Here is a 72,089-nt window from a genome sequence, read left to right on the forward strand (position 1 = left end):
TAGAATATCTGAATATGTAGTATTTCCATAGGACGAACAACTCCAAAGTGTACTTTTAGTTAGATTTATCTTTTATGTTATGGTAACAACTTTTAGTTAGAGTTGTAAACAATTCATCAACTTAAAATACATTTTGCTGTAAAAATTTATATTTGAATTCAATTAGCTTTTCATCCAAAATATTTTTATTTAGTATTGTTTGAGTTATTCAAGATACATTTTCATATTCTTAGTCATTATTAATTTTGCCAAAGAATATATAGTATAACACATTGCATAGATGAATTAAAAGTCATTGTATTTGTTTTGCATAGTGAAATTTAATCATTTTTCCTTTAAAGAGGAACTTTTTTCGAAGAATTATTTTCATATTATCTATGTGCAAATGATTAATTGCAGCACTTATTCAAGAAAAAGTACTCCTCTTTTAGAAAAATAATTAGCTTATCTATCTATCGTCAATTGTAGCAATTGGTGAAGAAACGATTTCATGTTTTGTGAATTATTAGTCAAGGTTAATAATTTTTTCTATAAAAAACTTTTTAGCTAAAATCTCTATGTCCAAATTTGTAATGGGAATATTTCTAGAAAGAAATTCTAATTTGAGAAAATGATTAGCTTGACTACTGTAAACAATGACCATTGGCTAATAAATGATCTCACATTTTGTTATTTATGAGATCTATATGTGGATAAATGACAGACATTGAATAGTTAGCAAATATAAAACTACCTTCATTCAAATATCTTCGATAGCAACAGTGAAATTTAATCATTTTGTCCTTATAGAAACTTTTTTGTAATATGAATGTACAAATTCATAGTTTGGCTATTGCAATGGATGACAATTGACTAACAAAGAATATCAAATTTTGAGAATTATGAAAATCTATATATGACTAGGTGATAAATATATTGAATAGTTGACATATATAAAATTATTTTTTTTTGAAGTGATTTGATTGTAATAGAAGTATAATCATTTTTTGAAAAAATGTTTTCGTAATATAAATGTTCACATTCTTAATTGCAACACCTTTTCAAAAAAAAAGTTCGTCTTGTTACGATAAGAATGAAATGGATGACCATAGACGACTCATCTTTTTCATACTGAAATGCTATGTTACCAATGTCCTTTCATTTAATGATAATGGTAAATAGAGGTTAAACCTCAGTGAATAACACACAAGCAATAAAACAATTTTTTCTCTTTTTTTTAGTTACAAATATTCTTCTCTCTCTTATTTCTGTGTGGTTTTAAACTATAATAATTATAATATTAATATAAATATATAAATTACTTATATTATAGTGAGATAAGAGCATATTTATATTTTTCTATTTATATTTATCTTCCTTATTTATTTTATAACACGTTATCAACATGAGACTCTGATCAAATTTTTAGGAAGACTCAAGTAACAAATTTTTATTATATCGAAACTCTCTCATCTTGAATTCAATGTTCTTGATATATCTGGAAATAATTATTTATCATGGATACTGCATACTGAAATCCATCTTGATTCAATGGATCTTGGAGATACCATTAAGGCTGAAAATAATGCATCCCAGAAGGATAAAGTCAAAGCCATGATTTTTCTTCGTCGTCATCTTGACGAAGGATTGAAAAATGAATATCTCACATCAAAAGATCCTGCAGATCTTTGGAAACACCTTGAAGAAAGGTATAATAAAAAAAAAACGGTGATACTTTCTCAAGTCCGATATAAATAGACGCACTTGCGTCTGCAGGATTTTAAATCCATAAATGAATATAATTCTGCAATGTTTCGAATCAACTCACGAATGAAATTATGTGGAGAAAAGATAACTGACAATGATATGTTAGAAAAAACTTTCTCGACCTTCCATGCCTCGAATGTGCTCCTGCAGTAGCAGTATCGAGAAAAAGGATTTAAAAAATATTCTAAGTTAATTTCTTGCCTTCTTGTTGCTGAACACAACAATGAGTTGCTCTTAAAAAATCATGAAGCGTGCCCAGCTAGCGCCACTCCATTTCCTGAAGTAAATGCGGCAAATTACCCCAGAAGAGGTAAATGGGAAGGTTTTAATAACAAGAAAAATTATGGAAGGAAAATGATGGAATAGTTTAATATGTGGGATTGTTAAGTATCCATGTAAATAAATAATGTAAAGAACTTATTATTAAGTTTTATTTTCTATGATGTATAATGTTCTTGAATTTTGAAATCATTAAATGTGTCAAGTTTTAAAATAAAATTTTAGTATATGCCATTATGTACAGTGTTTCTTAGAAAAATAATTCCAATCAAGTATTCAATTTAACTGTGCATACTACTCATTTTATTATTATTTGTCTTTGAAGAAAATGACAAGGATATATAATGAAAATGTATGCCTTGCGGATAGTACAAGTTCGCACACCATTCTTAAAAGTGATATATATTTTGCCCATCTTGTGCCAAAAGAAGAATATGTTAATACTATTATTGGCTCAGGCAATGTGATTGAAGGCTCCGGAAGAGCTATAATTTTGTTTCCCAAAGGAACAAAATTCATAATAAATAATGCACTATTGTCTACCAAGTCTCTAAGAAACTTGTTGAGGTTTAAAGATATTCGCCGAAATGGATATCATATTGAGACTCTGAATGAGAAAAATCATGAGTACTTATGTATCACAACTCATGATTCAAATAAAAAGGTTATATTAGAAAAGTTACCCTCACTTTCATCTGGGTTATATTATACCAAGATTAGTGCAATTCAATCACATGCCACTGTAAACCAGAAGTTTACTAGCCCAAATGAATTCATAACTTGGCACGACCGATTGGGTCATCCGGGAACAACTATGATGAGGAGAATTATTGAAAACTCTCATGGACATTTACTAAAGAACCAGAAGATTCTTAAATCTAGTGAATTTTGTTGTGCTTCATGTTCTCAGAGAAAGTTAATTTTAAGGCCATCACCAGTAAAGATTAGATTTGAGTCCCCTGAATTCTTAGAAAGGATTCAAGGCGATATATGTGGACCTATTCATCCACCATGTGGATCTTTTAGATATTTTATGGTCCTAATAGACACATCTTCGAGATGGTCACATGTGTGCTTATTGTCTTCTCGCAACCTGGCGTTTGCGAGATTACTGGCTCAAATTATTCGATTAAAAGCACAGTTTCCAAAAAATCCAATCAAAGCAATTCATCTTGATAATGCTGGTGAATTTACTTCCCAGGCATTTGATGCTTATTGTATGGCTAATGGAATAAGTGTTAAACATCCCGTAACTCATGTTCACACACAAAATGGGTTAGCAGAATCATTTATTAAACGTCTCCAATTAATTGCTAGACCCTTACTTATGAGAATAAATCTCCCAACCTCGGTTTGGGGCATGCTATTTTACATGCCGCAGCACTTATTCGTTTGAGGCCAACGAGTTACCATAAGTTCTCTCCTATGCAATTAGCTTTTGACTAGCAGCTAAATGTTTCCCATTTAAGAATATTTGGGTGTGCGATATATGTTTCCATTGCACCACTTAATCGCACCAAAATGGGACCCCAAAGAAAATTGGAGACATATGTTGGATATGATTCTCCCTATATAGTGACGTATCTTGAGATACAAATTAGAGATGTATTTAAATCCCAGTTTGCGGATTGTCATTTTGATGAATCAAAATTTCTAACATTAGGGGGGAGAGAATAAGCTTCCTGAAAAGAAACTTAATTGGAATGCATCATCCTTGATGCATTTAGATCCTCGATCAGGGCAATGTGAACTAGAAGTTCAAAAGATTATACATTTGCAAAGAATAGCAAATGAATTGCCTGATGCATTTTTCGATACAAAGAGGATAACCAAGTCGTATATACCAGCGGAAAATGTCCCAATTCGAATTGAGGTCCTAGTTGGACAAATTGCCACAGAAGCAAATACACGCCAGAAGCGTGGCAGGCCTGTCGGTTCCAAAGACAAAAATTCTCGAAAGAGAAAAGAGGTAAATACTATTCCTGTTGAAAAAGACATAGCAAAGACACCTGCAGTTGTCCAAAATTATATGATTTTAACGCCAGAAGACGTTCAGGTACCTGAAAATTGTGAAAATGACGAGATCTCGATAAATTATGTCTTTACAGGAGAAAAATGGGACCGAAATAAGACAATTGTCAATGAAATATTTGCATATAATGTGGCATTAAATATCATGCATGAAAATAAGGATCTTGAGGCAAGATCAGTCGAAGAATATCGACAAAGGAATGATTAGCCAAAATAGGAAGAAGTCATGAAGGCTGAATTAGACTCACTTGCAAAACGTGAAGTCTTTGGACCTGTAGTCCGTACACCAGAAGATGTAAAATTTGTTGGATACAGGTGGGTATTTGTGAGAAAACGAAATGAGAAAAATGAAGTTGTGCACTACAAAGCCCGACTTGTGGCACAAGATTTTTCATAAAGGCTCGGTATAGATTATGAAGAAACGTATTCCCTCGTAGTGGATGCAATAACATTGTGTTATTTGGTAAGTTTATCTCCATATCATAAACTGCATATGTATTTAATGGATGTAGTAACAGCCTACTTATACGGCTCATTAGATCGTGATATCTATATGAAAGTCCCTGAAGGACTAAAGATATCTAAACCATCCAATGAATATTCGCAAGGGTTATACTCAGTCAAATTGCAAAGATCTTTATATGGTCTGAAGCAATCTGGACGAATGTGGTATAATCGTCTTACTGAGTATCTGGCCAAAAATGGATTTAAGAATGATGATATTTGTCCATGTGTTTTCATAAAGAAATTTGCATCTGGATTCATTATAATTGCTGTGTACGTTGATGATTTAAATATCATTGGGACTCCTGAAGAGATTCCAACAATTATAAAAACTCTAAAAGAAGAGTTTGAGATGAAAGATCTTAGAAAGACTAAATTTTGTTTCGGCCTGTAGATCGAACATAAAAAAAAATAGGATCTTTATTCATTAAACAACATATACAGAAAAGATCTTGAAGAGATTTTATATGGATAAGTCACATCCATTAAGTACCCCAATGATGTGGAAAAGGATCAATTCCGTCCTAAAGAAGAAAATGAAGATATCCTTAGTCCTGAAGTACCATATCTTAGTGCCATTGGAGCGCTAATGTATATTGCTAATAATACGCGACCTGACATATCATTTGCGGTGAATTTACTAGCAAGGTATAGTTTCTCTCCAAGCAGAAGACATTGGAGTGGAATCAAGCAAATCTTTCGATATCTTCATAGAACGATTGATATGGGATTGTTTTATCCCTATGGATCCAAGTCACAGTTAGTTAGTTATGCAGATGTTGGATACTTGTCTGATCCACATAAAGGGAGATCTCAAACAGGATACCTATTCACATATGGTGGTACAGCTATATCATGGAGGTCCATGAAACAGACAATAGCAGCAACCTCCTCTAATCATGCTGAAATACTAGCGATACATGAAGCTAGTCGCGAGTGTTTTTGGCTGAGGTGTTTGATCCAATATATTCTGTCATCATGTGGACTGATTAATCAGAAGATAGCTCCAATTGTTCTGTTTGAAGATAATACAGCATGTATTGCTCAACTTAAAGGCAGATACATCAAAGGTGATAGAACAAATCATATTTCTCCCAAATTCTTCTTCACTCATGATCTTCAAAATCAAGGGACAATTGATGTCCAACAGATCCGCTCAAGTGACAATCTGGCAGATTTATTTATAAAGTCACTCCCAAAATCCTACTTTGAAAGATTGGCACATGAGATTGGGATGCGCCGATTTCGAGACATTAAATGATGTCGACAAGTGGGGGAGACTGTACTCTTTTTTCCTTGGTCAGGTTTTTTTTTTCTATTGGGTTTTTCTTGACAAGGTTTTTAATGAGGCAGTCCCCCATCATAAAGAATTTTGTACTCTTTTTCCTTCACTAAAGTTTTTCCCATTGGGTGTAAGGTTTTAATGAGGCATAATTCTAAATAGTCATCCAAGAGAAAGTGTTACGATAAGAATGAAGTGGATGAACATGTGCGGCTCATCTTTTCTATACGGAAATGCTACGTTATCAATGTCCTTTCATTTAATGATAGTGGAAAAAAAAAAGCTTTTTTGCATGTATAAATAGAGGTTGAACCTCAATGAATAACACACAAGTAATAAAACAATTCTTTCTCTTTTCTTACTTACAAATATTCCTTTTTCTCTCTTTCTTATCTATGTGTAATTTTAAATTATACTAATTATAATATTAATATAAATATATAAATTATTTATATTATAGTGAAATAAGAATATATTTATATTTTTTATTTATATTTATCTTTTTTATTTATTTTACAACACTTCTCTTTTAGACTTTTATTAAAGTGATTAGTTTAGTTGTTGCAAACGAAGATAATTAACAAAGAATATCACATTTAGTAAACTATAAAAACTTATATAAGAAGGAGACCAATATATTTAACAGTTGGTAAATACAAATATTTTTCGTTTCTATATCATCGATTGCGATGGTAAATCTTAGTCATTTTTCTTTAGAGAAAAGCTTTTTCTTGAAGAAATGCTTTTGTAATATTAATGTTTATGTTTTTAATTGTAACACAGTAACACTTATTCAAGAGGAAGTTCTCTTTCAAAAAAGTGATTAGCTTGACTATCACAAACGAACACAATTAGTAAAGAATATTACATTTAGCAAACTATGAGAATCCATATATAAATAGGTGTATATATATAATAGTTATTAAATGTGAAATTATTTCTTTTTTATACGTCTTCAATAGTTAGGAGTGTTCATGGATTGGATTTAATTTGTATATTTGTGGTGTTTATCCAAATTTGATCTGCACACTAATAGAATTAGATTGCGAATTTTGTGTAGGTATTCGCATATCCGCATATCCGCAAAAATAAAGAAATAAATAAGTAAATATTCTTTTTATGTTTTATTTCAACTAATAATTATTATATATGTTGTATTATTTTAATTTATTATTTAAAAAAAGTATGTTTAATATTATTTTAAGAGTAAATATATTAAAAGAATAAAAAAATGAATTTTGTTGATATTTTTTAATAAAAATAAACTTTTAAAAATATTTTTGTGTTTTGCGGATATATCCGATAGCCGATCCAATAATTTTTGTGCAGATCAGATCGAAATTTTAGCCATATCCAATCCGATCCGATCGCATTCATCCGTATTGTTAAATTTTAATTATTTATTTTACAGAAAATTTTTTTTCTTAAAAAAATACTTTTGTAATATTAATGTCCACGTTTTTAATTCCAACATTTGTTAAAAAAAAAATTCTTTTGGAAAATTGATTAGCTTGATTGTCACATTCAGTGAACTATGAGAATCTATATATAGATGCCTATATATCCAACCGTTGCCAAATATGAAATTATTTTTGGTTTAATTACTATGTTATTCTTTATAATTTTACAAAATTTTTAATTAGATTTTTATATTTTTTTTTTTAATTGAGTCATTGTACCAAAAATTTTTTTAATTGAGTCTCTAAAATTTTTTTCTTTTTATTTAGGTCCTTGCACACTAAATTTTTTTAATTAAATCCCTATACAATTAAACTAATTATTGTCAAGGGAGACTTAATTAAAAAAAATTGGTGCAAAGACTCAATTAAAAAAAAAATTTAAAAACTTAATTAAAAATTTTGCAAAACTATAGAAACTAATAAAGTAATTAAACCTTCTATATATCCTACATGCCCGCTTTTCATTATAACTATACCTTGATTAAGGCATCATATCCTTTGATATTTTAAGAGTCTTGCTAAAACTTATTTCAATAATAAAAAATATTTAAGAGACAATAAAAAATTAATACAATACAGTTTAAAGTTATTTTATTTTCGTATTTTTTATTTTATTTTGTATTTAATTTTTTAAACACTGTTTAAATAATTAAATAATATTAGTTATAAAAAATATATAATTATAAATATTAAATTAAATAAAATAATTTTACGTTATTATCTTTCTAGAATTACTATTAATAAGTTTCTTACGCCTAGTTGTACATGAAAAAAATAATTAAATGTTATTCTCACATGTTGATTGACTTCAATACAGAGTAGCAATGGCGGTTTCCCTGCTTGGGAGCCTCAAAGAAAATGTTTAGAGGTAACAACATTTAATTTGGAGGCAAGATTAATTATGGACTTTGTTTTAATTAGTAACACCATTTTAATTAAGAGGAGTGCTACACGTACAAGTCATTTGATTTACAAGTCATCGTACAAGTTGGGATAAACTTAACAAAAAACACGCTGACTCATATGACCCATATACGATTTCCATGGCGTGCTCCTCTTTCTCCTTCTCCTCTTCCTTCTTCTTCTCCTTCTCCTTCTCCTTCTTCTTCTCCTCTTCCTTCTTCTTCTCCTTCTTCTTCTTCCATGAAAACAAATTTCTTGTCAAATTTGATTTCCTTTGTGCGTTCTCTCTTTGTCTTTTCATTCGTTGTTTTATCTGTGTTTATCACTGGTATTCTTGCTTCGTTTTTTTTTTTTCGATTTTCATGGTTTCTGAAATCAAGTTTTGAAATCGTTTTGAAGATAATGGAACTTCAGAAATACACCCAAACGATTATAGAAATACACCCGAACAATTACATAAATACACCCAAAGAATTACAGAAATACACCCAAACGGTTACACGAATTCACCCAAACGATTATAAAAATACACCCAAATGATTACAGAAATACACCCAACGGATTACGAAAACCTCCTCATCTTCTGCTGCTTCTTCTTCTTCAAAAACGATTTCAGAGTTTGATGTCAAAAAATAATGGACATCGAGAATAACGAAGAAAGAAAACAGAAAAGAAGAAGAAGAAGAAAAAGAAGAAGAAGAAGAAGAGGCATGGAGAAAAAAAAAGAAGAAGAAATAAAAGACTTGTATGACTTGTATGTGAAAAGACTTGTATGTGGAGAATTTCTCTTTAATTATTGCAAAAATTCAATCTAACAGAATTTTTTAAAAGCGTTATCGTTGAAATGGAGTAAGATTTACATAAAAAATTAAATATATTTATGTATGACACATTAAATTTGTTAGATATATAATCATTTATATATGACTACTTAATATTTTAAAATTTTGGTACAAGCAATTTCATAACATAAAAAAAAAAAGGAATTTTTAAAGAAGGTTTATAATTAGATCTGTATTGTTCCAAATATCAAAATTTATCTACAATTTCATATTTCAAGCACAAAAATAATTTGCACAAAAGAATATATTAGATATATAATTATTGATATATTTTTATTTGACATCTAATTAAATTTTTAGGACAAATAATTTCGTGACATTATAAGATCTTTTATATTATGAAATTAGTTCATCAATGCAATTAATAATTTGAGTTCCATGTTGTGAAATAGTTATGTAGAGTGCACATCATCGGCACTGCAGGGCTTGCTTATATTTAGAGAGCAATACCCAATGCATAGAAGACAAGAAATAGATCATTCTATTTCCAAGGCAATCCATTTCATTCAAAACTCTCAAAATTCAGATGGCTCATGGTATTGTATCTTTTTTTCTTTTTTTCCTGCTAATGACTTGGGATGCATTAGTCATTATCATTCTGATAAAAAACATGGCACGCCAAAAGTAACAAAATGATTTCTTATGCTATCTCATTTGTAAGGATTGGATGTAATGTATTAGAACTAATGAAATTCTTGTTTTAAATTTAAATTGTTTATTAAGGGTCCTTTGGGAAGGTTTAAATATTATTTTTTTGAGCTTTTAGCTTATAAAAAATAATAGTGATCCGACCGTTATAAATACTAAGTTATAACTCGGCATCACAACTCATAAGTCGGCTAAATAAATGCATAGTTCGGTGTTACGCGTTATCAACCGAATACAACGGCTTGCGTACTAAGATTAAAACGTCTGAACAGATATCATCACCTATTAAGCCTTATTATTATTCTTCAATTCAGACGATGAAACAAAAGTATAACCGACTTGTTTTACTCCGCCTATAAAGGTATAATATCTTTTCTTTAATTGGACACATTAAATTCTCAATACTGACTTAAACTTTGGAGTGCCTTTGCAGGTACATTCCTCCCTTGTTCCTTACTCACGTTCTGTGCAATTGGACATCTCCTCGGAGAAAAGCTCGGACTTCCACGAAGCTCATAGGTCGGCACCAAAGATAACAACTCGGCGTCGACTCCCAGGGACCGAGCTCTCCCTTCAGGTATCCATACAAGAACAATTGGCGCCCACCGTGGGGCCGAGAATATAATCCCTTCCATATATCATCGGCCTCGAGGTTCTCGCCCGAAGTCATGGCTGAACAGCTTCCACCCATGCCATCCGAATTCCTTCAGATGGTGACCGAGTTACGGCAAGCCGACCAGCGCATGGCCGAAGAGAACCAAAGAATGACAAATCAAATTGCCAACTTGAATAACACCCGAATCGAAAACAACAACGATCGGCAAGAACGGATAGAAGAAGCCGAGCATCAGTCAGGGCCGATACACGTCTCTGACACTGCTCGGCACGAAGAGGAGAAACCCGAGCTTAATCAAGAAGCTCGGCTAGACGATGAGGACGACAATAAAGAAGACTCCCCTGGGCCATTCATGGCCGAGGTGATGAATTTCGTATTACCCATGAGGTTCACTCTGCCGACCACCCTAACTCCATATGATAGGTTAGGTGATCCGAAGAAATATATCAAAAAGTTCACCTCCATAATGATAGTAAACGGTGCATCTTACTTAGACGGTCCTGCACTTGATTGGTTTTGTTCTTTGCCTGCAGGTTCTATTTCTCGCTTTCGAGACCTATCAAAGCCCTTTGAGGGACACTTTGCTGGATCGGCCATCTACCTACACGACTCCGATTACCTGAATACAATCAAGCAAGGCCAGCATGAAAGCCTCAAGGACTACATGACGCGCTTCACAAAGATAGCCATGAGAATACCCGACCTCCACCCCGAGGTGGAACTGCACGCAATAAAAGGCGGACTCCGACTAGGGAAATTCCAGGAAACCATTGCTGTAGCCAAGCCTAAGACTATGGCCGAGTTCCGTGAAAAGGCTAAAGGTCAAATAGACATCAAGGAACTCCGACAAGCTCGGAAAACAGAAAAATCACACTACCGAGACAACGACAAAACACAAGACAATAAGAAGAACTTCAAACCGACTTCGTGATATGAGTCCTACACTCAATTCAACACCAAGCGCAACGACATCATTAAGGAGATCTTGAATTCGAAATTGATCAAACCGCCAAGAAAAGCCGGCAGTTACCCAGATTCAAAAGGCACAGACAGATCAAAATACTGCCCTTTCCACCAAAAGCACGGACACACTACCAACGAGTGTGTCATCGCCAAAGACCTTCTGGAGCGATTAGCTCGGCAAGGTCACCTGGACAAGTACATCGGCTGCCACATACAATGACGAACAAACCCTGGTGAACAAAACTCGGCGACACAGCATGGTCGAGATAAAGACCGGCCGAACACCAGCCATCCTGACCGACCAAGACGTATTATTAACTGTATTTCTGGAGGTTTTGCAGGTGGAGGAAAAGAAAACGATCTTACCGAGCTATGCTTTCCATAGAATCCGATCAAACTCAACAACAGACACTTCCACAGTTTCCTCAGATAACATTCCAGACAGCCGACCACAACACCAATGTGGCAAATCTAGATGACCCAGTCGTAATCTCCCTGCAGCTCGGAGATCTCCTAGTCAAAACGGTGTTACTGGACCCAGTGAGCAGTGCCGACGTTCCCTTTTATTCCACATTCCAAAAAATGAAACTAAGCAGCAACATCCTCCAACCTTCCACTGGAGACCTGGTAGGTTTCTTAGGTGAGAGAGTCCCGGTTATGGGCTTTGTGTGGTTACAAACCACACTCGGTGAGTTTCCCCCGTCAAAAACTTCAGACATTCAATACTTAGTGGTTAACTGTTTTAGTCCTTACAATTTGATACTTGGCCGACCTTTCCTAAATAGGTTCGGTGCCATAGTCTCTACAATTCATCTATGTGTTAAGTTCCCTTTACAGGATAACACAATTGCAACAATTCATAGTGATGCCCGAGAGGCCAGGGAATGCTACAACAACAGTCTCAAAAGACCTAACCCAAACATAAAAGCCCATGTTCACAACATCGGCAGCAGGGACGAGCTCCCAGCTCTGGCCGACCTTGATCCACGACCAAAAAATCTACTTCACAGAAAGCTCGAACAAATTCACTTACGTCGGCTCACATTACCCTCAGAAGAGAAATCCTCATTCCGAGCATTTTTACAACAAAATGCCGACATGTTTGCTAGGACCCCAGCTGATATGCCAAGCATCGATCCATCCATCATATCCCACAAGCTGGCATTAGATCCATCCGTCCGACCTGTAGCACAGAAAAAGAGAAATCTCGGCCATGATCGCAAACAAGCTTCCCTGGAAGAAACCAAGAAGCTCATCAACGCCGGTTTCATCCAAGAAATCAGATTCACAACATGGCTGGCGAATGTCTTCATGGTGAAAAAACATAACGGTAAATGGCGCATGTGTGTTGATTTCACCGATCTCAACAAAGCATGCCCCAAAGATTCCTATCCTTTGCCCTCTATTGATTGCCTAGTTGATAATGCCTCTGATTATGAAAAACTTAGCTTTATGGATGCATATTCTGGCTATAACCAGATCCAAATGCATCCATCCGATCAAAATAAGGCAGCCTTTATTACTGAATATGGAAACTATTGTTATAAAGTCATGCCATTTGGGCTTAAGAATGCATGTGCAACATATCAACGTCTAATGGACAAAGTCTTCGCCAAGCAGATCGGCAGGAACATTGAGGTCTACGTTGACGATATGGTCGCCAATACAAAGATCGGCAACAATAACCTTGACGACCTCGCAGAAATCTTCGGTCAACTAAGAAAATACAACATGCGGTTAAATCCCAAGAAGTGTGCATTTGGCGTTCAGAGCGGCAAATTCTTCGGCTTCATGCTCACTAGCCGAGGTATCGAGGAAAATCCAGAAATATGCCGAGCTGTTTTAGACATGACAAGCCCACAAACCATCAAAGAAGTTCAACGGCTAACAGGGAGACTTGCTGCACTCTCTAGATTCTTACCTTGCCTGGCTTCTAAATCTTTACATTTTTTTCCAAACTTTAAAAAAGAAAAAAGCTTTCCAATGGACTGATGACTGCGAACAAGCATTCACAATTATTAAAGAAAATTTTTCAAAACCCCCAATTTTACAAACCCCCCTTTCAAAGGGAACCACTATTCTTATATTTATCTGTCACTAACTGGGCTGTAAGCTCCGCTCTTGTCGCAGAAAGGGAAAAGAAGCAGCTCCCGATCTATTTTACTAGCAAAACATTACAGAATGTAGAGCTTCAATATCCGAGCATTGAGAAGTTGGCCCTAGCCCTTGTTTTCTCGGCCAGAAGACTCCGACCATATTTTCAGAACCATGAAATCCATGTTCGGACAGATCATCATTTACGATAAGTCCTTCAGAAACCAGAGCTTGCTGGCCGACTAGTAAAATGGTCGGTTGAACTTTCAGAATTTGATATCAAGTACGAAGGCTAATCATCCATCAAGTCCCAATTCTTGGCCAACTTCATCGCCGAGTTCTCAGTACCAGACAAAACTGAAGACTACATCGAATGGTCTTTATACGTCGATGGGTCCTCCATCCCAAAAGGATGTAGAGCAGGTATCATACTTGATGATAGCCACGGCAACGTCATTGAACATTCCCTCTATTTTTCATTCAAAGCAAGCAACAATCAAAGTGAGTATGAAGCCCTAATTGCCGGTCTTAGACTCGCTGTTGACCTAAACATCACCGAACTTAAGGTATACTGCGACTCCTTACTCATCGTCCAGCAGGTAAACAACTTATACCAAGTAAAGGACCCTTTGATTTCTAAATACCTTGACATCGTACAATATTTACTTTCAAAATTTTCTAAATACGAAATACAGCACATATCGAGGGAGACTAATGGCCGAGCTGACATTCTGTCTAAACTCGCCAGTACTCAACCAAACGGGTCATCCCTTTATCAATCAACATTGCTCCAACCAAGCATTGAACTCACAAAAATCTTAAGTGTAACACAGGAAGCAAATTGGAGATCTCCATACATAGACTATCTTCGGACAGGAATCTTGCCAGGCGACGTCGAAAATGTCCGACACTTTCGCTGACAAGCCTTCTTTTTTTACAATTTCTAACAATTGCCTATATAGACGAGGACTCTCTCGTCCGTTACTAAAATGTCTTTGCAGAACAGAAGCCGAACTTGCACTTGCCGAGGCACATGAAGGGATCTGTGGTACACACCTCGGAGCCTGAAGCCTGTCTTCAAAAATCCTCAGAGCTGGATTATACTGGCCGACACTAAGACAAGATTGCCAAACAAAAGTCAAAAGTTGTAACAACTGCCAGAAACACAGTCCGATCACACATCTCCCGGCCAAACTCCTACACTATTCCGAGGTAAGTTGGCCGTTCAACCAATGGGGCATAGATATCCTCGGCTCTTTTCCAACAGCAGCAGGGCAGGTAAAAGTCCTGGTTGTCGGAATTGACTATTTTTCCAAATGGATAGAGGCACAGCCTCTAGCCAAGATTACATCACAACAAATGCTTTCTTTTGTCTGGAAATATATTATTTGTCGATTCAGCATTCCTCGGCACATTATCACAGATAATGGTTGCTAGTTTGCCGATAAAAAAATCACATCCTTCTTGCAGGACTTGAAAATCAAACAACACTTTTCATCAGTAGAACACTCACAAAAAATAGGTTAACTGAAACTGCAAATAAAGTCATACTACATGCTCTAAGAAAGAAACTGGATGATGCAAAAGGCCTCTGGGCCGAGCTTATCCTAGAGATCATATGGGGATACAACACCATAATCCACTCAACCACAAAGGAAACACCCTTCTGGCTAGTCTATGGTTCAGACGCAATGATACCTGTGGAGATCTCCCAGTACTCACTGCGCACTGAAATGGCCGACCATACTACAAAAGAAACAGCTCGGCAATCCGAACTCGACCTCCTGGAAGAAGTCAGATCGTCCATAGCAATCAAACAATTGGCTATGCAACAACTCATAGCTCGAAGATATAACAAAAGACTTCACTCAAGGTCTTTCCAAGTAAACGACCTTGTGCTCAGAAAAATAGAACAAGCTAGAAGACCCTCAACACATGGTAAACTAGCAGCAAACTGGGAAGGTCCTTTCCGAGTTATTGAGGTACTCGGGCACGGTGCCTACAAACTTCAAACCTTAGATGGTAACACTCTCCCAAATACTTGGAATGTGTCCTCTTTAAAGTTATATTACAGTTAAAACCAGGGACAGGCTAGTACTCTTTTTCCTACTACCAAGATTTTTCCCACAATGGGTTTTGCTTGGAGAGGTTTTAACGAGGCTAGCCTACTTAGGCCTTTGGAATCAAAGGTTTTACCATAAATAAACTCCTTATCCAATCAATACTTTTTGCATTTCATACTTCTCAATTATTTGTCAAAAATTTATACCACCGATCTATACTCCGAATCCGACCATTCGGAAACAATCATTCAATCAGCTAACCGATCTTAATCGAAATCCGACCATTCGGAAACAAATCATTCAATCAACTAATCAATCTTAATCGGAAACCGATCATTCCAAAGCTATCAGTCAAACAAATAACCGATCTATCTCGGAATCCGATCATTCAGAATTTATCAATCAAACAAATAACCGACCTTGCTCAGAATCTATCAATCAAACAAATATCCGATCTTAATCGGAAGCCGATCATTCAGAATATATCAATCAAAATTGCCGATCTTATTCCGAAACCGACCATTCGGAACTTCTCAGGTAAACAAATGGCCAATCTTACCCCAAATCAGATTACTCGGAATTAATCACTCAAACAAATTGCCGAGAACAACTCGAAAATGGACCATTCAAAATTTATCAACAATACTGCCGATCATTAAACAGAAAATGGTTACACCAAATATTATCAAATCAAATAAACCCTAATCCTATTACTTGGCATCTCCCTTAACTCGGCCAACTCGGCCTTTCCTCAACGTTAACAAATCTTTATCAAAACTCCATCACCTGAAACAAATCTACACAACACTATGATATGTTTTATCCATATCAAGCAATCTGGCTAAAAGCCACAATCACAAAAACAAATAACACTGATAACATATTCATATACTAATCATAACATGCAAAAAGCATGAAGTCAGAAGCATTATAAGTTACTTTCTCTCAGAAACAGTACCAACACAACATTACAAAAATAGGCTCACCTCAGAAGCCAAATAGTTTACCAAAATAAATTATCCAAAAATACAACAACCACAGCCTATTGAACATTTTCATCCCCCCTCTTCTTCAGCACCATCATCCTCAACCATGGCCCCATCCAGAACAATCTTACCCGGATCCATCTGATCAAAATCAACATTAGGAGCTAAGAACCTGGCTTGCAGAGAAGCTCGCTCAAACCCCTCAATAAAAGAGTCTAAGATCGCTGTCTCCTTACTCTTTTCTAAACATTTTAACTCCACAGTCAACTCCACCATCCGAGTACTCATACTTGACAGATCAGCCTCTTTCTTTTTAACATCCTCTACCTCTTTTGCATAATTTTCCTTCATCAATTTTAGCTCTTTCTCAAGATCAGCTAATTTATTCTCCAGTTCTGTAACCCTCGCACTCTTCAAGCTCAACTGTTCCTCCAACTTCACATCTGGCTTCTACTCGGCCACTTGGCGATGTTTCTTCTCTTGGCTGCGCCCCAAACTCGCAAGCCGAAGTCCAACAACCTTCAACAATAACAGAGCATTTGATCACACACATACCAAAGCAATAAATAAAATAGTAAATCACATACATACCTGCATATACTGGTCGATGACAACATCACCAACCTCACCAACCAAAATCACATCTGCCAACCCTTGACATACCTCATCTGTGACGGCCATATATGGAAAATCCTTCCCCCACAAAGATGACCCGTCACTCAGCTCGGCCACGTCATGTAACTTCTTCTGATTCTCATAAAACAATTTCAGCTCCTCTGCTGGAACCTCGTCTCGAACATCCTCGGACTCATCAGACAAATCCACCAAATCATGCTTCCTCTTCTTCAAAACAATCTTTCTCCTGCTCAGCTTGGGCTGGTTAACCTCGCCAACCCCTGCCACCTTGTCAACCTTAGATGACGAACCCTCTTTGTCCAAATTTTTGCTTTTTACCCTCGATCTCAAAGTCACAGCAAACACCCCTGGATATTTTCCACCTACAAAAGAAGCCAAAACAAGCAGTCATAACATATCTCGACCCGGATAATAAAAGCAAAAATTCAAGTCCTCACCTAAATACTATATTACGGCTTCCCTATTATCCTCCCACTGAAGCAAGTCAAATACTGAGATTAACTCTTTCCAATCAACAGCATCAATCAGGTACTCTATGATGCACTCATTCTTCGCATTGATAATCTCCTGACCCAGAATACTCTGAGGCTCCGAACACCACCAAATCAGAAATTTCTCCCCAAAATGATCGTCCATATAAAAAGGGAACTCTCCCTCAACATTCCTAACTTTTACATACATTTCCTTGAAATTCTTAAAGGAGGATTTATATAGCTTGAAAACAGCAAATCGGGGAGAACTATTCAAGTTTACCCAACCCCCTTCCAAACTCCTTTGGCCTGAAATAACGAAAAGAACAACTCCACCGTCGGTTTCTCTTCCAAAAACTCCATGAGAACCTCAAAAGCACGAAGAAACGCCCACCTATTGGGATGCAGTTGGGAAGGTGCGCAGTTCAACTGCTTCAATAACTGACACTCAAAACCACTAAATGGAAGTTTCACCCTCAATTCCTCCAACACATTACTATACATGTAAAAGAACTCAAACCCTTCCTCCCCTATGAAACACCCTCTCACTAGAAGAACAAGGGAGTAACTCCAAATGAACACCAGACCCAGCCCTAACAATCTTACTTGTATCTATTTCTTTCACCGCTCCCTCATCCAGAAACAACGATGAATACTTCCTCACATCCTCATTAACCCAGTCATAAGACCAATCAATCATCTCTTTCTTCTCTTTTTCAAACCCCATTACTAGGTCACACAAGAAGAAAGACAAAACACAGAATAGCAAAACGCAGAAGAAGAGAAATCAGAACGTACCTCGTTTGCTCATTTCTTCTCTAGCAACCTCAAAAATCAATTTTACATTAACTAGAGAATCAGACTCTTCTCATTCCATTACATTTACCAAAAACAAATTTAACTAATGCCAGTTACTTTCCTCTATACCCACTACTAATCACATCAAACCGCCCCAGGGAAGCATTGAAAATGACAAAACCACTTAAATGCTATCATTACTTCTCTCTCTCCTCATTAAAAACAGCCACTTTTCACATTCTTTTATCTTTTCACATTTTTTAATTAAGCATATTAAACTAGGGCTCCAAACCTACTCCATCGGCTGAAGTTATGCATTCACTCAATAGCCAACTTATGCTTCATTAAAAGCTCAACCTGCTTCATTAAAACACTTTCACAGGCTAAGCTTGGGGGTTATGATCCGACCGTTACAAATATCAAGTCATAACTCGGCATCATGACTCATAACTCGGCCAAATAAATGCATAGTTCGGTGTTACGCGTTACCAACCGAATACAACGGCTTGCGTACTAAGATCAAAACGTCTGAACAGAAATCATCACCCATTAAGTCTTATTATTATTCTTCAATTCAGACGATGAAACAAAAGCATAACCGACTTGTTTTACTCCGCCTATAAAGGTATAACATCTTCTCCTTAATTGGACACATTGAATTCTCAATACTGACTTAAGTTTCGGAGTGCCTTTGCAGGTACATTCCCCCCTTGTTCCTTGCTCACGCTCTTCGCAATTGGATATCTCCTCAGAAAAAAGCTCGGACTTCCACGAAGCTCATAGGTCGGCAACAAAAATAACAACTCGGCGTCGACTCCCAGGGACCGAGCTCTCCCTTCAGATATCCATACAAAAATAAATAGTATTAATGTTTAGTGTAATTTTTAAAATTAAATTGTAGCTTTCTAAAAAGCTATTTAAGTACTTATAGAGAAGTTTAAAAAAAAAACTTCTCTCATAATAATTTTTTTTAAATAAATATTTTTAGAACTAAAAAATCAAATATAAAATAATTTATTTATAAACTATTTTTAATATAAATATTTATTATTTAAACTATTTTTTCAAAAGAAATTTAATTAAAGTATTTATCCAAACTGAACCTAAATCCAATATAATACAAAGGTTCATAGTACTTTACTATTATTATTGATGAGTACATTTACACAGGTATGATTGTTGGGGTATTTGTTATACCTATGGCACATGGTTTGCTGTGGAAGGAATTACCATAATAATCCTTCATTGGGCAAAGCTTGTGAATTTTTGTTGTCAAAACAACTTCCTAATGGTGGTTGGGGTGAAAATTACTTGTCAAGTCAAAACAAGGTTATGCCTTAATAAATTTGATTTTGCTCTTAATTTTGCACAATACTAGGAAATTCAAGAATATCATTTTGTTTTGATGTAGCCTTACATGCTCGATTTCCTTCATTCAGGTATATACAAATCTAGAAGGTAATCGGGCAAACTTAACTCAACCTTCATGGGCTTTATTGTCACTTATTGGAGCAGGACAGGTTAGAATTCTTGAATTTCATAATTTTTTATAGTGACATAATTAAAAGAAACATTACTACTATTAGTATTAACATATTAGTCCTTCAAACATACATACGACAAATAAGTTAATAAATTACTACAAATTATTGGAAATTTCTAAAAGATCCTTGTCAAATTAGAAATGACTACTATTACCTAACAACATCTTACAATTTTCAGATAATTAATTGTTTCTCAGAAAGAAGAATGAATTGAAGAATATACAATATATGGTATACAGTGAGATATATGATATTTACAAATGATGAGGTAACTGTGATATGAGAGAATGAATATCTTTTTATTTTTCTGTATTTATTTTTTCCGAATTAAGTTTAGATGCAAAGAATGTAAACTGTGCTAATCATTGGAATTTTGCTGTAAAAACTAAAAAGGCCGAGATAGATGCTACACCCATACACAAAGGAATAAAGTTAATAATCAATTCCCAAATGGAAGATGGAGATTTTCCACAGCCGGTAATTCTTCCATATTAATCATATCTTAGCATTTAGCAAAAGGGGTTCTATAATCAACATATATATAACTTTTACTAATTTCTAATCCAATTTTCCAGGACGCAACAGGAGTGTTTTTCAGAGAAACCGTCATAAACTATGCATCACATCGTAACATACCTATATGGGCTCATGGAGAGTATCGAAGCAGAGTGTTGCATGCATCATAATGTAAGCATAATTCATAAGAATATTTTCAATTTTCTCTTATTGATTCCATAGTCAATTTACAAATGGTAAACATGTATCAGTTATAATGTAAACCTTGTATTTGATTATTTCCAATGTCCAATGTAATATTAGTTCTTACTCATGCTTTACTTATCCTACATTACATACATTTATTGCTTTTTTTTAACACTTTATATAAATAAATGGAAAATGAGAAAGTGTAAGACAGTTATGTTGATTTAAAAAGTGAGATGAAACATAATTCACAATCAATATCTTGACATAGGTAGCCAAAGATGCATATTGCTGAAACAAAGAAAACACAATCCTTGCAATATACATTGCTATCAAACATCATGAACAAACTTCCGAAGTTATTTTATTTCAGAATGACTAGCAACGAACCATTGACTAAACCTAACACTAGATAAAGAAAATGGCATCAACATTTTCCCCCTCAAATATACAAAGATTATGAAGTTTCATTAATCTTACTCCATATATGATGCAACTTCATTGCTAATTCAGTGGCGCACCTTCTTTCTGCATGACTGATAATAGTCAAGTCCCCAGCTTCCTGAACTGCAGATATAAGCTGTTCCTTGACTTCAATGGAGAGAGCTATGCAATTTGGTCCATGGATGGTGCTCATTTCAACAATCTAAAATAAGAAAATACCATAAATTGTTTGAAGTTAATACATGACACTCCATACTGTTAAAACTACCAATTCAAGTGTAAAATTTTACTCTGAATAACAATAGTAAGCATACTCACCTGCTGCAACCAGGGGATTATCGTATTAAAGAATCTTCCTTCAAGAATATATGATGCTAAAGTACTAAGAAGAACATTGACTGTCTTCGCTGATAAACTCTCTATAACTGGACCGGTTTTATTCAGAAGCTCAACAAGTATAAGTTCATCACCAGAGCATAGAGATTCCATGTATGCAGAGTTTAGATCCCCTTCACTCACAAGCCGTTTCACACATTTCCAGTAGTTAGTATTACTCACACGACAACCAATTCTGGGTTTGGCTCTGGTAGCACAGGAAAGGACATCATCGTTCTTTCTCACTTGAGTAGAAATCATGCTGCGTGTATCATTCGCAGAACTGTTCAACATATCCTTCTCTGTAAAATTCCTTGCATTCTTTGGCTTGTAGCTTTTCCATGAATCTGTGGTATCTCCAGCAAAGTTCCTTGGCTGGCTCCTTGAAAATGTTTTCTTCTCCTCCCAACTTTCGGATTTTTTATTCGATGACAAGCCAGACAGCTTACCTTTAATATCTACAGATGGCCTTGGAGTGCATGTGGAGAACCTAGGAGAAGCTGTATTTTGACTCGGCCTCAAAAATTTGGAGTTTTCTGAATAAGAATGTCTTCCTCCTTGCACAGATTCTTGAGTTAATCTATCAATTACGTTTTCTAAGCCTACCATTCTTGATTGGATTGTAGAAAGAGCATCCATTATGCCGGTTGTAAACATCTGAAAAAGATTTAGAAGCACATTAAGTAAAAGGATGTGATGCACAATGAGAAACACCCAAGTCCAGCATTGAAATTAAAAGTTTACCATAAGTTACAGAACTAACATTTTTCTATACTCCCTCATGATAAACACATGGATATTTTCTACATTGATTATGTTGTTGATAGGCGAGTGAGAGAATCATGAAAAGGAAACAACTCTTATTAATAATATTAAGGGTTGTCATGCTCTTAAAAGAAAACAACAAAACCTATATTCAAGAAATTGTGCATATAAGCACTGGTGTATGAATACCTGTAACTGATGCATCATGTTTGCCTGTTTGATTTCCATATCCGAAAGCTGATTCTGAATACAGATCATATCATTTGCAAGTTGAACACAACAACATTCATGTGGAGCATGGGGATTTTGCTCTGTTATTGTAGAACCGGAACTTCTAGGATTCTGAGACTTTATGGAGTACATTTGTTCATTACAACTTCCTTCTTCACCAAACTGTTCACTTCTTGCGAGTGGCTTCTGAAATCCATTCTTTATAAAGCATTCATGAGAAGCAGCTAAAAACTTGGTCTCAAAGTTATCATTGGTAAGATTAGAGACAGAAGAGCACTCCTGCTTGTCATCCATAGGAACATATTCATAACCAATGTCGCGCACGCTTGTAACTTCTACACTAATTGTTTCTAATGGCTTGGTGACAGAACTACTCTCAGAATCTTCATTCAGGCTATGGAATTCCACTATAGAATGAGTTCTAGGCACTGCAATTTCAACATGCCAATCGTCTTTGAGATGCTGAGGATTTCCAGCATAATTTTGACCTCCCTTTCTAGCAGACAGAGGAATTCTTCCCATAGTTGATTTTGTGTTAACCTTTTGGGCCTTGAGATCTCTCTGTCCAGATTCGGTTGTACTACTAAGATCAGCCGAGTCACCTCTGCATGTGTTTTCTGTGGATGCCATAAGTGGCAGCAAGACACAAACAAGAAATCAAAATCAAAAGCATGGAAAAATAATAAAAAATAAAAAAGGCTGACAATCATAAGCGTGAAGCACATTTTCACATTACCAGAGGATGATGTGCTCAAGATTAGTTCAGTTTTTTTTTTTTTTTGGGGAAATAAAAAAGAAAAAGATTCTTCCGGATAAACTCTGCCTATGTTTAAGTAATTTTACAAAGTTTTATATAGCTGATCCCAATTTCAGATAAAAGAAGGTTGTATACTTGTATTAGGCCATCAACAGCAGATAGGCACCACTAAAACTTTGTTGAATCTTCATGGCATGGAGTAAATATTACTACCTGAGATAAAATTTCTAGTAAAAGTGAAGGAAGACCTTTTATGGAGGATCCTGTTTCAGAAGGCTCAGGAGTATGAGGGCCTGGAAGAATTCTCCAATACTTAAGTGCTTGCAAAACAGCATCCCTCACTGGTTTCACCTACAACCAATTAAAACAAGTACTTAATCAGTTCACAAGAAACAAACATGTGGTTCATTTCATTAATTTATGTGAATAATAATATATCAGATTGACAAAGACCTTGTCGAATCTACATGACTCAAGAGAACGAATACAGGAAGCCCTTAAACATGCCAAGAAAGAAGCACCACTCAAACCAATCTCTCCTAGTGCCACGGCAGCCGCTTTGCGTGTCGCCCAATCACTGTCCTTTAGGGCCTCTTGGATGCTAGCAATAGCAGTGGACAGCACATTCTCCGACGGAGCTCCCCCACCCTGAAATAAAAAATAAAATAAAATAAAATAACAACACACAGTTAGTCACACAATGGCACACTGCAACTAATATTAGCCAGATGAAATCACTTGAAACTTGCACTCAGGTGTTTTGTTCAATTGATCACATAATTTCATAAATACAGCTCAAAATCCACCTCCACTGCAATTGAATTCGAATTGCTTGACTTAAACCATCTCAGATATAAATCATTTTGGTCTAAGCAATTGATTTTAATGTATATACATTGTAATCTAATTCAAACGCAGATGCACGAGTAATAGGCTAATACTGAAACTTTCTATTACTATCAATTTGGAACATAAACCAAATGATTACAGCTGAAAATAAAATAAAATTACAAAACTGAACCTGGATAATGCTCTTATTCAACTCAACAAGTGCCGGTTTCGCCATGAAGTGCGGATTCTTAAGCAACTTGAGAGTTCTTCCAAGCATCTTCTGCAAAACCGCCACTGGAGGATCACTAGTAATATCCACAATCCTCGCCAGGCACATCGCCGACCCGCTCTGCACGTTCTTGTTTTGCTCCCCTAACGCCTCGAATATCGGCCTCACCACTGCCACAAACGCCCTGTCTCCGCCGCAGCCATTAACAATCTTGGACGCCAAAACCCCAACCGCGTCCACGCACGTGTCCCTAACCACCGAATCCGCGTCCCTCAACCGCCTCACGATGCTGGACACCATCTTCGGAAGGTACGGCAGAACGAGGTCGCCGTGGACGGCGGCGACGGTGGCCATAAGGCGGACGCATTCTTTCCGTACGGAGGCCTTCTGGTCGGAATCGGTGTCGAGGAGGCAGGAGAGGAACGGCGAGACGGAATCGGCGGTTAGCGAGCGCGCAGTCCTGTCGAGCTCCTCGACGCCGATCTGGTGCGTGTCGCGGTCGGAAAGTTTGTTGAGAGCTGTAACTACCTTTTGCTTCAGCTCGAAGAGCGTTTTCGCTTGCGATTGGTGGTTGTTATGTTGCTGCGAGTGTGGCTTCTTCATCTTCGTTGAAAGCAACGAATGATAACTCATATGTGAATTTAACTTATATCCAAATCCAAATACATTAATATAATTACAAAAATAGACCAAGTTTTCAAAAGATAACAGAGGAATAGTTTACAGTATACTTGAAATTGAAATTTGAATGAAAGGAAACAAGAATGAGAATCTTGAAGCTATTACATATGTTACATTGGGGAGGGGGAAATGCAACTGAACCAACAGAAAGTGTGAGACAGGTTCATGGGTTTGTTTTTTGTTTGCTATCTGGGAAACCATGTCTGACTCCGTTCGCTTTAAATTTTCGCGCCGTAAGCTATAGAATTTGAATTTAGGGAGCGTGTGTCGGGCCCAGTTTGGATTTGGGCTTTGTTGGGCTTGGGAGTGAAATAAGGTGATGAAGATCAATCTGTTGTTAAGACCGAGAAAAGCAGCTGATGCCTTGGATCAATGGCAGCATCACCTAATCCATCGACAAAAAAAAAAAAGACCGAAAAAAAAAATATATTCTCTCTTTTTAGATACTAGGACGAAAATATGCATCGTTAAAAAAATGTTTAATTATTCTGTGGTTTATATGGTATGACCAAATTTTTAATTAGGTTCTTATATATTTTTTTAATTGAATCTTTACACTACTTTTAATTTTATAATTATGTCGTTTTCATGTTAAAAATGTTAAAATTAATATAATATTTTTATCAAAATATATACCGTCAAAGATTTAATTAAATTTTTAATTATAAATACCTTCAATTTGTAAAAAATATTCAGTTAATTTTAACATTTTTTACACTAGAAAAGACTTAATTACAAAATTAAAGCAGTGTAGAGACCCAATTAAAAAAAATATAAAGACCTAATTAAAATTTTAATAAAATTATAAAGACTAATAAAATAATTAAACATAAAAAAAAAGTATATGTTGAGTCTATTGACCCAAAAATGAAATTTCAAAATATATGGGAACAACTTTTTAAAGTCCGATTAAAAAAAATTACTTTTTAGTGAAAATTATACATTCCAATAAAAAAGTTAAATTTCAATACCGTATCATTACAACATTAAAAACATTTGTTACAAGTGGACTCAAACTAAATGTACACATTGGTGTAAAATTTTTAAAGGAAAACAGTTGTAAAATAACTAAATATTAATCATGTGTTATTAGTATCATAACATTTTCAATATATCTTTGTAAATTTTTTTTGGTTGCCTACAATATCTTTCAATCTAACAGGTCAATGACTAATTCGTTGCGAATCTGAACTTTATTTAAAAATTTATTGTTGGCCAATGAATTACTGCATGTGCAAGACATGATTCATGTGACTTGATTGTGACTCATGTATATTGTAATTTTTTTTTGTGACTAAATAGAAAAGAAAGAAAAAAAAAAGAGACAAAACTAAATTAATTGGCTAGAATCATATCTAAATCTATTAGATGTTGAAGCTCACTCCATGGTTGGCTCCAATTCGAGTGAATGTCCGCGACAGAAGCAGCTGCTTTAGCCATACAATCTGCAACACTATTTGCAGTCCTCTGAATTAAAAGAATAGAGACACTCCAATTCCAATTCATAACCTCCTGTATATGCTTTGCCAAATCCCATTCCGGAATATCCTTACCAAGCATTCTTTGGTTTACCAAGAAAAGAGCTTCTAAACAGTCTGTTTCACAAATAACCTCACGAAATTCACTCTCCCAAGCAAGAAGTAAACCTCTCCAAATTGCATACAATTCAGCAAAAAGAACACTGCACACTTCGACTTTTCCAGTGCAACCTTTCAACCAATATACATCAGGATTGCGAATGATACAACCAAAACCAGCATAGCCAGAAGGAGCAAACCAACTAGCATCACAATTCAATTTAACAGAATGAACTGGAGGTGGAACCCAATGCAAACAAAGTGAAGGGGGAGACAGAGATTGATGCATAGCAAAAATAGTGTGAAACTCCCTTACTGAACTACGAATCAAACTCACCACTTTACTAGCACTCCATGAATAATCTATATTAAATAAGTCATGATTCCTGCTTCTCCAAATCCACCAGATGGTCGAAAAGAAAAGAAAAATATCTCCACTCCTTACACCTCTGTAGAGCCAATCATGTAAATTCGAGTTATCTGAATACAGGCCTAAAAGGTTCCAGACCTCCTTGGCACTAGGGCACTCCCAAAGACAATGAAGAATGGATTCAGAACCATTCTGACACCGATGACAGGTGCTAGATAAAGCTAAACCACGACCCAAACAAAACTCTGCCGTAGGAATAGCATTATGAAGACTGAGCCAAATCAAGAACTTGTACTTCTCAGGAATATGCAGTCGCCATACCCACAACCAATTATCATGCTCATTCCAGTCAAAATTTCTTTTGGCTAGCCAACTGTACCCACTCCTAGCTAAGTAGAGTCTAGAAGATGCCACACCCCATGACCAACCCGAACTCTCTCCAGCATTCAAATCCGGATTATAAGCATTCAAACGCTGTTTGACATCTTCTGGAATGATAGAGAAAATATCATGGAGATTTCATTGACCATCTTTTCAAACGTCTCTAATATTTAAATCAGAGTCAGATATATGTACAAAAGGGACATCTTGAGCAATTGGGCCCTCAATACTCCAATTGTCAAACCAAAAAGATTGATCAAGTGACCCAACGCACCAAGAGAAGACATCCTTAAGAGCACTAAAAGCCTTTGAGATACTCTTCCAAACATGAGAAGCATTACAAGGGACAGGGCCATCTAAAACTCCCTCATTCCTCAGATACTTCGCCCTCAATAGAGCAACCCAAGGCTTGTCCTGACAATGAAAAAGTTGACACACCAATTTACTAAGTAAAGATATATTAACACACGCAGGATCTCTAACACCCAGGCCACCAAATTTTTTTGGAGTGATCACGGTCCTCCAATTAACAAGAGAAAGACCTCTACCATCAACTTGACCCTTCCAAAGGAACTGTCTCATCATAGAAGATAATTTATCGCAAACCCAATTTGAAAAAAAAGATACCTGCATATGATAGACAGGAATGGATGCTGCAACAGAATTGATCAGGCAAAGTCTCCATACTTTATTTAGAAGCCTTCCTTTCCAATTAGCTAATCTTCCCCTCACCTTTTCAATCACCGAATGAAAAGAAGCCCTACTGGTACGGGAATGATTAAGATTAACTCCAAGATATCTTCCTAAGTCCAAAGCAAAACGTATTGAAGAAACACTAGTAAAAATATCTCTTCTACGAGCAGTCACATTTTTAGAACAAAAAGCTTTAGACTTTTCAAGATTTACTTTCATGCCAGATGCCTTGCAAAAAATGTTAAGAGAATGCATGACCATTTGGACCTGACTCTTTGTAGCCTGACAGAAGAGTAAGAGATCATTTGCAAACATCAAATGAGAAAATTTTGGGCCACCCCTAGTGACAGAAACTGGTTTCCACACACCCTCGACCACCTTATGAGATATATAGCAAGCAAGCCTTTCCATACAAAGCACAAATAAGTAAGGAGACATTGGATCGCCCTGTCTAAGCCCCCTTCTAGGAGCAAAACTATCCAATCTATTCCCATTCCACATAATAGAAAGAGATGATGCACGGACACAAGTCATAATCAAATTAACAGTGATGATAGGAAAACCAAAAGCAATGAGAGTACTCTCCAAAAACCTCCAATCCACCCTATCATAAGCTTTTTCAAGATCAATTTTAAAAGTAAGAGTACCTTTCTTGGATTTTGTATGCTTCATGAAATTCAGAATTTCTTGGGCCACAATAATATTATCAGGAGCACCACGACCCGGAATAAAACCTCCTTGTAAAGGACTAACAATATCTGGAAGAAAAGACCGAAGTCGGTTAGTCAATATTTTGGTGATAATTTTATAAACAACATTACACAAGCTAATAGGCCTGAACTCCTTCATAAAGGTAGGGTTATCAATTTTAGGAATAAGCACAATCAGAGTTTTCATGATGCTAGGATTTAAGAACTCTCCCAAAAAAGCGCTCCGGACAATATTCCAAATCTCAGTGCCTACTATCTCCCAATATTCTCTAAAAAAATAAGCTTGAAAGCCATCTGGACCAGGAGCCTTAAAAGGGCTCATACTGAATACTGCTGACTTAACTTCCGCAAAAGAGACAGGGTCAATTAACCTAGCACAAGCTTCTGTGCTTAGAGTGGGCATCGGAACATCCCCTAAACAATCAACCTCAACCTCTTCCGTTGTACCAAAGAGATTCTTGTAAAAAGAGAGGGCTTCTTCCTGGAGAATATCTGGATCAGTAGACCAAGACCCATCTCTAACATATAATCCATGTACTCTATTATGGTTTCTACGCACCAAAGTCTGAAGATGAAAGAATTTAGTGTTTCTATCCCCATACTTGACCCACTGCTCTCTAGATTTCTGGTACCAAAAAAGTTCCTCTTGCAATAAAAGCCTATTGTAATCTTCTCTCAGTTCAGCTTCTTTAATTCTCAAAGATAACACATCGGTAACCTCCAAACGCCATTGAATCTGATCAATCTGATATTCCAGCTTTTTTTTTTGCACAAAAATATTTCCAAAAATCTTTGAGTTGAAGTCCAAAGAAGCCTGTTGAACCATCTTAAGCCTTTCAGTAATGCCTCCAAACTCTTGATTCCAAGCCTTACTAATAACATGTTTATAAGAAGGATGTGTTGCCCACGCAGCTTGGAACCTAAAAGGACGAGAACCTTTCACTCTAGGGCTACCATGACAACGAACTAAAATAGGACAATGATCAAAATGAAGCCTGCTAAGAATTTCAGAATAACCCTCAGGAAACATTGTCATCCACGCCTCATTAACTAGAGCTCTATCCAACCTTTTAGCCAAGTCCCTGCCAGCCTGAACTGCTCTATACCAAATATATCTCCTACCAGTCACTTTAAGATCAAAGAGCTCACAGTCATCTAGAGTAGTAGCTAATAGACTAGCTCTGTGAGAAGAAAAATAAGCACCTGTACTCTCATCTGGTGCCACAATCTCATTAAAATCACCAACGGCCATCCATGGTCTATTATGGCCTGAATTAATAGAACGCAAATGATCCCAAAACATACATCTTTTTTCGAATTGAGGACTCCCATATACTGCACTACAAAGCCAAACTAAGTTACACACACTCACTTTCACTGTGATACATTGGTCAATTTGATCAATAACCACACAAGAAGCATTAGCAATAGAAGATAAAAACCAAATGCCACCCCTGTGTCCTACTGCTTCCTCAATACCAACACAATGAAAACCCAACTTATCCCAAAAATTCTTCAAATTATTAAACATGGTATGAGTCTCAAAGAGAAAGAAGAAAGATGGTTTATATATTCTCACCAAATTTTTGCAATGCACACGGGCCATCTTGTTAGACGCACCCCTCACATTCCAGGCTATGATATTGAAACTATCCATAAAATCAGCAAAAAGGGAGCTCCAATAACAAACCTAAGACTTAACATGATGTCCCTGTCTTCGACGATCCTACCTTTAATGGACTCTCAAGTTGCAGCCCAATTTTCTCCGTCGAAACTTGCACCATACCCGCCGTCGATGCTCCATCCTTATCTACTGGTAAATTCTGCAAAGAGTTTGGGCGAAGACGCTTTCGCACAGTGTCATTTGTTGTCTCACCTTGCTGCTGATGATGAACATTGTGCCGGGTCTCCGAAGAAGCCACACTAACTGGTTTTCTAATATTGATGCCCCTGCTTAATTTTACTTTGGATCCAGTAGCATGTGTTGTACGTTGGTGATTAGGCCTTGTCCAAGTATTGGTAGCCTTGTTAGGAGTCATCTTTGCTTTTGGTTGGACCTGATGGGTGCTAGGAGAAGGCTTTTGACCCATTTTATACTTTCCTTTCCTAATCACTTGAGTCCAACCTTCCAAATCCTCATGTTGTGCATGGTCTACATGAACAGCTTGCAAATCACTCTCCACCAAATCTGGGACAGTAACATTTACAGTCTCATCTCCAAGATTCTTGCCAAAATGAAAACGTGCCTTTTCCACATGTATTGGATTTTTTGAATTTGAGCTTTCTGGCTGCTTTGCTACATCGCTGATCACCTTGGCATTAGTTCCTTCTCCTGCATTGATGTCAGTCTTGCACACCTTCATATCATGACCAAACTTGAGACAGGAGTCACAAATAAGGTGAAGACTTTCATATTCAACCTCATATTCAATACCTTCAACAAGAATCTTCTTAGTCATTGGCAATCCTAAATCTATCTGAACACAGGCTCGAGCATATCGTTCTCTTTCAGCTAATTTTGTTGCCAAATCAACCTTAACGGGAATGCCAACTGCAGCCGCAACACGGAGCATTGCATCTTCTTGGTAGCACCAAATTGGTAATCCAAAAATTCTAATCCACACTAAAGTTGCTCCAAAACAGTTTTCACTTGATCTAAATTCTTGATCCCAAGGCTTCACAGCCACATAATTTCCCTCGATCATTCATGGACCTCCTAAGAGAACCTTTTCTCGCTCCTCAGCCACATCAAACTTCACAAGAAAGTAGTCAAATCCCACGTCCAATAAATCAAAACCTCCCTTAATCCTCCATACCGTTCGGAGTTTATGAGACAATGCAGTGTAGTTATAATATTTACCTAGCACCTTAATCACTATAGCATCCTTATAAGGTTCTGCCAAGCAATTCTTAGCTTCTTGGGTAAACGTGACACTCGGTGGCAAGAGATCTCCTTGCTTCCCAGAAACTACCGCAATGTTATCTCCTGATAAAGTTTCAACAAGTGAAAAAGCTTTAGCAATCTTGGAACCCACAACTTTGTCCCTGAAAGAAACCTTCAAAGGCTTAGAAACTCCTCCCGAAATATGATCCTCCTTTTTCCCTGATGCAATCCCTCCCCCGCTCTCCCCCTTATCTCTTCCGCCGACATTATCGGCTGCCTCACCGTGTTTCACCCTCAAAGTCTCTTCCCCGCTCACTCCACCGCTCATCTTCGATTTTCAAAATTGTTCATGTATATTGTAATTAAGCAACTTTTAATATGTTATCACACAAGTAGTCAGAAGAGATAAATGTGTCCAGAAAATAGATAAAATGTCAAAACGTAGCTCTACCAAACATGTTAAAAATGAGCTGAAGCATAGTTTGCAATTGCATCTTCAAGCTAACCGGTGGAAAAATTCACATTCAACCAATGATTTAGTCAAATTTCCCGTTGTATCATTATTGTTCTAACATCTGAACTCTGGCAAAATGTTCTTATCCTATATTTAGTTAACTCTATTTATTTAACATTGCAATACTCCACAAGTCAGCTCTTTGTTTAGCTTACTACCAAAGTAATTTAGTCATGAAGTATTCAAGAAGGGAATCATAGAAACAAGTAAGATCTAAGACTGAAATAATTCAGATAGCATCTGGAGGTTAATCTATTCTTAATATATAAAAGTAGATACATAGGTTTATTCATATTATTTTTAAGACATTTTTTTCTTCCTACTAATGCCATGTTAACAACATCGCTTACTTAGCAAAATTTTAGAATTAACCATTCAAGTTTTACCAAATCAACTATTATTTTCAAATCAGCAAAAAATAAAATATACAAAAAATATACAAGTAATAAAAATATATGCAAATTAGAAATTAATAGTATCTAACCAAATTTGTAACCTACAAGAATCAATATCCCTATATTTATTATATTTTACCGTTATAAACATTACAATAAATTTATAACTCCAATAATTAATTTAAATTTTATAAATAACTCATTAAATGTAATAAACATCAATGTCACAAATGTCATAATAATCTATTAATCATAATAAATTTAACGTTGTTGCAATACTTGAGACATTATCTGACAGAGCGGGTCAAAAAAATATTAACAGATAATTTCACTTTATACTATTTCAATTATTCTTATTAAGAATAACTTATTTAATAAAAAAATTCTACACATTTTTATTCTTTTTATTATAGATACCATTGGAAAACTGCATGCACATCAAGAGATTAAGAAGGAAGAAAACCATACAAATTCAATACACATATTCATCTTCAGAAGAAGAACATACATGCAAAGATGGAACAAACAACATAATTAAAAGTGTATACAACTCAATAATTCATAAATAACATGCCTTCACAAGAATCTACCACAGAAAAATGACAACTAGCGTCTCATAAGGAGACTAAATTCATCGACCAAAACAAATACAAAAATCAAACCACCAAATAAAAATGTCACTTTGTACAACTCCAACATTCAAATCTTTTATACTACAAATTATTTTAAACAAAACACATTTTAAATTTAACTTTAGTTTACACATATTTAATTTAATTGTACAAAATATAGTCATTTTTAATATTTATTATATACTATCATTAGTTTACCGCCGGTACATCGCGGGTCTCATTCTAGTTTTTTTAGTTATGGAAAACAGAATGTGTTATGCTCAATTATGGAAAAATTGTGTGTTTTTTTATAGATATGGAGATAAATTTTTTTTTAATTGGAATTCATAAATTGGAGGCTCAGTTTTGTTTTGGAAACAAAATTTAGGATTCGATTTGGGGTAATAGAGAAATCTGAGCCTCAGATTTGTATAGACTGAAAATTTTTTTAAAGAATAAACAAATCGGTGGGTTAGTTTTGTAAAAAAAATTATAAATCATAAATTTGATACTCAAATTTGTATTTTGAAAAATAAAAAATTTTAAAACATTTGTGATATCCACACCCAAAAAAAAAATATATCAATTATCCACGTTCCTAAAAAACACCATTTGAATCAAAATATTAAAAATAAAAAGCGGCATCCAGATGGAGAAAGATTAATGAACCTGCAACACATTACATCGATATTCGTCCAATGTCGATAGGGAATATGTTTCTGTACGCAGCATAAGTGATCATGCAATTTCTGTTGAACATCCCAGTGATTTCTTAACAGGAGAGAAAAGAAACATTGATTTAGTTGATTTCTTTTGATATTTTAACAATTTAAATGATATACAGAATGCAAGATATGGGGTTTTGAAGTCAATACCTCTTGTCCATCTGGGAATTTATCAGCTATGCGGCTGCATGGTGCAATGGTTTTGGATCTCTTTTGGCCTGTTCATACATTTACATTCCATGGGAAATATAAAATTATATGATAAGACAAATGCAAGATAACATAAATTTACAAAGCATTGCCATGGGTTTTATATAAGTTTTTTTAAAAACTGTCCAAGTAAGCCTACCTCAATGAAGAATGGATTTGGTGAAATAATAAATTAATCAGTTCAAAACCATGACAGCAGCACAAAAGTAGCAAATATTTTGCTGTATATACCTGTCCAGCAGCAATGAGAGCCAGCAAGGCCCACGATGTGTTTTCAAGATTTGAATACACCTAAAAAACAGAGATTGGAAGAAATATAACTATAACTCTCAGCCTTTAGATTCCTGAAAGTAATAGAGTATTCTAACTGAATGTTACTTAAAAACAAAATGCAATACGTTATATCAAAATTGTATCAGTTTCATAAGATTCATCGTCTTATACTCTCCTTTCCTTCCTACCAACTTCCCAGAAAGTTATAATCTCGGCAACTTCTTTATCATGCACTACTCGAAAAAGACTCTCCTATGACATTTAGAAACAGTAAAATTAACCTTGTTTTGACAAGACAAAACTCTCTCCCCAGCCACCATTTGAAAGCTGCTTAGACAGCAGAAATTCTTTCCAGCAGCAATCAACCCATTTATCCCAAACCATGTGGCATAGGTGAAGCAAACTCCCCATGAACCATACCTGTTAAGCAGATTTGAGTGGTTTAGAGGTCTACTAAACTAACAAAGTTCCATTCATGCTAAAAGCAAGAGAGCGAAACCACAACATGCATAAATCAACTATCAAATCAATAGAAAAAACTTGAAAATAGTGGTTTCTAAAAAAGGAGTAGCAAACTATGAACCATCCGAAGCTTGAACGCTTTCAATATATGCAGTGACTTTTTTCTTCTGGGCGATGCATGGGATATAATTTCTGAAATGATGTCAATGTTCGCAGAGAGGCTAATGTACATTCCACATAACTATAGCACAATGCAAATAGAAATATTAAAAGATTCAAATGATGGGTTAAGGGATAGGAAGAGGAATGCAAAAACCTATACTGAACAAGCATTTGACAGCTTACCAATAATCAATAACTATATTGCCAAAAGAGAAAGCATTCATCTAAGTGTGTATCTAATCTCAATCCAAAATCAACTTCTTAAATTTTCAGGATCAACTCGTCAGCTGTAATTCCAAAATCTAGAGGAAAGGCCAAAAAATTTTGTTCACAAACAATAATTTTAAAGTTGTAGCTTTTGTGGCATAACTTCAAATACATGTGCTTGACGAATTGAGAAATGAGTTTTGGGAGAAGATGGCAGAGGGAGAATGGATTACATTGTAGCAGATTTTCATACTTTATTATTCACATGGTGTAATTCAAGTAGACTAATTTCTAATTATTCATAAAAGAAAGTTACCTCCAGCCATCCATATGATCGTGTGAGTTCATATGTTGCAAAGCCACCATCGTTATTCTAAAGAATTGGGAAAATTCAATAAATAAATAAATACATCTATAGATAATAACATTGATTCTTCAAAGAGATTCAACAAATTTTAAGGTAAAGTTATTAATAGGTAATGTTACCGGTTAACGAGTGAAAAATATCGCCGGCACCAGGAATCGGGGTAAAAAATGACATGAATTCAAGTCCAAATATGTAATAATATTGGAGGATCGTCAATCTCCTTACAGTCAAAGCAAGATGCCCTACACAATACTTTATACAAGTGTGCTAGGATGCCGAACTCAGCTGATTTCGTAAATCCGAAAAATGTCGCGAAGCAGTGGCATAAATTTTCAATTAACCGCTGACCCAGACTTATCGGTAAACAAAATTGACCCAAATAACAACAATATATGGCACTTTACATATCTATTGATGGCAACTCGATCATTCAAATGTAATCTGGCTTTCACATTTCTAATCTAGGTCATCTACAATCACTGGTCCTAAGTGCAACTTCAAATTGACGTAAGTATTCAGCTTTTATAGCCTCGTGACTAGTCATGGTTGTTCTTACTACGAAAAGACCATTTATCGGAATACTAAAAGAGCCATATCTTTCAAAATAATGGCACACTCACCAGTCGAAAGATGAAAGGTATAAGTATCTAGGTGTCATCGAGTTGTTACCAAAGCCAACTAACCTTAAATTATTTCAACTTGAGATACGTGATAAAATTTAGAAGCATGCAAAAGAGGCTCAATTATTGAATTGTATGTATCCAATAGATTCATGTGGACACACCTTAAAGTTTGTGTACCCTACAAAACATGGACTAATAATAGCTCAAGTTATCTCAGTTAATTAATTATATATAAATTAAAACACTTATAACTAGCATAAACATTAAAAAAATCTAATTTAAGCTCTATACTAAAAGTAACTAGTATAGTTAATAAAAGTATTTACTAAATTAATTTTAACTAAATTATCATTATAACTAATTTTGTTACACATAAATATACTAAACTAGTTTGATTATTAACATTATGACAATAATTAGTTTTAATATCTACCAAATAACATTAACATAACTATAAAAATATAATCATTTATTTTTATTAGTATCTTAATTTTATCATTAATATTAACATTCTCGAAAAGTTAAAATTAAATTGCTAGCTATTTTATTACATGCAAATATGGTTAATTAATAAATTAAACTAACCATTTTAATTTATATTCCCATACAATTAAAATAACTAATCACATTATTTACAAATCCTAAGTTAATCTCTTTTAATTAATTTAGTAACAAGGCGTAATTAAATTATTATAGCACTAACACTAAACAAAAGCTAGCAAATATTCTAAATTATTATAGCACTAACACTAAATTATTATAACACTAACACTAGACAGATTTATTCCGTTTTGTCACCTCCTAATCATATATGTTAAATTTAATTTAATGAAACTTTAGTATATACTTTTACAAATGAAAAAAAATGTGTAATAATATAGAATAAAAAAATGATGTTTTATTGATATACCAATCAAAATAAATTAGATAACAGTTGAACATTTAAACAAATTGTAAGCTAAGTTAATAAATTTGAAAAGATTTTTAAATCAAGCAAGTTACATGGGCACTAATTATGATGTTTGACCTGTCTACATTCCATTATGTTATCAAAGTTGCCATATGAGACTGTAGGAGAAGCAATAGAAACATAGAGATTGTTTGATGCTGCTAATCTCATTTTATCCATGCAGGTACCACACTAATTATAATGCATATATGCCTTGAAAATTCTTAGGCAGCGTTTGGTTAGACGGACTGAAACTGAGATCGAAAGACTGAGATTTAGTATTATGTTTATTGGTGAGAGATTTGAAATTAAAATTTCAGTTTTTATCTCTAAAATTTTAATTTTCTGTGTCTCTACTTTTTAGAGGTACAGAAGAAATTAAAATTTTGGAGACGTAGACTGAAATTTTAATAACATTTTTTTGAAAAATATCTTCGTTTAACTTTTCAAATTCCAAATCTACTTTCTAATCTTCATATTAAGTTTAAATTAAATATTACATTTTACACCAAATACAATACAGAGATTTAATTCTATCTGTCTCTCAAGTCATTCAATTTCTGTCTTTCCGTCTCAGTCTCTCAGTTTCTGTCTCCTTATCAAATGTAACCTTAGTTCCAAAAACTGAAGAGAAAAAAAGAAACCATGGTCCAAAATGACAAACAAAAAAAAAAAGATAAATCCAAGAAATTATATGCTAGTAGTGTTAATATTAGTGACTTAGTAATCTGGAGAAGAAAACAGAATAAGCATTAAATTTTTAAAATAAATGAATAAATAATCTATGTCCTTGAATATTGGTAATTTTATTGACTACAAATTTTTAAATTTATCACTTTCTGATACATTATTTAATCAGTATTTATTTGTACAAAAAAAATGATAACCATAAATAAGAAAGAACGAAAAGAATATTTGCTCTATATATAAAAGAAATGTATTCAAATTTAGAATTGTTTGACTACAGTTGTATAAATTCACCAATCAAATAACATCTCACGCACTAATCTACTCTAATAATTTACAATTCAACTACGTACCAGAACGTTATGGATGTACTCTTCACATAACATATTTTACATGTGACGTAGTGCATACCCATTCCCTTACCGGAACTATTGTGTTTCATGTGACTGCATTTTGAATATCATGGCGCCATGATCATGACTCAATCAATTTACTCTTCAATTTTATTACAGAATATTAATGGCGGGTTCGCATCCTATGAGCTCACAAGATCATATAAATAGCTAGAGGTAACTTCTACTCTCTTGAAAAAGGATTAGGAAACATCTTTTTTTAAACTCCTTTGGTTGCTTCTGTCACAGGAATTGAATCCAGTTGAAACATTTTGCAGACATCATGATTGACTATCATTATGTAACTATGTATTACATTAATTACATGATTACTTGTTCTTTAGATTTATGATGAGTGAGTTCTTCCTTTTAAATGTCATCATTTTTATGGATACGTGGATTGCACATCAGCAGCAATTCAAGCTCTTGCTTTATTCAGACAAGAATATCCAAAACACAGGAAGATGGAAATAGAAACTTGCATTACCAAAGCAGCAAATTATATTGACAGCATACAGTTATCGGATGGTTCATGGTTTGCAATTTTTTTTTTTAAATTTTCTTATTAGCCAACAAAACTCACTTCATTTTGTTCGTAACAACTAATGCAAACTAATTGAAAGATGTCATTGAGTAAAGTGACAAATAAATCCTTGAATATTTATATTTTAGATAGATTAGTCTCTAAAAAAAATACTAATAAAGTCTTTTAGGATAACAAAGTTGAACAAATTGGTTTAAATCAAGACCTTCTACCCTAATCATAAAGGCTAATTTAAAAATAGTGTGTACACGTCTCTGCTGTTATGAAAGACTTTATTAGTACTTTTTTTTTCTTTAAGAACTAATCTATCCGAAGTGTAAATACTCAGGAATTTATTTGTCACTTTACTCAATGTTATTTAAACATTTTTTTTAGATTTTATTTATTTATCAAATACAAAAAGAAACATAAGTACTTCACTACTTTATGGAATTAATGGATCGTCATCTAAATCGTTTAAAATGGAAAGGGGCTTGAGACAAGGTGACCCGCTCTTTCCGTTCTTGTTTGTGCTGGTTGTGGATGTTCTGCATAGAATGGTTGGTGAGGCAGTTAGGAATGGCCGCATTTCTCCTTTGGTGGTTGGTCGAGACAGGGTGGAGCTATCACACCTTCAGTTTGCTGATGACACCATTCTGTTTTGTCCACCAGATGATGAGACTATGCAGAATTACAAGCGGCTGCTGCGTTGGTTTGAGTTAATGTCAGGGCTCAGTATCAACTTCGACAAGTCCAGTTTGATTCCACTCAATTGTGAAGAGCAGTGGGTACAGCGTATGTGTAGGTTGTGGGGTTGCAAGGAAGATACCCTCCCTGTAAAATACCTTAGAGTCCCTTTAGGAGCTAATCCGAGGTTGATTAAGACCCGGAAGCCTATCATTGATAAGGTGGAGGAGAAACTAAACCTCTGGAAAGCTAAGGTGCTAAACAAAGCGGGAAAGCTGGTGCTTATAAAATCTGTCATGAATAGTTTGTCAGTGTATTATCTGAGCTTATACAAGATGCCAAAGGCAGTTGCTGAGAAGTTGATTTCCTTGCAGAGAATATTTTTGTGGAGTAAGGAGGACGGGAGGCAGGGCATGGCATTGGTGAAATGGGAGTTTGTGCAGGCCCCTAAGAAATTCGGTGGGCTGGGAGTTGGAGATGCTATGATTCGGAACGCCTCACTGTTGTTCAAGTGGTGGTGGCGTTTTGTGAAGGAAGATTGCCCATTGTGGAAGAAGGTGGTCTACTCATGTAATAATTTGAGGCCGAATGAGTTACTATCCACTCAAGTGCTGCCTATTAGAGGAGGCCCATGGAAGGATATTTGCCATATAGAATTCAAGGAGCAGCATCTGAGGGATAGGATGATTACAAGTTTGGCCATAGAGATCGGTGACGGCCGAATGACTCGGTTTTGGGAGGATGTTTGGTTGCATTGTGGTTCTTTGAAAGATCGATTTCCCAGGTTCTTCTCTGTTTCAAACCAATGTAGTTTGGCTATTGGGGATTGTGGGTTTTGGGATGGGATAGAGTGGATGTGGAACTTCCAATGGAGGCGTGAACTCTTTCAGTGGGAGTTAGAACTCCTGAGTCAGCTACATGAGGTTTTGAGACCTGTGAGGTGCTACAAGAAGGAATGCTATCAGAGGATGTAACCAGCTACAGCTTCACGAAGACCATCTGGAAATGCTTGGTTCCACCAAGAGTGGAGTTGTTTGCTTGGTTTGTCCTGGTGTGGAGTGCATGGATATCTGTGCTTGGCCGGGCCTGGATTTTCCCGGAGTTACTGAAGGACCATTTCCTGAGTTGGACAGATGAGCCGCGAAGAAAGGAAGATCGAAAGCAGCGTCCGAGATGCTTCTGCGCGATCATTTGGCACATTTGGATGAAGCGAAATAGGAGGATTTTTCAGAATGAAGATAAAAGGCGTAGACGATATCATCACAATGACCGTCCTGAGTAGTGAAGAGTGGAGAGGTGTGCATCCCTAGGGTTGTTGATGGCTATGCCGGAGATGACGTGGGGACGTCGGTTCTTTGGGTTAGGTTTTTGGGAGTTGTCTGTCTTTTAGTTTTTGATTCATGCTATATGCTCCACCTAGTGTGTTGAACTCTTTTACTTTCAAAAAAAAAAAAAAAAAACTTCACTAAAAAACTATACTAAACCCACCCTAAAAGAGGTAGCAGAAATAAGAAAACCTAAAGGATAAGGGAAATTAGGCAGAACCTTGATAATTTATTTTGTATATTTTTTTTATAACAACGAATGAAGAATAATATACACACATAAGAAAATCATTTCTGGTCTTAAAAGTGAACTTTTTGAGTAAATGATTATCTTAAAGTCAAAAGGTATTAATATTTGTAATTTAGCAGGTATGGATCATGGGGAATTTGCTTTACCTATGGCACATGGTTTGGAATTAAGGGACTGATAGATGCAGGCAAGACCTACCAAGATAGCCACAGCATTAGAAGAGCATGTGATTTTTTGCTTTCCAAACAGCTAACTTCTGGTGGCTGGGGAGAGAGCTATCTCTCATGCCAACAAAAGGTGTTATCAACCTTACACCTAATGACTTAGTGCTTTAATAAGAAACTATATTTGTTCCCCCTTGTGTACTCATTTTTCCTTGTATATCAAGTTGATTATCTCCTTCCACCATTGAATGTAGTATGAGAATTGCTCAAGTCAGTTCAATATATGAGGGGAATAAAAAAAGTTCATATAACTCAATGAAGAACCGATAGCTATCCTTTGTCTAGATACATTAATTTTTCAGTAAACCCAAAAGGTGAAAACGACAATTATTTTCAACCGGAGGGGGTTGCATTATTTTAGAATAGTTGCACTACTCTAAGCATAGCTTTTTTTTTCTTGTCACCAAATAAATAGAACAAAAATGTGCACAGGTATACACAAATCTGGAAGGAAACAAGTCCCATCTAGTGAACACTGCTTGGGCTATGTTGGCACTTATTGAATCTGAACAGGTATACTATGGCAAATACAAATTGAGTTCAATGTGTAGAACCTATTTTATCTATTTGGAAAACTAATGCTAAAATGAATGAAATATATGGTTTAGGCTCAGAGAGATCTATCCCCACTGCATCGTGTGGCTAAGCATTTGATTAATTCACAAATGGAAAACGGGAGTTCCCTCAACAGGTAACAAGTACCAACCATATACTTAGATAATTTCTTCGATCAAGAATAAATCAAATGAAAAGTGAAGACTGTAACTAAATTTTTTAGGGGAATGCACATTGCACATAATGTTTTTATTTTAATATTTTTTTCTGAGGTAAAAAACAATCTCCTCTCTTCACCCAACTTCATTATTCACCGTAGTCCGTAACATTACCGATATGTGTGGGAGAAAGACAAGAATAAGAATCAATTTGTCATCCACTAGTGTACACCTACTTTCATCTGCTCATTAAAATAAAATGAGGTGGGAATTTGGAGGGGAAAAAAAGGTTAGTGTGTTAAAATTGTTTACACCATGAATTTGCACGAATTAGACCCTTGATGGGGTTAGAGTGCCTAATTGTACCTAGTTAAATTGCAGGAAATACGAGGAGTGTTCAAGAATTGTACCATCAACTGCGCAGGATATAGAAACATATTTCCCATATGGACACTATAATAATCATGTAAATAAACAAGTAGAGAGTTTTAATTAATAATTCCTGCTTCCGTGTGCTCTTTACATCCCATTAACTATATTACCCTTTGGCTGTAAAGAAATATGGTATGGGGGAAGAAAAAGTTGAGCATTAAAGCTATAAAATTTCTATTGAATAAATCACTCATGGAATCAATAAGTTGCAAAAATTTACTGATACAAAATCTTGTTTCAAAATTTTCTCAGTGCTCATGTGTGGAGCCTAGTAAAACAATAATTCCTTGTTATAAACCACCTCCACCAGATTTGACCAATTTGCTGCCCTGATTTCTTCACTCCAAGAAATGTAGTGTAGAACAAATACTTTTTAACTTACCCGCTACTCAGTTCAATGATTCGCTTTCATCTTGTTTCCATGGCCGTTAATTGAAGTTTCGAAATTGAGGGCTTTGTCATAACTAAATATGGGAATTACTAAGAAAGCCAACCACACATCTTACACTCTGAAACATCTTATCTACCCTCTGCCACACATTGCACTGAATATCAAGAAGCTTCCGAGCCTTTTCTTGTAAGTGTGAATGCTGCCGAATTGTCTCACCATGTATCTGGCAACAGGAAGCGCGGTACAGAAATTGTAAACAATCGATCAAAAAAACAAATATTTCTCATTTATTGAACATGTGCCTATGAACAGTCAAAACCACCCAACAATGAAAAAGGTAGTGTCTCTGACCTTCAAAAATAACCTGATGACAGCTTGTAGGAACTCGAAATTATTTCTGCAGGAGAGCTCATGGATAAAATAATCCATAAGCTGTTCAATCGATACTAACTCCGGTCTCTTCTCACCTTGTTCATCATCGTTGTCGTCAATTATCTGAAGCATTCGAAGTTCCATATCCAGAGTTGATGGAGATAATCCTTTGATGTAATCAGTGAATGCGCCATCTGCAACATGGAAAATCAAGAAAGTTATGATGCACTTACAAGGCACTTTCAAGAGAATGAACACTATTGAATTAATTGCCGGTGAAATAAACATATGATATTTATATAAGAACAAAATAGTTGGGTTCTTACAGTTATCTGCCACGTTTGAGGATTGAAGAAGATGCAGAAAACGGGATGACGTCGAATCTAATCTTGTCTTTTTCATTTGTTTACCATCACCAGCTCCGTCCCTCTCTTCAACTGATAACTTGCCAGGCTCAAACAATATTTCTCCAGATAGGGATGGAACTGAAGGCAAGAAAAATGGAGCTTTTTCGGGCTTCTTTGGAGGCTCAATAGGTTTATTGCGTATCTGGAATTAAGAGTTTGTTATATAACAATCAGGAGAAATATCAGTCAGTTGAGCAAAATACAAATGAAAATGAAGGAAAATAGGTTTCACAAAAATGTTCATAGCATGAGAAGCGATGTTGCTGAGAAGTAAGTGCATACCTTTATAATGTCTAAATTAATCAAGCTTTGCCACTGGCTCTTTGGCAGCAGTGAGAGTGTGACCAAATCAGGTATTTGATTAACTTGAGTTGGAACATGTGGGGCATCTTTAGGTTGAGAAGCATCCACCACCTCATCCAACTCCTCAACTTGAGAATGTTCTATGGAAGATATAGATGGCAACTTGACACTCACCACCTCTTTCCCACTTGCATATGAATCAACAGTTGAAGTACTAGAGAACATTGTTTGGTTTACCCTGATAAAAGGTGTCACCATAAAAGATGGTTTCTAATTAAGTAGAACGCTTTTTCCATTCAATATCATTATCATTTAAATAACCACATCAACTCTTCCCATTCAGGAATTTTATTTCAGAAATTAATGTCACTAAAGCCCTAACATCAACTTTTCCCATTCAGAGTTATTAATCTCGGAAATTATCAACATTATGTGTGTGAAACATTATGGGAAATGTAACAAGTTTTCCACAAAGTGGTTATTACCCATGAGGAATGAATTAAGAAACTCACCACAGGTATACCCCATTTTGATCAACATGAGCAGTTGCTAATATATCCATGTTTGGGGAAAGAGATAATGCTGTAATAGGCACATTAACATGAATTGCATCTATCTGTCTTGCTAAGATCACATCCCAAATTCTAAGACTTCCATCCATACTAGATGACAAAAGCCACTTCCCATCCTCACTGAAGCACAAGTCTGTTATGCGATCAGTGTGACCATCAAACTTACGAACTAATCTAAGAGCCACAACATCAAACAATCTGATTGCTAAATCATTTGCTACCGTAGCCAGGAGACCTACAAAAATTATTAAAACACTTCAAATCACATAATGACCCAACAGTATGAATTATAAGGCAGAAATTTCTTCCAGTGTCTTCATAAATTTTTTTCTCTTTAAAAATAGAAAATATAAATTAAAAAAAAAATGACGAAGGAATTAGAAATACACAAACATACGAGGGGGATATGGAATGTAGTAAGAACTCAATTTACCATTATAACGATGATAAACAATCTTAACAACAGAAAAACCGATCTCCCATCTGGATTTAAGTTCACGTTCTTTGAAATCCCAAACCTGCAGAGACATTATAAATGAGGATTTCCAGTCTAATGTCACAATATTAAACTAAGTGATTTGTGTTGTTTGTTAACTTCAACGAGTGCCAATTACAGACTGCCTCCAGATAAGAAATATGAACCTTTATATCTCCTTGATATCCTGCACTTATCATGAGAGTGTTAGTTGAGTCACATGCGACTCCAACCACTTCACTGTCATGAGCACACCTTATTGATTCTGACATGTCAATGTAAGCACCCCGAGGTAGTCCAGATTGTAGGTTAAACCTTTCAATCCAACCACCTGCTGTCCCTAGGATGGCAAAATTGCCACATGCACTGATGGCGCAAGCCTGTTGACATATGATAGTAGTCAATCAGAATCATTGTTTGTCAAAAGCTTTACTTATACAGTACCCCCCCCCCCCCCCCCCCCCCAAAAAAAAAAAAAAAAAAAAGAGGTGGTCTAAAGACACTTTTTAAATAATCAAAAGTGGAAAGTATTCAAAGAAAAAATGAAAAATAATGCGCAAGTTGTCAATTAAGCAGACATTTTACTTTTCATTGATTGCTTTCTTTGTCCAATTTCTCACTAAGTGCCCTTAATGCACTATATAGAAAATCCTAGAGATAATGAATAAAGTGAGATCCTAACCTTTACAGGTGTCGGATTTTCTGGGCAGGGATTCAATATATGTTCACCAAGAACAAAATTTTGAAGTCTCCACACATATGTCTGAGCAGTATCCATATGACAAGTAACCACGTTGCACCAATCACGTTCTCGAATTTCAGCTGAAGTTTGTACAAGAAATAAGAGGATTTGAAACAGATAGCAGCAGATTATAATATAATACATCAAGTGTAAACCAGCAAAATCAACCATAGAGATTTTGATTTTAAGGAGCTTGGTGGTCGTAGATCTATATGACTAGGCTATCTTTTATTTACTTTCAATTTATATACTTATACACATGCCTTTAAGGCTGGATTCCCCACTGTAATTCAGATTCTGCATTAATATACATCAGTTTCAATTTCATTTCTTCAGCAAAATTGGAACGGAATGAATAGTAGCAGAGAAATAACCCACCACAATCAAATGCAATCACGGGCTTCAACTTTATTTCTTCTTCCTGTATAAACACATACACAAAATGAGGGAAGGAAAAATCTATTCAAAACAGGAAGCAAAAAGACCTATGACTCACAATTAATATCATATAGTTTCCAACCTAATCATGACTATTGAACTGAATGCTTTCAGAACTAGAAAGCATAATCACAACATAAAAATAAAAAATAAGCCAGATTAAGAATACCAAAATCCAAATTGAGGTATCCGAGGAGGTCATAAGATGTTTTCACTAGTAAAACACACATTTATATATCTTTGTAATTATTATACTAAGTCTCTAAACAAAACATTAAAAATTTACACAGGAATATTAAAGCAAAAGCAACGCTTTCACAAGCTCTGCTAAGCAACAATAAGGAAAGCATGAAACACTAGCCATACCTTTACTTTAAGTTTCTTGGCTCGTCTAGAAATATTGTGCTGAGAAAGCTCTCTACTTTGTTGATCCTATCAAAGAAACACATTGCAAACACCATAAACATGTTATATATGGGGAAACCAACTGATGAAATTAATACACAGAAAATGCCAAATATAGAGAGGAAAAGAAAATATACATGCCAACAAAAGCTTGAAGGGAGAAAATGCAAAATTCCTTTTCTTTCTTTCTTTTTTATCTTTTTACTTTGAGGGGATGTTATTTTATTAGGCATTAATGAACGACTAGCTTTTGTTGGACTATTGATTGTAGATAATAGTGGCACCAACCTGAACTACAGAGAAAAGCCGAAATGCACGATCCTGACCAGCAGAGAGAATATGTCTTCCATTTGCATAAAACCTGCCATATGTAATTTGCAGGTGTGCCGTAGGTCATGAGACATGCCAAATTAGAAGTGCAAAAATTAAAATCATTACATCGTATGATAGTACGGAAGAAGAATTAACATGGCTAAAACGTAGAAAAGGAGGAAGCAAGCAGACTACACATAAGAATCCATTGGCTGCACATCATGTAGAGGTCAAACAATCTTGTTCCACACACATGACAATGACAAAGGATATATAGATGTCTTCCATCAGAAGAAAAACTAGAAGTTCCATCATTACTTTCTAACCCAAGTGCAAAAAGATTAACATCCGTTCAAGGACTAGAGAACAAATAAAGAAGCAACATATTTCAAAAAATTGCTTCAGAATATTTAATATTAACAATGATAGAGAACATTCACAACAAAGTTGATAAAAAAAATTTCCCAAATAAACTAACACCTGGAAAATAATCATTACTTTATGCAAAGGGGAGGAGCACTATGGCCGCTTCGAAAGCGCAAAAGACGAGGGTCGCCATCGGTCGTATCGAAAATCCACATCTGAGCAAGCAAAAAATAAATAAATAAATAAAGGAAGATATTTCAACGAAAATTTATATATGCATGATGCAAACATGTATGTATCTTCCAAAAAGAATAAATGTCACCTTAATAGAATTATCTGCTGAAGAACTCATAAGCACTGGCTCATTTGCAAAGAAATGTAGTGATGTGATCACGCTATCATGAGCCTCTCTTACAACTGACTGTAGCCTTTTCTTTTCCAGATTCCATACGCTTATGACACCTGATGAACCTCCAGAAGCTAGAAGGGGTTGCCCATCTAAGCCAGATAAAATAATCCACCAATAAAATCAATACAAAACACCAAAAGGCACTAAAAGCCTGAAGAATAGAGGCAGCTCCATATTTGATTTATTATGCAAAATATCGCACACTTACCAGTGCAGAAAGATAAGGCAGTGACAGAACCTCGTGTAGAATGTGTAAATGTAACCAATTCTTCATCATAACGAATGTTATGAACATGAATGCTTCCATCTGCACACCCAACTGCAACGACATCTAGAGCAGGGGAGGAAACACAACAGGTGATCGGTGAATCCCATCCCTTAAACTCAAATATCTTTTTCTTTGTGCTAACGTTCCAAAGCTGCATAGGACCTTGCTCGCTCCCAACGAGAACCTATTACATATTTCTCAATCATAAAGGAAGTCTTAACTCTAAACGTCACTTTCCCTTAACTCCTTAATTAGCCCTTGACTACAATTGCAGCCCCAGTAAAGCCTACTGCCCTATTCATTCTCAACTGAAAATTAAAGCCTACAATTTAATCTTCGGAATAAGTAGAAAGACATGATTACCTTATTTAGGTAAGTATCAGGATGCATCATACAGCTAGGGCTAAAACTCTGATCAAGTAAAATGTGCCCAAATGGGGAAGGGTTCTGATCCATAACTCCCTTAAATGCCCACAAGAACATGTTGCCACGAATATCAACACTGATAACATGGTCTCCAAACAACAGTAGCAACTTGACTTTTTCACTATGCTTGCTCCAAGTTGCAACCTTAGAATGGTAATAATAATTCAATTAAACTAATTATAAAACAACATGCACAAACATACAAGAATTTTCAAAATTTCCTCAACTTTCCTCAAAGGAGCAAAGAAAAACACTCAGAATAGCATTTACCTGATGCGCACGCTTGAATACTGCAATGTCGCGCCCATATGCAACAAAAGTGAATTCTTTGAAGGATGCAAGTGCAGTAATCTTCTTTGGCAGATGAGGACCTTCATGCAAAATGTCAATTTTCATTTCAATTAAATAAGAAAGTTCAAACAAAACGAAAACTAACGAGCTAAAAGAATTAACCCCCCCCCCCCCCAAAAAAAAAGTGCAGTGCAGTGGTGGTAGTTATTACCAACTAGAACCAAATTGAGCTTCGCACACTGCAGAGAGAAAATTAGAAATTAAAAGAAAATTAGATTGATATTCAAACAATTCAATGAAACAAAAGAATATAAGAAAACGAAATTACGTTGAAAATCTGAAAGGCCTTTCCAACGCTGACAGTGACGAAAGTTTCGGTGCCAAGTCTCTGAACTGAAACAGGGACACCGCTTGTTATGCATCCAATGGCCCTAAAAGGTTCGAATATTCCCATTCCTTCTTCTTCTTCTTCTTCTTCTTCTTCTTCTTCTATGAAATGAATACGCACTCTCTCACCACCAACGGCTCGTGGCTTCGCAGGGTTTAGGGTTTTGCGTTCACCACACTTGGGACATAGAAACGCACCGTTTTGTTTGTTATTCTTTCCATAAGGTTGCGAGACCGGACCAATCAATAAACCAATAAAATAACTGGTTCACTAGTTTAATGGTTCAACCGAGATCTAACTGATTTAATTAAATATTAAAAAATATAAAAAATTTAATATATAATTTTAAATATTTTAATTTAATAATTTTAAACTAATAAAATTTAAATTTTTACAATTTCGCGTAATAAATTATTCATAACAACTTCAAACATCAAAATTTATCACTAAACAAAATTAAAACACATAAAAATAACAAACACATAATGTTTTATTAAAAAAACCAACATTAACAACATATATTTTTATTGTATGAAACGAATTAAATTCAAAAAATCATTTTGTGATTGCATCTTTTAAATCAAAAAATCACAAACTAACAAAATTAACCATTAACAAAATTAACTCAGACAAGCAGCAGCAATTTAGAATATTAATCCTAGCAACTTATAATCAAAGAATCAATATTATACTAACTCAACAACTTAAAATAGTAAACCCAATAATTCAGAATCACATAATCAGTATTATTTTAAAAAAAAAATCAAAACAAGCAAAAATAAATTGAAGTACCGGAAGCAAGGGGAAAAGGAAGTGAAGGCGACGACGGAATCGAAAGTGATAGCGTCGGAGAAGGAAAGTGAGCTCAAATAGAGAGAGCCAGAGAGAGAGCTCGAACAAGGAAGTGAGCTCGGATAGACAACGACCGGCGGACCCATCAATCCTTCGCAACGGCGATGCCAGGAGCTCGATGCAACCCTTCGTGCGACGGCCAGCAGAGAAGGAACGTCGAAATGATGGCCGAGAAGATTTTTCCAACACAGCGAGGATAAGGGTTTGGTGATGAGTGTGAGTGATGGGTTTCGGATGGTGGCTAGTGGGTGATGGGATGGTGGCTGTTGGAACTTCGAAGAGGAGAGGGAGTGAGGGGATCAGGGGATATATTTGGGTTTTTTGAGTGAGCGAGGGAAGAAGGGGAAGGGGGATTTGGGTAGGGTTAACAATCTATATCCTATCTATGGGTATCCAACCCAGACCAACCCGTTCGGGTAAGGTTGCCTACCATACCCGCACCTCTGATATATTATATAATATATATGTAAAAATGTATATAGTGAAGAAAGTGAGTATTGAACCCACAATCTTTTTCTTATAAAAACTTGAGATAACTGCTAAACTAGTTGATGATCATATCATTTATAATTTTATGTTAGATTTCTTTAAGATTTTAGTATATTTTATTTTTAATTTGAATTTAGTTTTTTATTTTCTATTTTATTAATATGTATGAAATTTGAAATGGTTGAATTTTATATATACTTGAATTTTCTCTTATTTTTCTGCGGGTAGGGTACGGTTTAGAACTTTAGGTGCGGGTAGGGTTAGGGTTGAAAATTTCTCAACCCGCGAGTAAGGTAGGGTAGAATTTTAAAAAAGTTTTCAATCTGCAGGTAGGGTTAGGGTAGAGTCCAAACCCTACCTATAACACCCTAATTAGCCTAAGTCTTACCTCGCGTCGTAAAGCAAAGGTTAATCAGAGGTTACGACAGTTCTAAGCTCATACGTACAATATATATAGAAGAAATAATATAATCTAGAAACCCGATGAAAGATATAGTTCAAAGACTAGGATTTGAAAAGCGCAAAATGCACTATCTTAAGGTATAAGAAACAGAAGAGATATAAACAAGGTAATAGTATCATAGTATAATATCATAAGAAACTAGCCTCGACTCGCGGAGTTTAAGCCGGCTAGCCATATATAGACCATATAGAAACTTAACAATTTAAAAACAGCTTATACAAGTTTTTCTCTCATAATACAAGCCTCTAGGCTAAACAAAATACAAAAGTGAGAGACATATAAACAAAATAAACCAAAAAGACTCCAAAAGAAACCAAGATCCTCCGCTCCTATCACCATCCAAAGCAACTCACCGAGGTGGGTTGCGACCTGCATCTGAAAAACACAACAAAGATATGGTATGAGAACTGGAGGTTCTCAGTATGGTAACAGTATCCAGTGATGTAGGATATAAGACCCCGGGATGCCAAAGGCAATCCTAAGCTCTATATCCATCACAAGATTCAAGCTTAAAGCATTCTAAAACAAATAAGCATAACATAAACTTTATCATAAGTAAACCGGGTGATCTATCTTAAGGGATTTCTACTCTAACCATACACCGCTGTCCCACAGCCTTCACCAGCCTATCCTCCATGCGATCCCATTACCACCGCCTTCCGAACCTCCTCAATCCCAGTAGAAAGCACAATTAAATAACAATGCAAGTAATCCACAAGTAAAAGCATACAAGGCAAGTAGATCAAGTAGGCAAATAGGCATGTTATTCAATTAGGCATACAATTTCAAGTCGGCAAAGCAAACAAACAGATAGGAATGCATATGATGAATGCCTGCCCTACTGGCTGTGATATCACATTGTCGGTTCAACTGCCAACCCGACACATCTCCATGGAGACGTCGCCCTTCGGATTTCTCATATGGGAATCCCCGAGATATAGTGCCCGGATCATTGTCCAGGTACCGGCGCTTGCTCGCCTCTGGTCCGAAGCGATGCGAGCGGGATACTCTTGCCACAGACCTCACATCTCAACGCAAGCGGGACGAACCATCGCCCTTACGCCACCGCCGCTACCTCGACAGGCGGGATCCAACCCCGTCCCTGCCGGGCACATAGCGTCTCATATTCTCAGTAAAAACAATATTTCAGTGGTTTCCAGAAAACATTTTCAGTATACATGGATCCATCGTCTCAATCCAAGTCCTCAACTCATCTCAACCACTGTCCATTCATAACTCAGTTTCCAATGTCAAAAGTTCATCATTCCTTATCTCATATATCACTCATCCTCCACCCAACGTCAATTCATTCTCAGCACGCCAGAAACCTAGGCCTCCATTTTCTAATTTATCATAAAACCGTGTTCTAGAAACCTTAAGTTACATCCCAGGTTCTAATACTCAAAACTAGGCCCAAAAGTCTTAAAATGGTGTTTTAGAAGCTTACAACCTTGTTGGGAAGGTAGAATAGTTGAAAACAAATAAAATTTTGAGAAACAGGACGTGTGCGGCCGCACAAGGGTCTATACGTGCGCACACTCCTGAGAGTTTTGAAATGTGTGCGTACGCACAGGTGTAAATTTTTACAAAGATCTGTGCACTCGCACAACCTGTGCCAGTGCCCCCAACAGACTGACCTTCCCGACGTGTGCATCCGCACAGACCTGTGCGTCCGCACAAGTTAAAGTTTTTCCTTGGATATGCGCGCGCACAAGCCGTGCTGGCACTGCGAACAGAACGCACTTCCCTGCCTGTGCGTGCGCACAGGTGTGTGCGTCCGCACAGGTCAAAATATTTGCAGGGTGTGCGTCCGCACGAGGGTGTGCGCTCGCACATATCAGAAATCATGAAATTCTGCAACTTTGTAGAATTTCAGATTTTTAACACCAACTTTGAATAATCATAACTCCCTCTACAAAATTTAAATTTTCACAAACTTCATATCGATTTAAAGGGTTTTTAAAGATCTTTAATTCTAAACAAATTTCAGTCAGTTTCGAAAACCGAGGCAAAAGTTATGATCGGACAAAGTTCACCAAAAACTAACTTTTATCTAATAACCCAATTTGCCAATTTTTCCAACTTTCTTATCTCAAATCAACCAAAACACTACCAAACCAATTAAAGCCCCTCCAAGATCCATTTTTCACCAAAAGCTACCCTCTTGGGCCACAAACCACAATTTATACCAATCTCTCATCATACTTCATCATTTTCAACATCAATATCATCATATTACAATTATCAATAACTTTTCACCAACACACTCACCATTCATCATTATATCAACATCAATTTTCTATCATCGAACTCATTTATGCTTCTAAGCCATAAACAACAATAGTCATTCACCCCAATTTACATACATCATAATCTCAATATCATTATTTCTCAATCATAACCATATTAATTCAACATAGAACATCAACCAAACATCATCAACAACCACATAAATTCAACTCTATCTTATGGGTCACTAGCCTAAGTGTCCATGAATATTATATACTACATAGAAGAAACCAAAACCATACCTTGGCCAATTCTCAATATGTACCAATACCCCAATTGAGCACAAGTCACGCTTTTAACCACAATCCAAGCCATCAATCAACTCCACAAGCATCAATAATCACCAACAAGCTCCAATATTCAAGCTAATATCACATATAATTTACAATAATTCAACCTAGGGTTTCATATATACATAAAACTACAAGAGATCAAGTAGGCTCACCTTACCCAAAGATGATTGGGACAAAACTCAATAATAATCAAGTGCTAGAATGTACCTAATTAATCAAAATCACAAGAACCATTCATTCACCATAGCCAAAAACCGAATCTGTAATGGAATGAAAAATTGGGCAAGAAATTGGAAATTCCTTACCACTTTGTTTGGATGAAATTGAAGAGCTCGACGAGAGTTTTGCGTAGCAACTTACGGCACGTGAATCGGAGCTTTGTAGCTCAGGTTATGGTTGAATGAAGAAGATGGTGAATAGTATTTAAAACCCTCATCTCTCCTCTTCTTCAATTTCACGTTTCTGCTGCTGGTGTGTGGTAGAAGTGGCTGAGTTTTCCACTTCATGTACTTATATATTGTTGGGCTTGGGCCCAACTTGGGCCTGGTCCAACCCGTTAGCATTTTTAGCCCGTTTGGCCCAACTTCGGGCCAAACCTTTAAAATTATTGCCCGGTTTTTCATTTCTAACAATTTTCTAAGGTTTTCGCTGGTTTTCACTTTTTCTCATGCGGTATCGGGCAGACTTGAACCGGTTCAACCAGTTCAACTACCGGTTCGCGGTTTTTCATGGTTTTTCGCAAAAAGCACATTTTCTGACTCAGAAAGACCTACTGAGTCCAAAAATCACCTTTAAATCCTCAAATTCCCTCTCTAACTTTTCGAAGCCTAATTTGGGCAATTAATCACTTAATTAACTGGTTGATTAGTTGCGGTTCTTACATTCTCCCCACCAAATAAAAAATTTTGCCCTCAAAATTTGGATCACCCTATCATCATCCTTAAACGTTTCCTCGACTTAAACCTACCGCTCACCATCCATCGTTTCGTTCCTCCACGTTAGCCCAATTCCTATTTACATCTTTTATTCTTATGTATAACTCCATATTCTAATTGAATTCAAGCCTGTATCTTACTTGTCCTGCTTACTCTTAACTCTCTTCAATCAACCTCAATACAACATTAGCATTTCAATTCAATGCTCTCCAAATCTATCCTTCAACTAAATCCACTCCTATTTCCATCTAAGCCCAAAGTTATCTTGAACAAATATCGCAATGCTTGTCTTTCAAACTCGACACTTGAACTCACGTGCCTTCCAATATCAAATTTAGTCATCTACCCTCATGTTCACAACCTATCCTAATTCCTTCCACCCTTACTACTGCAATCAAACTTAGGTCTTAGAAACTTTTACTTACATTAATCGACTAAAGTCTTCAAGTATTCAAGTCTAAGATACGCTTAATCTTCGTCCTATGACCTCTACTCACAACTATCATGAGCTATTGCATTCCGAAAGCTTCTGCTGCGCCACTCTGATTTTTCAACCACTAATTGAATAACTAATCCAAATGCTCAATCAAGTCATACATCATTCATCGGATTACAGAACCTAGGCATACGTCTAAACTTCCTCAACTTGACCCAAATAGGGTTCACGCTCGTCCTAAGACTAATTTCTAACTTAGGGCCCCCTAGCATCTCTATGCCTAATTCAAAATCTCCTAAATTCTCAATCGTAAGTAATTTTCCATAGCTCCAATTACAATACCCATCAGTTTCCAACCATTCAACACCTTCAAAGCCTAGCAACAGTTCTTATACTAACTACAATTTCAATACCATCTGCTCCATCATACTCCTAACTAACTCCATCATCTCAAACGCCTAAAATATCCTATTCTTCCTTTCCTCTATTCGTTTGATAAAATTCCAAGATCCATAATACCACCATACCATTTGTCTCGTATATAATCATTCAATTCATTTACAATTTTGTCCATATGTACAATTTAACTTCCCTTAGTCATACTAAACAATTGGTAAATCTCTATTTATTTTAACTAGCATCAATTGTTAAACTCAGCAAAAATTCAAGCCTAAATTCCTCCTCACTTATTTTTCTCCTTCTCTACTTACCTCTGCACTCAATGGTTCACCATGTGCCAACATCATATTAACTATCTTATGATCTATACGTGAGAACTAAAATCAAACGTGATTATCCCTAAGTAGTAGCTTAACTCCCAATTGTAGTCCTTGAGTAATTTCCCCCCATCTTCATGGAGGTAGTTCCCCTTGCTCCACATCTTTAACACAAATATAAATGCAACATGCTCCAGATCGTGAGTCAGAGATTCCACTTTGTATGTCCTCAACTACCGCGACGCACCAACCATTACCTCCTAATGCTACTTCGATGCGCACTCCAAGACTTTCAACGAGGCGTTATCGTAGATCCTATCTGGTCCCTGAGGTTCACATAACACAAGTACCGGTGATGTAGCTAATCTTTCCTTCAAGTTCTGGAGGAATTACAATTCGGCGTTGGAGCCAATGGAGTATCCTTGTGTATTTATTCATAGGTAACTCCATTCGTAAAAGTAAGGCTTCACAACTCCTCGTAAGATCGCACGCTCGCCGGTTTCATCCTTCGTGTTCAGAAGCTGCGTCCTACGGAACTAACTTATCGATGGTTGCGTCTAAGAATGGCATGTGATGTCGAATTAAGCCCAAGTTATTTGAAGGGATACCGAGCTCAAGAGAAAGCAAACAACTTTGAATGGTATCCGTAAGAAATTGAAAAGGTACATTATGTTATGTTTAGACAAGGTTATAGAGAACAAAAAAATGCACCAGAGGAGAAAATTAGAGTGCACCTCAAGAAAGGGATTCCAAATTAAGAATCTTTGAAGAAAACAATATGGCACATTGAATCAAATGTGTCCCTACTGATTTTATTACTAGTCCGTGAATAAAGATGGTTTTAGGCTCATGCTAAGGAGTACGAATTGTGTGAAAGGACACGTGCAAACAGGGATTTGATTTAGGGAACGTTCAATTTAATTATCAAGAAAGGTCACGGAATAAAGTTCTTCAATGCTGATTACAAAAGAATGATAGATCGAGTCACAAGCTTTTGTTGGTAATCTCTCTCGTATTAAGTCTCCCATTACTATCCTCCTTCACTCCGGCTCCTCGCAACTGATCCATTAAGTTATCTATCCTCGGTAACGGATACTGGTCATTCACAGTCACTTTGTTAAATCGTCGGTGCTCCCCGCAAAGTCGCCTTCACCACCAAGCGCGTATATAACCCTTAGCTACAAATGTCCCTCCTTCCACAAAGTGTTCGGCTACTTAATATCGCCAACTTAACTTAAGTCGTGAAGGTACTTCATCTTTCATAATCCTACCGTGTCAATGCTTCCTCATGCCTTTTGCAGTGTCACTCTAATTGGTTGTCACTAAGAACCCAAATCACTTGGTTGTGCCCACCAGACTTATCTTCTCCCTTTCGTTCCTTCCGATGCTAAGTTTGGCCAGCCTTAACGGCAACATCCCATAAAATGAAACTAAGCTAAACTCCGGTCCCAAGCTTGACGTTTAATCTAATCTTCCTAGTTCTAAATCTTTGTCTCCATCATAAGCTAATAAGAAGAGTCAAGTTACAGTCCCCCACAACGTGATTAAAACTAGGTTATCAATTTCATTGTTACCTCGAGTTGGAGATCCTTAACTCCGTTACTAGGACCGATCTGCACCTTGGTCCTTTTTGTAAGGACAGCATCTAGAGATATGCCCTGACAATTCGCAACTGTAGCATCCACTTAACCCAGCCATGCATGACTTTTCCAGATGGTATCTTCCACATCTCGAGCACCTTAACTCCTCTTGTTGAGCCCACGCTTGCTTACCTGATCCTCTCGCCTGGTGTATTCAGCTATAGTCATGGACCCTTGCTTCAATAGTAAGAGCTCCAACTCTCTGGTCTCCCTTAATGATTCATGCCAATACTTTTTATAGAAAGCTTCCTGGAATAATGTCCATGTAATGTCCACCTTTTGTAGGTGTAGCAGTCGGCGCTCTCCTTGCCACCATTGTTGAGCTTCTCCCACTAGTTGATAAGCCGCATATTCCACGAACTAATTACTCGGGACTTGTTGAGTCTGTAATGCACCCTCCACAGCTTTGAACCAGTTGTCTGCTTCAGCAGGATTTATCGTTCCATTGAAAACTGGTGGGTCAGTTTTCAGAAAAGCAGCTAGAGTTCTCGGAATACCAACTAAGTTGTCCTCAGCACCTTCTTCATTTTCGCTTCCGGCTGATTGCCTTGTTTGCCGCAAAGCATGAGTAGCCATAACAGTGCCCGCTTAAATCCTGTTAGCTAAATTAGTCATTGCCACCATAAGTTTAGCGTTATCATCCGTCGACGGGTTACCCTCATAATCTCTCCATATACGTGACCGACCTTGTCCGCGAGTAGCCATTAGGGTTCCTGTGTCAACACCAAACAATCGATATCAAGGTGATCAGTCTTAATATCAAAAGTTTAGTGCTTCAATTATCCCAAACAGGCACTCACAAACAAGCATGCTATGAATTATCAAGTAGATAACCTAAATAGCAGGAAAAAAATGACCCAGAGTATGCAATGAAGCACAATCGGTCCATCCCTCAGGCTCACAAGGACGAACCGCTCTGATACCAAAATGTAACACCCTAATTAGTCTAAGCCTTACCTCGTGTCGTAAAGCAAAGGTTAATCAAATGTTAAGACAGTTCTAAGCTCATACGTACAATATATATAGAAGAAATAATATAATCTAAAAGCCCGATGAAAGATATAGTTCAAAGACTAGGATTTGAAAAGCGCAAAACGTACTATCTTAAGGTATAAGAAACAGAAGAGATATAAACAAGGTAATAGTATCATAGTATAATATCATAAGAAACTAGCCTCGACTTGCGGAGTTTAAGCCGGCTAGCCATATACAGACCAAATAGAAACTTAACAATTTAAAAATAGCTTATACAAGTTTTTCTCTCATAATACAAGCCTCTAGGCTAAACAAAATACAAAAGTGAGAGACATATAAACAAAATAAACCAAAAAGACTCCAAAAGAAACCAAGATCCTCCGCTCCTGTCACCATCCAAAGCAACTCACCGAGGTGGGTTGCGACCTGCATCTGAAAAACACAACAAAGATATGGTATGAGAACCGAAGGTTCTCAGTATGGTAACAGTGCCCAGTGATGTAGGATATAAGACCCCGGGATGCCAAAGGCAATCCTAAGCTCCATATCCATCACAAGATTTAAGCTTAAAGCATTCTAAAACAAATAAGCATAATATAAACTTTATCATAAGTAAACCGGGTGATCTATCTTAAGGGATTTCTACTCTAACCATACACCGCTGTCCCACAGCCTTCACCAGCCTATCCTCCATGTGATCCCATCGCCACCGCCTTCCGAACTTCCTCAATCCTAGTAGAAAGCACAATTAAATAACAATGCAAGTAATCCACAAGTAAAAGCATACAAGGCAAGTAGATCAAGTAGGCAAATAGGCATGTTATTCAATTAGGCATACAATTTCAAGTCGGCGAAGCAAACAAACAGATAGGAATGCATATGATGAATGCCTGCCCTACTGGCTATGATATCACATTGTCGGTTCAACTGCCAACTCGACACATCTCCATGGAGACGTCGCCCTTCGGATTTCTAATATGGAAACCCCCGAGATATAGTGCCCGGATCACTGTCCAGGTACCGGCATCTGCTCGCCTCTGGTTCGAAGCGATGCGAGCGGGATACTCTTGCCACAGACTTCACATCTCAACGCAAGCGGGACAAACCACTGCCCTTACGCTGCCGCCGCTACCTCGACAGGCGGGATCCAACCCCGTCCTTGCTGGGCGCATAACGTCTCATATTCTCAGTAAAAACAATATTTCAGTGGTTTCCAGAAAACATTTTCAGTATACATGGATCCATCGTCTCAATCCGAGTCCTCAACTCATCTCAACCACTGTCCATTCATAACTCAGTTTTCAATGTCAAAAGTTCATCATTCCTTATCTCATATATCACTCATCCTCCACCCAATGTCAATTCATTCTCAGTACGCCAGAAACCTAGGCCTCCATTTTCTAATTTATCATAAAACCGTATTCTGGAAAAACCTTAAGTTACATCCCATGTTCTAATACTCAAAACTAGGCCCAAAAGTCTTAAAATGGTGTTTTAGAAGCTTACAACCTTGTTGGGAAGGTAGAATAGTTGAAAACAAATAAAATTTTGAGAAACAGGACGTGTGCGGCCGCACAAGTGTCTGTGCGTGCGCACACTCCTGAGAGTTCTGAAATGCGTGCGTACGCACAGGTGTAAATTTTTACAAGGATCTGTGCACTCGCACAACCTGTGCCAGTGCCCCAACAGACTGACCTTCCCGACGGGTGCGTCCGCATAGGTTGAAATTTTTCCTTGGATATGCGCGCGCACAAGCCGTGCGGGCGCTGCGAACAGAACGCACTTCCCTGCCTGTGTGCGCACAGGTGTGTGCGTCCGCAAAGGTCAAAATATTTGCAGGGTGTGTGGTGCACGAAATGTGAATCACACTTTTCACAACTCATACCACTAACCAGCAAGTGCACTGGGTCGTCCAAGTAATACCTTACCTGAGTAAGGGTCGAATCCCACGGAGATTGTTAGCTTGAAGCAATCTATGGTTATCTTGTAACTCTTAGTCAGGATATCAATTATATTTATCAAGTTGAATTGCGAAAATTAAAAGAGCATGAAATAAATACTTGTTCTGCAGTAATGGAGAATATGTTGGAGTTTGGAGATGCTTTGTCTTCTGAATCTCTGCTTTTCCCCTGTCTTCTTCTTCACGCACGCAAAGTTCCTCCTATGGCAAGCTGTATGTTGGTGGATCACCATTGTCAATGGCTACCATTCGTCCTCTCAGTGAAAATGGTCCAGGTGCGCTGTCACCGCCCGGCTAATCATCTGTCGGTTCTCACTCATGCTGGAATAGGATCCGTTGGTCCTTTTGCGTCTGTCACTACGCCCAACCTTTGTGAGTTTGAAGCTCATCACAGTCATTCAATCCCTGAATCCTACTCAGAATACCACAGACAAGGTTTAGACTTTTCAGATTCTCAAGAATGCTGCCAATGGATTCTAGCTTATACCACGAAGATTCTGATTAATGAATCCAAGAGATACTCAATCAATCGAAGGTAGAACGGAGGTGGTTGTCAGGCACGCGTTCATAGGTTGAGAATGGTGATAAGTGTCACGGATCATCACATCCATCATATTGAAGTGCGAATGAACATCTTAGATAGAAACAAGCGTGTTTGAATAGAAAACAGAAATAATTGCATTAATTCATCGGGACACAGCAGAGCTCCTTACCCCCAACAATGGAGTTTAGAGGCTCATGCCGTCAAAGAGTACAAAGTTCAAATCTGAAATGTCATGAGGTACAAAATAAATCTCTAAAATTTGTTTAAATACTAAACTAGTAACCTAGGTTTATAGAAAATGAATAAGCTATGATAGATAATGCAGAAATTCACTTCTGGGGCCCACTTGGTGTGTGCTGGGGCTGAGACTTGAGCTTTACACATGCCTAGGCTATTTCTGGAGTTAAACGCCAGGTTGTAACCTGTTTTGGGCGTTTAACTCCAACTTGTAACATGTTTCTGGCGTTTAACGCCAGAATGCAGCATAGAGCTGGCGTTGAACACCAGTTTACGTCATTTATCCTTAAACAAAGTATGGACTATTATATATTGCTGGAAAGCTCTGGATGTCTACTTTCCAACGCAATTGAGAGCGCGCCATTTGGACTTCTGTAGCTCCAGAAAATCCATTTTGAGTGCAAGGAGGTCAGAATCCAACAACATCAGGAGTCCTTTTTCAGCCTGAATCAGATTTTTGCTCAGCTCCCTCAATTTCAGCCAGAAAATACCTGAAATTACAGAAAAATACACAAACTCGTAGTAAAGTCCAGAAATGTGATTTTTATTTAAAAACTAATAAAAATATAATAAAAAGTGACTAAAACATATTAAAAACTACCTAAAAACAATGCCAAAAAGCGTATAAATTATCCGCTCATCACAACACCAAACTTAAATTGTTGCTTGTCCCCAAGCAACTAAAAACAAAGTAGGATAAAAAGAAGAGAATATACAATGAATTCCAAAAATATCTATGAAGATCAGTCTTAGTTAGATGAGTGGGGCTATTAGCTTTTTGCTTCTGAACAGTTTTGGCATCTCACTTTATCCTTTGAAGTTCAGAATGATTGGTATCTATAGGAACTCAGAAGTCAGATAGTGTTATTGATTCTCCTAGTTCAATATGTTGATTCTTGAACACAGCTGCTTTATGAGTCTTGGTCGTGGCCCTAAGCACTCTGTTTTCCAGTATTACCACCGGATACATACATGCCACAGACACATAACTGGGTGAACCTTTTCAGATTGTGACTCAGCTTTGCTAAAGTCCCCAATTAGAGGTGTCCAGGGTTCTTAAGCACACTCTGTTTTTGCTTTGGACCTCGACTTTAACCTCTCAGTCTCAAGTTTTCACTTGACACCTTCACGCCACAAGCACATGGTTAGGGACAGCTTGGTTTAGCTGCTTAGGCCATGATTTTATTCCTTTAGGCCCTCCTATCCACTGATGCTCAAAACCTTGGATCCTTTTTATTACCCTTGCCTTTTGGTTTTAAGGGCTATTGGCTTTTTGCTCTTGCCTTTTGGTTTAAAGAGCTTTTAGCTTTTTCTGCTTGCTTTTTCTTTTTCTTGCTCTTTTTTTTTTCATTTTTTTTTCTGCAAGCTTTGTTCTTCACTGCTTTTTCTTGCTTCAAGAATCATTTTTATGATTTTTCAGATTATCAAATAACATTTCTCCTTTTTCATCATTCTTTCAAGACCCAACAATTTTAACATTCATAAACAACAAATTCAAAAGACATATGCACTGTTCAAGCATTCATTCAGAAAACAAAAAGTATTACCACCACATCAAAATAATTAAACTATTTTAAAATTCAAAATTCATGTACTTCTTTTTCTTTTTCAGAAAACAATTTTCATTTAAGAAAGGTGATGAATTCATAGGACATTCATATCTTTAAGACATAGACACTTAGATACTAGTGATCATATAGTAAAGACACAAACATAATTAAACATGAAGCATAGTAAATGAAAAACAGGAAAATAAGAATAAGGAGATTAAGGAATGGGTCCACCTTAATGAGGGTGGCGTCTTCCTCTTCTTGAAGAACCAATGGTGCTCTTGAGCTCCTCTATGTCTCTTCCTTGCCTTTGTTGCTCCTCCCTCATAGCTCTTTGATCTGCAGTCAATTGCTCTATCACTGAATTATGGAAAAACAAAAAGCAATGCTTTTACCACACCAAACTTAAAAGGTTTGCTCGTCCTCGAGCAAAAGAAGAAAGAAGTGGAGAAGATGGAGGAGATGGAGGTGTGTGAATGTGTGGGTTTGGGAGGGGAATGGTTTGAATTTGAATGGTGAAGTAGGTGGAGATCTTGTAGGGTCCACAGATCCTGTGGGGATCCTGTGGGGTCCACAGATCCAGAGGGGTCAAGGATGTATCATCCCTGCTCCTATTAGGCATGTAAACGCCCCTGCAGTGTAATCCTGGCGTTTAAACGCCAGACTACTGCCTGTTTTTGGCGTTAAATGCCCAAATGTAGCCTGTTTCTAGTGTTTAACGCCAGGTTGATGCTTGTTTCTGGCGTTTAAATGCCAGAATGCTCTTCCTCCAGGGTGTGCTATTTTTAATGCTGTTTTTCATTCTGTTTTTGATTTTTCAGTAGTTTTTGTGACTTCACATGATCATTAACCTAAAAAAAAACATAAAATAGCAGTAGAAAATAAAGAGATATAGTTAAATAACATTGGGTTGCCTCCCAACAAGCGCTTCTTTAATGTCAATAGCTTGACCTTACTGAGCTTTTAATCTAGTCTCAGTCTTGAGCATTCTTGCTCAACATTGCCTTCAAGATAATGCTTGACTCTCTGTCCATTAACAATGAACTTCTTATTAGAATCAATGTCTTGAAGCTCCACATGGCCATATGGTGACACGCTTGTAATCACATATGGTCCCCTCCACCGGGATTTCAGTTTCTCAGGGAATAATCTGAGCCTAGAGTTAAATAGCAGAACCTTCTGTCCTGGTTCAAAGACTCTAGGTGACAACTTTCTGTCATGCCACCTTTTTGCTTTCTCCTTGTAAAGCTTAGCATTTTCGAAAGGAGTAAGTCTGAATTCCTCTAGCTCATTTAGCTGGAGTAATCTTTTTTCTCCAACTAATTTGGCATCAAAGTTTAGGAATCTGGTTGCCCAGTAGGCCTTATGCTCCAGTTCCACGGGTAGATGACAGGCCTTACCATACACAAGCTGGTATGGAGAGGTCCCTATAGGAGTCTTAAATGCTGTTCTGTAAGCCCACAGAGCATCATCTAAGCTTCTCGCCCAATCCTTTCTACGGGTACTTACTGTCCGTTTCAGGATTCTTTTTAGTTCTCTATTAGAGACTTCAGCTTGCCCATTTGTCTGTGGATGATATGGAGTTGCCACCTTGTGGCTAATTCCATACCGGACCATAGCAGAGTAAAGCTGTTTGTTGCAGAAGTGAGTGCCCCCATCACTAATTAGTGCTCTAGGGACACCGAACTTGCTGAAGATATGTTTCTGGAGGAACTTCAGCACTGTCTTAGTATCATTAGTGGGTGTGGCAATGGCCTCTACCCATTTGGATACATAGTCGACTGCCACCAGAATATAAGTGTTTGAGTATGATGGTGGGAAAGGCCCATGAAATCAATACCCCATACATCAAACAACTCAATCTCCAAGATTTCTTGTTGAGGTATGGCGTAACCATGAGGCAGATTATCAGCTCTTTGGCAACTGTCACAGTTACGTACAAACTCTTGGAAATCTCTGTAGAGTGTAGGCTAGTAGAAACCACATTGGAGGACCTTGGTGGCTGTTCGCTCACCTCCAAAATGACCTCCAAATTGTGACCCATGGCAATGTCATAAGATCCTCTGTGCTTCTTCTCTAGGCACACACCTACGGATTATTCTGTCTGCACATCTCTTAAAGAGATAGGGTTCATCCCACAAGTAGTACTTTACATCAGTAATTAATTTTTTCTTTTGTTGCCTGCTGTACTCCTTGGGTATGAACCTTGCAACTTTATAGTTTGCAATGTCTGCAAACCATGGTGTTTCCTGAATGGCAAATAAATGCTCATCAGGAAAGATTTCAGAGATTTCAATAGAGGGAAATGACGCCCCTTCTACTGGCTCTATCCGGGACAGATGATCAGCCACTTGGTTTTCTGTCCCTTTTTTGTCTCTTATTTCTATATCAAACTCTTGCAGAAGCAACACCCATCTTATGAGCCTGGGTTTTGAATCCTGCTTTGTAAGTAGATATTTAAGAGCAGCATGGTCAGTGTACACAATCACTTTTGATCTTACTAAGTATGATCTAAACTTGTCAATGGCATAAACCACTGTAAGCAATTCCTTTTCTGTGGTTGTGTAATTTTTCTGGGCATCATTTAAAACACGGCTAGCATAATAAATGACATGCAGGAGCTTGTCGTGCCTCTGCCCCAATACTGCACCAATGGCATGGTCACTGGCATCACACATTAGTTCAAATGGTAAAGTCCAGTCTGGTGCAGAAATAACTGGTGCTGTGACCAGCTTAGCTTTCAGAGTCTCAAACGCTTGCATACACTCTATGTTAAACACAAATGGCGTGTCAGTAGCTAGCAGATTGCTCAGGGGTTTTGCAATTTTTGAAAAATCCTTTATAAACCTCCTGTAGAATCCTGCATGCCCCAGAAAGCTTCTGATTGCCTTAACATTAGCAGGTGGTGGTAATTTTTCAATTACTTCCACTTTAGCTTGATCCACCTCTATTCCCTTGTTTGAAATTTTATGCCCAAGGACAATTCCTTCAGTCACCATAAAGTGACATTTTTCCCAGTTTAAAACTAGGTTGGTCTCTTGGCATCTTTTCAGAACAAGTGCTAAATGGTCAAGGCAGGAGCTGAATGAGTCTCCAAATACTGAAAAGTCATCCATGAAGACTTCTAGAAATTTCACAATCATATCAGAGAAGATAGAAAGCATGCACCTCTGAAAGGTTGCAGGTGCATTACACAGACCAAAAGGCATTCTTCTGTAAGCAAATACTCCAGAAGGACATGTGAATGCTGTTTTCTCTTGGTCCTGAGGATCTACTGCAATTTGGTTGTAACCTGAATAGCCATACAAAAAGCAGTAATATTCATGACCTGCTAGTCTCTCTAGCATTTGGTCTATGAATGGTAAAGGAAAATGATCCTTTCTGGTGGCCGTGTTGAGCCTTCTGTAGTCAATACACATGTGCCACCCTGTAACTGTTCTTGTAGGAACCAGTTTATTTTTTTCATTATGAACCACTGTCATGCCTCCCTTCTTGGGAACAACTTGAACAAGGCTCACCCAGGGGCTATCAGAAATAAGATAAATAATCCCAGCCTCCAGTAATTTGGTGACCTCTTTCTGCACCACTTCCTTCATGGCTGGATTTAACCGCCTCTGTGGTTGAACCACTGACTTAGCATCATCTTCCAATAAGATCTTGTGCATGCATCTAGCTGGGCTTATGCCCTTAAGGTCACTTATGGACCACCTAAGAGCTGTCTTGTGTGTCCTTAGCACTTGAAGTAGTGCTTCCTCTTCCTGTGAATTCAAAGCAGAGCTTATGATCACTGGAAAAGTGTCACCTTCTCCCAGAAATGCATATTTCAGGGATGGTGGTAATGGTTTGAGCTCTGGTTTAGGAGGTTTTTCCTCTTCTTGAGGAATTTCCAGAGGCTCTTTCAATTCCTCTGAATCCTCCAGATCAGGCTGAACATCTTTAAAGATGTCTTCCAGCTCTGATTCGAGACTCTCAGCCATGTTGATCTCCTCTACCAAAAAGTCAATAAGATCAACTTTCATGCAGTCTTTTGGTGTGTCTGGATGCTGCATGGCTTTAACAGCATTCAACTTAAACTCATCCTCATTGACTCTCAGGGTTACTTCCCCCTTTTGGACATCAATGAGAGTTCGTCCAGTTGCTAGGAAAGGTCTTCCTAGAATGAGAGTAGCACTCTTGTGCTCCTCCATTTCCAGCACTACAAAGTCAGTGGGGAAAGCGAATGGCCCAACCCTGACAATCATGTCTTCAATCACGCCTGATGGGTATTTAATGGAGCCATCAGCAAGTTGGAGACATATCCGGGTTGGTTTGACTTCTTCAGTTAAACCAAGCTTTCTGATAGTGGATGCAGGTATTAGATTGATACTTGCTCCAAGATCACATAAAGCTGTCTTGGTGCAATTACCCTCTAATGTGCATGGTATCATAAAGCTCCCGGGATCTTTAAGCTTTTCTGGAAATCTTTTCAGAATGACTGCACTGCATTCTTCAGTGAGGAGAACTTTTTCAGTTTCTCTCCAATCCTTCTTATGACTCAAGATCTCCTTCATGAACTTGGTATAAGAAGGTATTTGCTCAAGTGCCTCTGCAAACAGAATCTTTATTTCAAGAGTCCTGAGATAATCTACAAAGCGAGCAAATTGCTTATCCTGCTCCTCCTGGCGGAGTTTTTGAGGATAAGGTATCTTGGCTTTATATTCCTCAACCTTAGTTGCTGCAGGTTTATTTTCTACAGAGGTGGTTGGAGAAGCCTTTTTAGAGGGGTTGTTATCAGCACTTGTGTGTGTCTGATCCCTCACTGGCATTTGAATGCCAGGGTTAGAAGCTGGAGTGGCATTGGACGCCAACTCCTTACTTGTTCCTGGCGTTTGAACGCCAGAACTGAGCTTCCATTGGGCGTTTGACGCCAAATCCTTGCCTGTTTACGGCGTTTAAACGACAGAGTTATTCCTCTCTGGGCTCTTACTGTCCTCAGAGGGATTTTGGATAGCAGGTTGCTCATTTCTTAGCTTCCTGCTGCCTTGAAGTGAGGTATTTAATGTTTTTCCACTTCTTAATTGAATTGCTTGGCACTCTTCCGTTATTTATTTTGATAACTGCTGTTCTGTTTGCTTCAACTGTACTTCCATATTCAGATTAGCTATTCTTGTGTCTTGTAGTATCTCCTTGAATTCGGCCAGCTGTTTTCTTAGAAAGTCTAATTGCTGATTGAATTCAGTAATTTGTTCCGCAGGACTGAGTTCAGCAGTTACTGTTTTAGCCTCTTCTTTCATGGAAGATTCACTACTTAAGTACAGATGCTGATTTCTGGCAACTGTATCAATAATCTCTTGAGCCTCTTCAATTGTCTTTCTCATGTGTATAGATCCACCAGCTGAGTGATCTAGAGAAATTTGAGCTTTCTCTGTAAGCCCATAATAGAAGATGTCTAACTGCACCCATTCTGAAAATATTTCAGAGGGGGCATTTTCTTAGCATCTCTCTATATCTCTCCCAGGCATCATAAAGAAATTCATTATCTCCTTGTTTAAAGCCTTGGATGTCCAGCCTTAGCTGTGTCATCCGTTTTGGAGGGAAGTATTGATTCAGGAATTTTTCTGACAGCTGTTTCCATGTCCTTATGCTAGCCTTAGGTTGGTTAATTAACCACCTCTTAGCTTGGTCTTTTACAGCAAATGAAAACAGTAATAATCTGTAGACATCCTGATCTACTTCCTTATCATGTACTGTGTCAGCAATTTGTAAAAACTGTGCCAGAAACTCTGTAGGTTCTTCCTGTGGAAGACCGGAATACTGACAACTTTGCTGCACCATGATAATGAGCTGAGGATTCAACTCAAAGCTACTGACTCCGATGGAGGGTATACAGATACTACTCCCATATGAAGTAGTAGTGGGGTTAGCATATGACCCCAGAGTCCTTCTGGACTGTTCATTTCTACTTAGGTCCATGATGGAGAAAAGGGAATTGATATGAATAGCAAATAGAATATATTTTTATTTTTTTTCTTTTTTTGAAAATCAAAATTAAAATAAAATAAAATAAAATAAATGAAAAATGGACTATAATTTCTAAAATTTAAAGAAAAAGAAAATTAAAAACTAAATTAATTAATTAAAAAGATTTGAAAAGGATGTGGGTGAGGATTTTCGAAAAAAATGAAGAGAAAGAAATTGGTTAGGAAGTTTTGAAAAAGATATGTTTTAAAATTAAAGACACCTGTAAGAAAAGAAAATAAAATAAAATAAAATAAAATAAAAGATATGAAAAAGATTTGATTTTAAGATTTGAGATTAGAAAAGATAAGATAAGCTAGGTAAGAGAAGATAAGGAATTTAAATTAAAAAGTTTTGAAATTTGAATTTTGAAATTTGAATTTTGAAATTTGAACTTTGAATTTTGGAAGTTGAAATTTGAAATTTGAAATAAGATAAGATAAGATTTTGAAAAAGATATGATTTTTTTTTTAAAGAGATTTGAATTTTGAAATTTTAAAACTAAGATAAGATAAAATAAAAAATTTTTAAAATAAAATCTGAATTTTTAAAAGGAAAATTCGAAAAATCAATTAAAATAAAGGAAAAAGATATTTTTGAATTCAATGAGGAAAGAGAAAAACAATAAAAAGACACAAAACTTAAAATTTTTAGATCTAATGCTCCTTATTTTCGAAAATTTGGAGAAAAAACACCAAGGAACACCAAACTTAAAAATTTTAAGATCAAAACACAAGAAAGACTCAAGAACACCTTGAAGTTTCACAAGAACACGAAGAACAAAAAGTCAAAGACTCAAAGGACTCAAGAACATAAAAAAAAAAAAAGAACACCAAACTTAAAATTTTTAGAAAACCAAAAACTAATTTTCGAAAATTAAATAAGAACTAACAAGAAAACACCAAACTTAAAACTTGACACAAGATTTAATCAAAGAAAAATTATTTTTGAAAAGATTTTAGAAAGAAAGACTCAAAGGAGCAACTATTCACAAGAACATAGACACAACGCTATAGCCAATTGAGTTATAAATTTAAAGTGTTTTAATAAAGGTATTTAATGTATAAAATATCTTATTTATATTTTATTTTTTGGATACTAATAATTCGAAAATGCACAAGAAAAAAAAGAAAAATCACAAAACAAGAAAAACTAAAGATCAAACAAGGAAAATAAACAAGAACAACTTGAAGATTAAGAAAAAACAATGAACACAAATTCGAAAATTTAAAAGGAAATAAAAACATGCAATTGACACCAAACTTAAAATATGAAACTAAACTCAAACAAAAAAACTCAATTATCAGTTTATAAAATTTTCGAAAAATTTAAAAAGAGAAAATAAGGATTTTAAAAAAAATTTTCAACAAAAAACAATAATAGAAGATTCTAAAAAAGAAAAAATTTTCCTAATCTAAGAAACAAAATAAACCGTCAGTTGTCCAAACTCGAACAATCCCCGGCAACGGCGCCAAAAACTTGGTGCTGTTGCCGGACCAAAAACATGGCACTGTTGTTGCCGAAAACAAATGCGAAATTCTTGTTCCCTCCCCGGCAACGGCGCCAAAAACTTGGTGCACAAAATTGTGATCATCAATGGCGCCAACAACTTGGTACGCACAATTGTAATCTCAACTCTTTATCACAACTTCGCACAACTAACCAGCAAGTGCACTGGGTCGTCCAAGTAATACCTTACGTGAGTAAGGGTCGAATCCCACGGAGATTGTTGGCTTGAAGCAATCTATGGTTATCTTGTAACTCTTAGTCAGGATATCAATTATATTTATCAAGTTGAATTGCGAAAATTAAAAGAGCATGAAATAAATACTTGTTCTGCAGTAATAGAGAATATGTTGGAGTTTGGAGATGCTTTGTCTTCTGAATCTCTGCTTTCCCCCTGTCTTCTTCTTCACGCACGCAAGGTTCCTCCTATGGCAAGCTGTATGTTAGTGGATCACCGTTGTCAATGGCTACCATTCGTCCTCTCAATGAAAATGGTCCAGGTGCGCTGTCACCGTCCGGCTAATCATCTGTCGGTTCTCACTCATGCTGGAATAGGATCCGTTGGTCATTTTGTGTCTGTCACTATGCCCAACCTTTGTGAGTTTGAAGCTCGTCACAGTCATTCAATCCCTGAATCCTACTCAGAATACCACAGACAAGGTTTAGACTTTTCGGATTCTCAAGAATGCTGCCAATGGATTCTAGCTTATACCACGAAGATTCTGATTAATGAATCCAAGAGATACTCAATCAATCGAAGGTAGAACGGAGGTGGTTGTCAGGCACGCGTTCATAGGTTGAGAATGGTGATGAGTGTCACGGATCATCACATCCGTCATATTGAAGTGCGAATGAACATCTTAGATAGAAACAAGCGTGTTTGAATAGAAAACAGAAATAATTGCATTAATTCATCGGGACACAGCAGAGCTCCTCACCCCCAACAATGGAGTTTAGAGGCTCATGCCGTCAAAGAGTACAAAGTTCAGATCTGAAATGTCATGAGGTACAAAATAAATCTCTAAAAGTTGTTTAAATACTAAACTAGTAACCTAGGTTTACAGAAAATGAATAAGCTATGATAGATAATGCAGAAATTCACTTCTGGGGCCCACTTGGTGTGTGTTGGGCTGAGACTTGAGCTTTACACATGTCTAGGCTGTTTTTGGAGTTAAACGCCAGGTTGTAACCTGTTTTGGGCGTTTAACTCCAACTTGTAACATATTTCTGGCGTTTAACGCCAGAATGCAGCATGGAACTGGCATTGAACGCCAGTTTACGTCATTTATCCTTGAGCAAAGTATAGACTATCATATATTGTTGGAAAGCCCTGGATGTCTACTTTCCAACACAATTGAGAGCGTGCCATTTGGACTTCTGTAGCTCCAGAAAATCCATTTCGAGTGCAGGAAGGTCAGAATCCAACAGCATCAGCAGTCCTTTTTTAGCCTGAATCAGATTTTTGCTCAGCTCCCTCAATTTCAGCCAGAAAATACCTAAAATTACAGAAAAACACACAAACTCATAGTAAAGTCCAGAAATGTGATTTTTATTTAAAAACTAATAAAAATATAATAAAAGTGACTAAAACATATTAAAAACTACCTAAAAACAATGCCAAAAAGCGTATAAATTATCCGCTCATCAGTGTGCGTCCGCACGAGGGTGTGCGCTCACACATATCAGAAATCATGAAATTCTGTAATTTTACAGAATTTCAGATTTTTAACACCAACTTTGAATGATCATAACTCCCTCTACAAAATTTTAATTTTCACAAACTTCATATCAATTTAAAGGGTTTTCAAAGATCTTTAATTCTAAACAAATTTCAGTCAGTTTCGAAAACCAAGGCAAAAGTTATGATCGAACAAAGTTCATCAAAAACCAACTTTTATCTAATAACCCAATTTGCCAATTTTTCCAACTTTCACATCTCAAATCAACCAAAACACTACCAAACCAATTAAAGCCCCTCCAAGATCCATTTTTCACCAAAAGCTACCCTCTTGGGCCACAAACCACAATTTATACCAATCTCTCATCATACTTCATCATTTTCAACATCAATATCATCATATTACAATTATTAATAACTTTTCACCAACACACTCACCATTCATCATTATATCAACATTAATTTTCTATCATCAAACTCATTCATGCTTCTAAGCCATAAACAACAATAGTCATTCACCCCAATTTATCATACATCATAATCTCAATATCATTATTTCTCAATCATAACCATATTAATTCAACATAGAACATCAACCAAACATCATCAACAACCACATAAATTCAACTCTATCCTATGGGTCACTAGCCTAAGTGTCCATGAATATTATATACTACATAGAGAAAACCGAAACCATACCTTGGCCGATTCCCAATATGTACCAAAACCCCAATTGAG

The 72,089-nt window shown here is 36.5% G+C and overlaps 3 protein-coding genes and 1 long non-coding RNA gene across 4 annotated transcripts; 1 reads left to right on the plus strand and 3 right to left on the minus strand.

Moving 5' to 3' along the window:
- Positions 1 to 20,118: 20,118 nt before the first annotated feature.
- LOC112720994 (uncharacterized) lies at positions 20,119 to 20,694 on the plus strand. Its single transcript, XR_011868097.1, has 2 exons — positions 20,119 to 20,342; positions 20,441 to 20,694. It is a non-coding gene; the product is annotated as an uncharacterized lncRNA (long non-coding RNA).
- A 117-nt stretch (positions 20,695 to 20,811) lies between these two features.
- On the minus strand, positions 20,812 to 25,078 carry LOC112720301 (TORTIFOLIA1-like protein 2). The gene is made up of 6 exons (XM_025771195.3): positions 24,161 to 25,078; positions 23,593 to 23,787; positions 23,388 to 23,490; positions 22,341 to 22,999; positions 21,330 to 22,043; positions 20,812 to 21,213 (listed from the first exon to the last, which is right to left on the minus strand). The coding sequence occupies exons 1-6, from the start codon at positions 24,830 to 24,832 to the stop codon at positions 21,025 to 21,027; spliced, it is 2,532 nt and encodes an 843-aa protein (XP_025626980.1). The 5' UTR covers positions 24,833 to 25,078; the 3' UTR covers positions 20,812 to 21,024.
- A 128-nt stretch (positions 25,079 to 25,206) lies between these two features.
- Positions 25,207 to 31,316, minus strand: LOC112720995 (uncharacterized). The gene is made up of 6 exons (XM_025772087.1): positions 30,342 to 31,316; positions 29,998 to 30,109; positions 28,718 to 29,880; positions 27,483 to 27,622; positions 26,905 to 27,098; positions 25,207 to 25,265 (listed from the first exon to the last, which is right to left on the minus strand). Exons 1-6 carry the CDS (start codon positions 31,314 to 31,316, stop codon positions 25,207 to 25,209), a joined length of 2,643 nt encoding a protein of 880 aa, XP_025627872.1.
- A 10,943-nt stretch (positions 31,317 to 42,259) lies between these two features.
- Positions 42,260 to 48,981, minus strand: LOC112720302 (uncharacterized). Its single transcript, XM_025771196.3, has 18 exons — positions 48,732 to 48,981; positions 48,615 to 48,642; positions 48,383 to 48,483; positions 48,050 to 48,256; positions 47,627 to 47,870; positions 47,332 to 47,507; positions 47,142 to 47,224; positions 46,620 to 46,692; positions 46,293 to 46,358; positions 45,867 to 45,909; positions 45,429 to 45,568; positions 44,914 to 45,126; positions 44,705 to 44,789; positions 44,212 to 44,506; positions 43,679 to 43,937; positions 43,316 to 43,538; positions 42,969 to 43,183; positions 42,260 to 42,840 (listed from the first exon to the last, which is right to left on the minus strand). The coding sequence occupies exons 1-18, from the start codon at positions 48,855 to 48,857 to the stop codon at positions 42,691 to 42,693; spliced, it is 2,727 nt and encodes a 908-aa protein (XP_025626981.1). The 5' UTR covers positions 48,858 to 48,981; the 3' UTR covers positions 42,260 to 42,690.
- Between the last annotated feature and the right edge of the window lie 23,108 nt (positions 48,982 to 72,089).

Source organism: Arachis hypogaea, chromosome 11, assembly GCF_003086295.3.
Source record: "Arachis hypogaea cultivar Tifrunner chromosome 11, arahy.Tifrunner.gnm2.J5K5, whole genome shotgun sequence".
Lineage (NCBI taxonomy): Eukaryota > Viridiplantae > Streptophyta > Magnoliopsida > Fabales > Fabaceae > Arachis > Arachis hypogaea.

What these genes read in the sequence shown, in the direction of transcription:
- LOC112720302 (XM_025771196.3), bottom strand. Translation starts at nt 48,857, where the DNA reads ATGGGAATATTCGAACCTTTTAGGGCCATTGGATGCATAACAAGCGGT. An exon ending in GCTCAATTTGGTTCTAGTTG is followed by an intron (nt 48,484 to 48,614) that starts GTAATAACTACC and finishes TTTTGCATGAAG; the next exon opens with GTCCTCATCTGCCAAAGAAG. An exon ending in GGCTTTTCTCTGTAGTTCAG is followed by an intron (nt 46,359 to 46,619) that starts GTTGGTGCCACT and finishes TTTCTTTGATAG; the next exon opens with GATCAACAAAGTAGAGAGCT.
- LOC112720995 (XM_025772087.1), bottom strand. Translation starts at nt 31,316, where the DNA reads ATGATCGAGGGAAATTATGTGGCTGTGAAGCCTTGGGATCAAGAATTT. An exon ending in GGCCTATTAGCTTGTGTAAT is followed by an intron (nt 27,623 to 28,717) that starts GTTGTTTATAAA and finishes TTTCATTGTCAG; the next exon opens with GACAAGCCTTGGGTTGCTCT. An exon ending in ACATGATTGGCTCTACAGAG is followed by an intron (nt 25,266 to 26,904) that starts GTGTAAGGAGTG and finishes TCGATGGATTAG; the next exon opens with GTGATGCTGCCATTGATCCA.
- LOC112720301 (XM_025771195.3), bottom strand. Translation starts at nt 24,832, where the DNA reads ATGAGTTATCATTCGTTGCTTTCAACGAAGATGAAGAAGCCACACTCG. An exon ending in TGAATAAGAGCATTATCCAG is followed by an intron (nt 23,788 to 24,160) that starts GTTCAGTTTTGT and finishes TTTTTATTTCAG; the next exon opens with GGTGGGGGAGCTCCGTCGGA. An exon ending in AGTCATGTAGATTCGACAAG is followed by an intron (nt 23,491 to 23,592) that starts GTCTTTGTCAAT and finishes AATTGGTTGTAG; the next exon opens with GTGAAACCAGTGAGGGATGC.